This window comes from Chenopodium quinoa, unplaced genomic scaffold (assembly GCF_001683475.1).
Source record: "Chenopodium quinoa cultivar QQ74 unplaced genomic scaffold, ASM168347v1, whole genome shotgun sequence".
Lineage (NCBI taxonomy): Eukaryota > Viridiplantae > Streptophyta > Magnoliopsida > Caryophyllales > Amaranthaceae > Chenopodium > Chenopodium quinoa.
The window spans coordinates 757,666-828,585 of record NW_018742899.1 but is presented as its reverse complement, the minus strand read 5'-3'; the positions used below and the strand labels follow the sequence as shown (position 1 = coordinate 828,585).

At 37.3% G+C, this 70,920-nt stretch overlaps 5 protein-coding genes, 1 long non-coding RNA gene and 1 other non-coding gene across 11 annotated transcripts; 3 read left to right on the top strand and 4 right to left on the bottom strand.

The window, feature by feature from the left end:
* Nucleotides 1–18,079: 18,079 nt before the first annotated feature.
* LOC110727066 (thioredoxin H2-like) lies at nucleotides 18,080–22,819 on the bottom strand. The gene is made up of 3 exons (XM_021906604.1): nucleotides 22,529–22,819; nucleotides 22,309–22,431; nucleotides 18,080–18,421 (listed from the first exon to the last, which is right to left on the bottom strand). Exons 1-3 carry the CDS (start codon nucleotides 22,679–22,681, stop codon nucleotides 18,287–18,289), a joined length of 411 nt encoding a protein of 136 aa, XP_021762296.1. The 5' UTR covers nucleotides 22,682–22,819; the 3' UTR covers nucleotides 18,080–18,286.
* A 732-nt stretch (nucleotides 22,820–23,551) lies between these two features.
* Nucleotides 23,552–33,350, bottom strand: LOC110727065 (protein arginine methyltransferase NDUFAF7 homolog, mitochondrial-like). Its single transcript, XM_021906603.1, has 10 exons — nucleotides 32,782–33,350; nucleotides 32,603–32,664; nucleotides 31,385–31,528; nucleotides 31,142–31,252; nucleotides 30,817–31,021; nucleotides 27,031–27,089; nucleotides 25,619–25,671; nucleotides 25,305–25,527; nucleotides 24,432–24,540; nucleotides 23,552–24,195 (listed from the first exon to the last, which is right to left on the bottom strand). Exons 1-10 carry the CDS (start codon nucleotides 32,999–33,001, stop codon nucleotides 23,930–23,932), a joined length of 1,452 nt encoding a protein of 483 aa, XP_021762295.1. The 5' UTR covers nucleotides 33,002–33,350; the 3' UTR covers nucleotides 23,552–23,929.
* TRNAA-AGC lies at nucleotides 33,133–33,205 on the top strand. Its single transcript has one exon. It is a non-coding gene; the product is annotated as a tRNA-Ala (tRNA).
* An 8,004-nt stretch (nucleotides 33,351–41,354) lies between the features above and the next one.
* On the top strand, nucleotides 41,355–50,267 carry LOC110727063 (protein CLP1 homolog). 2 transcript variants are annotated; one of them, XM_021906601.1, is made up of 11 exons: nucleotides 41,355–41,570; nucleotides 41,820–42,079; nucleotides 43,183–43,254; nucleotides 43,389–43,484; nucleotides 45,228–45,469; nucleotides 45,590–45,728; nucleotides 45,842–45,898; nucleotides 46,202–46,336; nucleotides 46,978–47,213; nucleotides 49,605–49,649; nucleotides 49,781–50,267. In XM_021906601.1, exons 2-11 carry the CDS (start codon nucleotides 41,831–41,833, stop codon nucleotides 49,866–49,868), a joined length of 1,359 nt encoding a protein of 452 aa, XP_021762293.1. In that variant the 5' UTR covers nucleotides 41,355–41,570; nucleotides 41,820–41,830; the 3' UTR covers nucleotides 49,869–50,267. The 2 variants fall into 2 exon arrangements, with proteins under 2 accessions (XP_021762293.1, XP_021762294.1); XM_021906602.1 differs by lacking the exon at nucleotides 49,605–49,649.
* Nucleotides 50,268–51,747: 1,480 nt separating this feature from the next.
* Nucleotides 51,748–55,303, bottom strand: LOC110727012 (histidine kinase CKI1-like). Its single transcript, XM_021906548.1, has 6 exons — nucleotides 54,884–55,303; nucleotides 54,346–54,721; nucleotides 53,682–54,256; nucleotides 52,484–53,529; nucleotides 52,174–52,402; nucleotides 51,748–52,076 (listed from the first exon to the last, which is right to left on the bottom strand). Exons 1-6 carry the CDS (start codon nucleotides 55,301–55,303, stop codon nucleotides 51,867–51,869), a joined length of 2,856 nt encoding a protein of 951 aa, XP_021762240.1. The 3' UTR covers nucleotides 51,748–51,866.
* A 5,968-nt stretch (nucleotides 55,304–61,271) lies between these two features.
* Nucleotides 61,272–67,401, bottom strand: LOC110727062. Of its 3 annotated transcripts, none has more exons than XR_002512457.1 (5): nucleotides 66,661–67,401; nucleotides 64,280–64,386; nucleotides 63,266–63,631; nucleotides 62,937–63,134; nucleotides 61,272–61,856 (listed from the first exon to the last, which is right to left on the bottom strand). It is a non-coding gene; the product is annotated as an uncharacterized LOC110727062 (long non-coding RNA). The 3 variants fall into 3 exon arrangements; XR_002512459.1 differs by having other exon boundaries at nucleotides 64,280–64,376; nucleotides 66,661–67,400; XR_002512458.1 differs by having other exon boundaries at nucleotides 64,280–66,376; nucleotides 66,661–66,801.
* Nucleotides 67,402–67,973: 572 nt separating this feature from the next.
* On the top strand, nucleotides 67,974–69,146 carry LOC110727061. 2 transcript variants are annotated; one of them, XM_021906600.1, is made up of 2 exons: nucleotides 67,974–68,465; nucleotides 68,786–69,146. In XM_021906600.1, exons 1-2 carry the CDS (start codon nucleotides 67,985–67,987, stop codon nucleotides 68,842–68,844), a joined length of 540 nt encoding a protein of 179 aa, XP_021762292.1. In that variant the 5' UTR covers nucleotides 67,974–67,984; the 3' UTR covers nucleotides 68,845–69,146. The 2 variants fall into 2 exon arrangements, with proteins under 2 accessions (XP_021762292.1, XP_021762291.1); XM_021906599.1 differs by having other exon boundaries at nucleotides 67,974–68,498.
* The last annotated feature ends 1,774 nt before the right edge of the window (nucleotides 69,147–70,920 follow it).

Sequence of the window (70,920 nt, the reverse complement as noted above, 5' to 3'; positions counted from 1 at the left end):
ACCTCGGGAAACGTGCCAATCTAGGTTTAGGTTAACCTTGGGCTGATTGGGCTTCCCTCGGAAGTTGGGCCTAGGTGACCGGCTTCTCCATTAGGCATGGAGTATGCCACGTGTCATGACATAATAAGTCCAGGGTGGACGAATAAGCGTGTGCCATGTGGCAAGCCCTGAGAGGTCCAACTGGGGGACACTTGGCAGGACCTGATTGGCCCACGTGGCGCATTCCGATTGGTGGGAGCAAAATCCCCTAATCATTTGCCCCTCACAGGTGGCACGTGACTGGTCACGTGTTACTTGTGACAGGTGTCGCCCTGTAACAGGCGACGACCTGCTACAGGTGTCACTCGGCGAGAGGCCGAGAGATTCTCCCGCCAAAATTTTGAATTCTGGAAGTGACCCTTCGCCTTCTCACTTCGCCTATATAAAGGAGTGTTGACTTCGGTCATTTTCACACTTGAAAACTTTGTGAGAGAACATTCGGACCCCTGAACTTGCTCTGACATTTTGGACCCTTTCTGCCTACCGCCTGCTCTGACAAGCCGACTGCAAAGGATTTTCAGAACTTCAACAATCGTCACTCGTTCAGGTAACCGTCGGTTCTCTTACTCTTAATTTTCTCTTTACTTTATTCTTTTTTGAAATGGCACCACGGAAGCACACGACACGACCTAGGTTAGTGATCAGCCGGTCACCGGGGACGGCTGAATCTAGGACTAGGAGTGCCGCCTGCCCTTTTCTGGACCCATCTTTGCCCTTTATACAAAGTCCGACTGTATCTGTGTCTATGCAGAGCATGATGGCCAGAACAAAAAAGACTGCCAGGATCTCAAACTCAGACGGCTCCTCCCACAGGGTGCCGATTAGTGAAACATCTGACCAGGCGCCAAATGTGGAAGTGAAACAAAGCGGCTTGAAAGCCGGCAGTTCTGAGGGAGGAGTCAAAGTGACCCCTTCCCATTTTACAGTTGACAATTCTACATTCTCTCCTGCTCCTTTTAAAGGAGAGGAGGCGGGCCCCTCCGGGAGAGGGGAGGAGTCGTCCTCTTCGGACTCGTCAGAGGACGAATCCGAGTCTAGCTCTTCTGGCCATGCTTCTCTGGACACAGAAGAGAAAAACAGTCGCCTACAAGAGGCGAGGCTTTCTCACGCAGTTGAGAAGGGGGACGATTGGGCGGAGCCATCCGCCTCTCACCGAGAGCAAAATACCCCCTACTACTGCACGGTACCTCAGGGCCGGATCACGGCCATGCAAGAGAAAGTGGGGAGCTTTATCGCAAACCACACAATGGGCCCCGGCTTTTTAGTGTTCGTGCCGGATCCAAAAGACACAGTCGTCTGGCCGGCTGGTACCAGTTATGATGGCGCCTGCTTTGGCTGCTACGAGGCGGCCATCAAGGCTGGGCTGCGCTTCCCACTACATCCTGCTGTTCAGCGGATCTTGGATGGGTATGAGTTGGGGTTATGGAAGTTAGCCCCGAACTCCTGGGTCAACGTACTCGGCTATGTGGTCGGGTGCGAACTGCACGGGGTGGAGCCGAACTTCGAGGCTTTCGCCCACATGAACTACCTCAGCCGGACCCCTAAGGCAGGCGGTACCGGCTGGTATCAATTGACGAGCCACAGGGGCTACCTCATGACGAGAGGTAAAGCAAACAAATGGAAGGACTGGCGGAGCACCTTCCTTATCATTGAGAGTTCAGACACAGAGCTGAACAAGCGCTTCAACAGGTGGAACAGGAATCCGCCCCTTCTTGCAGGCGGCCGCAGCATGCCGCCTGTTCCCCCCAAGGCTAAGAAAGAGATCCTAGATAAAGGACTCTTCAAAGTAGAGTCGAAGGTGAACTCTACTTCAGGGGTACGAGAGCAAGTACCCCTGCACTGCGTCCCGAGCTTCAAATGGCTCTACGACGAGTAATTTTTGGCCGCATGTGGCCTCAGCAGTCGGTGCTCAAGAGGTAGCCGGCCTGTCGAATACTCTGTTGTTCTGTGCATTTCTTGTTATGACTTTTATTAACTTTGCTATTTGTTTTTGCAGCGGACGCCATGAGCAAAATTACCGCCTCCAAGACTGCAGCGGCCATGTTGCGGGCCTCCATCATGCAAAAGTCTTCAACCGACTCCCCCAACAAGGGGGCACCCTTGGTGGGCTTCGAACCTTTCACCCTCTTTTTGGAGTTGTGTTTATGCATATACTGACTCTTTTATTCTTTTTTAGACGGGCGCTCCAAGAGCTTCTTCTTCCCAACAGCCGGACCCCAAGGCCCGGAGGACGACTGTTGCGAGCTCTCCTAGTTCTGCCAGGAAACATGCGGCGGCTGAGAAACAGCCGGCCACTTCTTCTAAAACTCCAGCTGGGCCACCTAGAAGTATGAAATTGTCCTTGTAAATTTTAGACTTGCTCCCTCCTTTACTAGGTCTAATCCGTTTGTTTATGATTGATGCAGCCGGCCCTCAGGAGCCTGACTTGGTCGAAGTGGCCAAGTCTATGATCAAGGTCGTACCTCCAGTTGAAAAGGAGGCGGTCAGGGGTGTCGGCACCCTTGACCTAGACGGGATTGCAGGGGTCCTTGCTGAGGTATACTTAGCATATTTTTGAGTATTTGAATTCCAGGACGCCTGTTTTCTTTTTTGTTTGGAAACTGACGCATGTTCCCCTTTTTACTTAGGCCCTGCTCCGAGTGAACGACCTTCGCAAGCCGCTTGACCGAAAGAACAAAGAGGTAAAGGCTGCAAAAGCTATGGCCGCCTCTGACTGTGATAAGGCAATGTTTCAAATTGCCCAAAATGAATTTCTGACAATTGATATTCTTTATTATCAGGCGCAGGCTACCGCCGCTATCCGGGCTCAGTTAGAGGCGGCCCAGAAGAGGAATAGCGAGCTGGAGGCGACCATCAACAACCTCAAGACCGAGCTGAGACCTCTTCGCCAAAAGATGTCCTCATACGAAACCTTGGAGAAATCCTTGGCGAGCGTCAAGGAACGCCTGGTGACCCAGGAGAAGAGTCTTACTCAGGAGCTCTCGGAAAAGGCCGAGCAAGAAAAGAAAGAGCTGGTCCGGGAGATGATGGAAGACTCTGCTCAAATCCAGCGCATGACTTGGGGCCGCCTCTTCCCCAATGCCGACTTTGCCTCTTGGGAAAAAACGTACCGCTAGTGTTCTGATAGATATAATCAAGAGATCCTGGCGGCTGCTGAGGAAGAGGCGTTGGAGGAAGAGGAGCAGCCGGTAGTGGCGCTTGTGCCGCTTGGGGGTAATGCATCGAAGAAGGATGCAGCTGAAGCCGAGTCCAGCAAAAAGAGTGCTGACCAGGCGGCAGCTGCTAATATTGAAGATCTGCCCCCTTCATAAGCTTTATGTCTTCTTTCCCCGGCCTGCGTGCCGTTTGTTTGTATTTACCCGGCCAGGGGGCCGGGGCTCTGAATATTTTGCCGGTCTTTAATGACCGGCTTCCTTTTAATGAATATTTTTGTTTTGCTTCAAATTTGTTTAAGTATTGAATATTCTGATATCCAATTGTACACTATACCGACTGTTTTACATGGCCGATAGTTACAGACAGGTACAGATAGTTAGTCACGCCACCTATGCCCCTGGACGACTGGTTGTCTGTTTCCAGGCTAGACGATCAGTCGGCTATTTATCCAATCGGTGTTCGAACCATTTTAAAGACTGGATCCCCTTTAGGCAGGCGGTCCTGTCATTTGTAAAATTAACCAAGTAGGAAAGTGGTTTCCTACTTGTCATGTTTTTAGGCTAGAGACTTTAGGCCGTCTAGGCCGACTGTTCCCCGCCATATTTAATCTAGTGTGAATAGGTGTTGTATGAACACCTTTTTAGTTTCATACTAAATTTTTAAGGAGTGACCAAGTAAACATGATTGTTACCTAGTCACCAAGTATCTGAGTAGTAGAGGTATCAAGCGGTGGGTACCGGTTGTTCCCCTTTATTCGCCAATGTTTGTTGGCTTTTAACTCATAAAATACCAATTGTTCTTATCCCAAGTAGTTCAGTCGGTCGGTTGACCCGGATGGTTACTGCGAACACTTGCTTGACGTGATTAGTCAGTTAAGTGAGAGATATCCTTGTCCGGGAAACGGCCACGTGGTTGTCTTGGTTAGACAGTCGTATAGGTGCCGTGTAATGATTTTATAGAACAATGTTCCACCCAAAAAGGTAGCTGCTCTCTGCGACGAATTTCATCCGGATGGATGCCGTCGGACGCCTGCTATAACGTTGGGACAGGTCGAATTGAATTTTTATATTTTGATCAGTTGGCTTGGCGCCTGGTCTGATCATTTTAGCTATGAGCCTTTGATAGTTCTTGGTGAACTGTATTATGGGAGTGTAGCCGGTTGAGTGAAACAAGCGACGTGCCCCTCTTAAGTAAGAATAAAAATTAAACATGGAGAGTAGCCGACTGTTTGTCAGTAGGCATGCCCCTCTTAAGTAAAAATGAAAACTGAGTATGGAGAGTAGCCGACTGTTTGTTAGTAGGCGTGCCCCTCTTAGTACAAAATTGAATATTAAGTATGCAAACTTTTATTAAGTAGCCCTTGACTATTTACATCATTCAAAAGAAATATTTCTTAAGATTATCTACATTCCAAGTTCGAGGCAACGGTTGGCCGTCTGGTGTTTCCAGACGGTAGGTACCGTCCCTGACCTCTTCACAAATTCGGTAGGGTCCTTCCCAGTTGGGAGTTAGTTTGCCAGACTCATTAGCCCTTCCAACTGCTTCCATTTTTCTAAGTACAAAGTCCCCCACTTTGAGTGGACGCCTGTGTACTTTTTTGTTGTATGATCTAGTCATTCTCAGGCGGTAAATTTCATGGCGCAAGACAGCATTGCCCCTCCTTTCAGTAAGTGAGTCTAATGCCAGGCGCATGGCTTCCCAGTTTGCCTCTTCGTCATATAGCATTACTCGAAGAGTCGGCTCGTAGTGTTCTATTGGAAGAACAGCTTCCGCACCATAAGTTAGGAGGAATGGAGTTTCTCCAGTCGCCCCTTTTTCAGTCGTCCTAATGGCCCAGAGAACATGTGGTAATTCATCTGCCCATAGGCCGCCTGCTCGTTCAATCTTTTTCTTGAGACCGTCTGAGATGATTTTATTAAAGGCTTCTACCTGGCCGTTTGCTTGTGGACGGCCGACAGATGCAAAGTAGTGTGCAATTCCTTGGTCACCCAACCAGCTTTTGAGAACATGCGTCTCAAATTGGGGACCATTATCAAAAACCATAGACATGGGAACCCCGAACCGAGTGATGACATTTTTCCAAATCAATGAAATTACATCCTTCGTCTTGATTCCCTTTACAGCCTCCGCCTCTACCCATTTAGTGAAGTAGTCGACGGCAACAAGTATGTACCTCCTTCCGCCTGTAGCAGGCGTATATGGACCCAGAATATCCATGCCCCACTTAGCAAACGGTAGTGGGCTATAAATGGTAGTGAGGTCAGTAGCCGGACGGTGAATTAGTTTGTCAAACCTTTGGCACTTGTCACATTTTTTCACCATCTCCATCGCATCTGCTTCTAAAGTAGGCCAAAAGTAGCCCTGCCGCCTTGCCCTTTGAGCAAGCGTCCTACCGCCTATATGAGAAGCACAGTAACCAGAGTGAAGATCGTCTAGTATCTCTCGTCCCTTCTCTGGAGTAACACACTTTAAGAAGGGTTGAAGGTACCCCCTTTTGTGAAGTTCTCCCTTTATTATTTCAAAATTGGTTGCTCGTTTTTTTCAGTGCTGCCGCCTGTTGATGATCATCCGGCAGGGTACCATTTGTCAGATATGCCCTGATTGGATCCATCCAGGTTGAGCTTCTGTCTAAGATTCCAATAGGGTCTTCCTCAATGCTTCTCCTCTCCATTACTTCCCAAAAAACAGTTCGAGGAGTATCACAGGAGGCGGATGATGCTAATTTTGAAAGTGCATCCGCCTGGTTGTTTTCTGATCTCGGCACTTGGGTCAGATGGAAATCCTCAAGGGAGCCGACTGCTTGTCGGACCGCCTGTAAATACTTGATCATGGCCGGATGGGTTGCTTCGTATTCGCCATTGTACTGACTCACTATCAATTGTGAATCGGAACAGGCGTCTATTTTTCTTGCCCCTGCCGCCTTGCACATGCGGATTCCGGCTAGTAAAGCTTCATATTCTGCCTCATTGTTTGAGGCCTGAAAACTGAAGCGTAGAGCATACTCGTACCTGTCGCCCTCTGGCGACTGACATATGACGCCTGCTCCACAACCATTTGAAGTAGAGCTTCCATCCACATATACGTTCCAGACTTGGTCTGGAACTTGAGAGTCAGGAGGACGAGTCATCTCAAAAATAAAGTCAGCAAAGGCTTGCCCCTTCACTGCTTTTCTAGGCTCGAAGGTAACTTCGAGGCTCTGTATTTCTATGGCCCATTTGATCATTCGGCCTGACGACTCCATGATGGTCAGTGGCCGCTTGATAGGTTGGTCTGTATACACGACGACTGCATGTGCCAAAAAGTAGGGCTTCAATTTTTTAACAGCCATGAAGAGTGCAAGACCAAATTTCTCCACTAAGGGATACCTCAACTCGGCATTTTTCAGTACGTGACTGAAAAAGTAGACCGGGAGCTGACAGTCGTCTCTTTCAGCAAGGATAAAAGCGCTTAACGCATGATCAGAGACGGCCAGGTACATGTAGAGTACTTCTTTGGGCAAAGGGCTGACCAGCCTCGGCAAGGAATGCAAGTGAACTTTCAATTTCTGGAAGGCCGCCTCAGCATCCGGCCCCCATTCAAACCTTGCCTTTTTCTTAATTGCCTGGAAAAAGTATAGGCATTTGTCGCCTGATCGGCTTAGAAATCTTCCCAAGGCCGCCAGACAAACTGTTAACTTCTGAACCTCTCGGATGGTACGAGGCGACTGCATGTCGATGACCGCCTGCACCTTCTCAGGGTTCGCCTTTATTCCTCTCTGATTGATAAGGAATCCGAGAAATTTCCCAAACTCAACTCCAAAGACACATTTCTTGGGATTGAGCATGACATGGTGCCGCCTAAGTGTGGCGAAAGTTTCTCGGAGGTCCGACAGATGATCTTTCTGAAGTTTAGACTTGACAATCATATCATCAATATATGCCTCGACATTTCTCCCTATCTGATCAAAGAACACAGTGTTTATCATTCGCTGGAAAGTGGCCAGGGCATTCTTAAGACCAAACGGCATGACCGTGTAACAGTATAACCCCTCATCAGTGACGAAGGCCGTCTTCTCCTGATCTTTCTTCCATAAAGGAATTTGATGGAAACTAGAGTAGGCGTCCATAAAGCTCATCAAAGCATGGCCGGCTGTTGAGTCGACCAGGTTATCAATTTTAGGCAGAGGGTAACTGTCTTTGGGGCACGCCTTGTTTAAGTCTGTGTAGTCTACACACATTCGCCAGGTGTCATTCGGCTTTTTAACAAGCACCACATTTGCAACCCAGTCTGGGAAGTAACATTGCCGAATGAACCTTGCATCAAGTAATTTTTTAACTTCGGCGGCTGCCGCCTGACTTCTTTCTTCGCCATGGTTCCGCTTCTTCTGCCGTACCGGCTTCTTTTTCGGATCCACGGCCAGTTTATGTACCGCCAGATCAGGACTAATGCCTGGCATTTCATGGACTTCGAATGCAAAGATGTCCTAGTATTCTTTCAATAGTTTGTGAAAGTCGTCACCCAGGTCCCTTAGAGCAGTCGTCCCAACCTTGATTGTTCTGTCAGGACTCGAGTCATCTAAGATCAGGTCCGTATGCTCACCAGCTGGCTGAGGGCGGAATTCATCCGACCGCTCCTCTGCCAATGATTGCTATTTTCTGTCTTTTCTTGCGGCCCCTGTCTGGGATGCCTTTCTCTTCTTGTCGCCTGCTTCTTGAACAGGCGCACTCTCCTTGACATTGTCAAGGTCTATTTTTCCACCTCTTGACATAGTGCCCATAACAGTGGGCTTGACATCCGAGAGATAGCACTCTCGGGCCATCCTCTAATCTCCCCTTAGGGACCCGACTGTTCCATTATCCCTCTCAAACTTGAGCAACATAAGAGATGGGATTATAACAGCCTTGGAATTATTCAGGGTTGGTCGTCCCAGAATCATGTTGTAGGCCAAGAGTTCTTCTACTACCAGGAACCGGACTACCATGTGTCGTCCTTCCCCTTTTTCGCCCAGGCGGATGGGTAAATCCACTCGTCCCACTGGGTGGACGACTCCTCCTCCAAACCCTACTAAAGGGTGAGAGGCCGGATGGATGCAATCAGTCTGATATTTTAGTTTCGACAGACATTTGCTACTGATGAGATCTGAGGAGCTTCCGGTATCTATGAGGATTCGGCCAACTCTCTGGTTGGCCACTTTACATTCAATAACGAGAGGGTCGTCATGCGGCCCCCTTACCCCTCCTAGATCTTCTTCAGTGATGACAATCTCAGGAAATGAATATTTGGACGACCGTTCTTGGTGAACGGAATTTACATCTAACCGCCTGATATTGTCTTTGTTGCCCCTAATAGTGGGGCCGCCTCCTGAGAAGCCGCCTGCAATGGTGTAGACGACTGCATCATCTGTATCGGAGCTTTCGGCCTGTTGATTCTTTTTGGTCGACTGCTTTTTCGAGGAAGTGTTCCCCGTAGATTTCTTGACATAAGTGTCAAGGTCACCTTGCTCAGCCAAGCGGTCCAGATACCGCATGAGACTGATGCATTCATTGGTGTGATGACCAACATCTTCATGATAATCACAGAATTTTTCTTGGTTCCGATTGTTTGCAGAACCCTTCATGGGGACTGGCTTCTCAATTGAGATCCGTCCCTTGATTTCCTTTAGGATAAATTGGCTATCCTTGTTAAACACATACTTTGGGGAGTATGGTTTGAATTCTTTTTTCTTCTTCTGGGACGGCTGTTTAGAGGATTCAGTTGCCCAGACCTCTTTTCTCTTCTCGTCTTTGTTTGACGACTGCTTCTGTCGTCCTTCTCTTTTGTCGGACCTTTTCCCGTCTGACTGTTTTACCGTACTACAAAGATCAGTCGCCTGTATATAGGCTTCCGCTTCAATCAAGGCCTCTTGAAGAGTCGCCACCCTCTTTCGGACCAAATCAAATTTGAAGGTCGACCCGTCTTTGAGACCTCTGAAAAAGTCAGTATAGGCTACTTCATCCGGTAACCCTTGAATCTGTATTCTCATCAGGTTAAATCGCCTGATGTAAGAACGAAGCCCCTCCTTCTCGCCCTGCTGAATTGTTCCTAAATCAAGGGTCGTCTTCTTCGCAGGGATGTTCATGGCGAAGTTGGAGGTGAATAAGTAAGCAAGCGTCTTGAAGTTATTTACACAACCAGTCGGCAGGTTGCCGAACCATTGTTGTGCGATTCCTTTGAGAGTCGCTGGGAAACACTTGCACCAAGTGGGATCATCCAACCCTTGAAGGTACATCAGGTTGGTGAATGCCATCAGATGGTCTTCTGGGTTAGTAGTGCCGTCATAGGCGCCTAGTAATACATTTTTCACTTTGGCCGGCTGAGCGGCTTTAGTAATTTCCTTGGAGAAGGCCGACGGCTGTTCACCAAGTCTAAGCAACGGTAGCTTCCAGTCCATAGGTTGGACATTTTTTGCTGCATGTCCACCAAACGGAGGTGGCTGTAAAAAATACTGTTGTTGCGGTACAAACGGTAAGTTTGGTACCGCCTGGTCGCTATGAAAGCCGGACTGACGGGAGGTGCCGCCTGACTGACTCTCATGATACGACTGAGTATGCCTCATCGAGGTATTTCGCAGACTGTCTTGGAAGTTTGAAGTAGAGGCTGACTCTGACAATCGGTCACTCTTCTTCTGCTCTAGCAGTAGCCGAGCGTCTGTGTATGTTTTCCTCGACCCGTCCGCCTGAATATGACGAACAGGTTTCCTATTCCTGGAGTAGGAAAACGGTATTTTGTGAAATCAAGGGCAGGTGGCTCCCACTTCCTAGATTTAGGATGAGGGGTCGCCTCTCGCCCTTGAACTGGCTTCCTCTTCCGTGAAGTGGAGGGTTTCTTAGCCGACTGCTCCTTGTCCAGAGCAGGCGGATCAACTCTTGAATTTCTCCCTTGAAGTCCCTCATGAAGGTCATGAGTTCGTTCCTTGTGATGGGAGCAGACCCATCAGTCGGCTGCTGCCGAACAGGCGGTGTGCCTGCTGGCTCGCTTCCAGTTTGAAGATGTTCCCGTTCCCTCCTTTCGGTATGACGGGTACGTCGGGCCCTTAGGGTCCCGTCTGAAGCTGTGTGAGCTTCAACTTCAAATTCATTCTCAGTATCGTGGTCCGACTGAACTAGAGGATCGTCCAGGGGGACGTCTCTCTTCAGGAGCCGGTACAAACGTGGGTGCCATCTCAGAAGTACTCTCCCCACAGACGGCGCCAAAATGTTTCGGGGTTTTCTGATGTCCTGCGGGAGAGTTACAATTCCGAGACTGGAACCGGACGCCTGTACCTGCAAAACAAACGGATGCTCCGGATGATTGGAGATCCGCCTCCGACGGTCAAGTTAGTACTTGATTAAGGAGTAATTAATGCGGAAATTAAAGTGATTGGGTCTCTCTAGGTGAGAGTGTTTAATGTGTGTAATCTGCGTAATCTCCCTTAATGAGGTTTAAGGGAGGTATTTATAACCTCGGGAAACGTGTCAATCTAGGTTTAGGTTAACCTTGGGCTGATTGGGCTTCCCTCGGAAGTTGGGCCTAGGTGACCGGCTTCTCCATTAGTCATGGAGTATGCCACGTGTCATGACATAATAAGTCCAGGGTGGACGAATAAGTGTGTGCCACGTGGCAAGCCCTGAGAGGTCCAATTGGGGGACACTTGGCAGGACCTGATTGGCCCACGTGGCGCATTCCGATTGGTGGGAGCAAAATCCCCTAATCAGGAGTGAAGAAGAACTTTTCAGATTTCTCAATAACTCCCACGAAAGGTGTTTGTCATTAGTGTCCGGCCAGCCATAGAAACAAGTTAGCCTCCATCGATCGTCACTAAACAAAACCTGTACTTCACAGTTAATATGGTGCAAAGAAGCTGTCAAAATAGTGACTTGGATGCTATCATCCCAAAATAGAGCCAAACCCCCTGACCTCCCAGCCGAATCAACAAAATAAGACTTAGTAAAACACAATTGCAATTTTATTTTATTTATCTCTCTAGCACTCCCTTCGTCTCCATCAGGAATAATATATTCGGAGCATCATTACGTAGCAACTTTTTAGCCTTCCAACTGCTCGTGGATTGCCAAGCCCCCGGTAATTGTAGCTTAAAAGACTCATTGGACCCGGCGGGATTTGCTACAGCAATTCTCATCCCCTGACGTAACGGTTTATCTATCTTCAAGTCAACACGAAATCGCATGTACTTGCTCCAACCAATAGGGTCAAATTCATCAAAATCTACAAAAGTCCCCATCTTTGAAGCCATGGAGATTGCCATTGATTTGGTCCTTTTATTCAAAGGTAAATCCTCTACCTTAACCCACAAACGAGCCGTATCAAACACCAACTTTGATGGTTGAATTCCTTCCTCAATCTCCTTCAGAATAAGGGGCACACCGTCAAAAGTCCATAATCCCTCCTCCAAAACTTTAATTTTGTTAGAATAGGCAAAAAATTGAAATATGAAGACATTATTATCAATTTCCCTAACAACCATGCCCTTATTTAATTTCCACGCAGATCGCATAGTATTCTTCATCACATCAATACTAAAAGGATTCGAGGTCAACAATTTACCCACAAGGCATAGCATCAATTGCTCATTAATCTCCTCCTCCTCCTCCATATCACAGTCCACAATCTCTTCTTCCTCCTCTATTAAGGTCATGCCTTTAATTTTATTTTCCAATACAGCAGCCATCACTAAAACAAACACCTACTCTGACATGATCAAAATAAAGAGAGAAAACAAACACAGAAATAAGGAAAACGCAAGAAAATCACATTTCTTGGAACAAGAAGGTAAATAAAGCTCTACATAGAACCCTAGAGATTACGCACGAGAGAAATTTTCTTGCTTTTAAATTAGTTGTATGGTCAAATTTGTTCTTGTACTTAGTCTATTAGTCTTTCCCGTGATAAGAGAGGAGACTGATAGATTCTAATGATCCTCCTCTATGATTATTGACAATAGAATTTTACTTATAACAACACGCCACATATTATAATTAATATGAATATCCCATAAACAATAGAATTTTACTCCTATACGAATAACCACATATTGATAATTATAAATAAGGCTATGTATCATTAATTTTTTTATTTTTTATTCTACCATTGATTTACCATCAAAACTTTTGAATCAGGTATTCTTCATATTCGGTTGTAATAGTTTTTGTGTATATTTGTAATTTTGTTAATGAAATTAAAGAAGTCAAAAACTACTAAAATTATGACACAAAAAAACTGTACAATACAAGGGATTTTAATCAACACTTCGGGCATCGCCCGGGCACAAAACCAGTATATAAATATAGTAGACATTTTTCGGGAGCATTTGGCGCGCCACATAAGAAAAGGTACTATTTCGACCAATTAAAAATTAGATTTTTATTTTATTTCAGAATTAAAAAATTTACTCGCCACCTAAGCAAAAGTGACGAATGAGATTTAAGAATTTTACTAAAAACAACATATAACGATTTATATTATTTAAAATACTAAAAATTATCTCTTTTTTTTATCTTTAGATATTAAAATCTAAATTATTTTAAAAAATTAAAAAATTATACGAAATAATTTATAAAAAAAATAAAAAAAATGCATCGCACGAGCTTTCATCTATTAACCAATAAAAAACTATTTGTATTTTGTTTTAGAATTAAAAAATCCAATCGCCACGTAAGAACAATTAACGAATGATTTTTGAGATTTTATATTAATTAAATATAAAATATTATCTTTTAATATTAGGAATTTTATCTAAATGTCACAATTTATTTTATAAAAATAAATAATAAGCAAATAATAAAATCATAAATTCTATCATATAAATATACATAATTGTCCAAACACTATTTATAAGAGTTGTTTGGGGTAAAAATGTGTCATAGCCCTCTTGAGGAACTTCCAAAAAATCTCGAAAACAAGAGTTTTCTCAATTTTTTTAAAAGGTAGCGAAATAAACCCTATAAAGTTCGTATTTTTCTATTAATCTTGATATACTTCACAATATATATACTTCGTATAAAAAAATAAAATAAAATAAAATAAAAACCTTGATATTGAAAAGGTTTTCCATCTAATGAGTAAGATTTGCAATTTAAATTAATTTAAACATATATCTTTGGATAGTAGGACTTTTATTCAGCAACTTTTTGGTACAACAGGCCACATTGTGTGGCAGGGGTTACTCGAGTTATTTTGTTAGAGGTTACCCGAGTTATTTAGTCAGGGGTTACTCGAGTTACTTGTTGGTCAGGGATTACTTCAGGGGTTTGGACAGGGGTTACTCGAGGGGTTCACTTGATCAAGAGTTACTTGAGGGGTTACTCAGTCAGGGTTACTCGGTCAAGGGTTACTCGAGTTACTCGGTTATGGGTTACTCGAGGGGTTACTTGATCGTGGGTTACTTGAGTTACTCGGTCAGGGGTTACTTAAGGAGTTCGATCAAGGGTTATTTGAGGGTTCAGTCAGGGGTTACGATTGATCAGGGGTAATACGAATTAGCAACTAATCGATGTTGTAATTGTCAAACCAATTTATCATCATTGGATCCTAGCAACACGCAGCTGGGCTCCAAACTTAATAGTTAATTGTATTGTTTTTTGTACTTGCTTGCATTGAAAATTGTGGTTCTTCATTTATTCCATAAGGTATGGTAAGATTGCCAAATTGGCTGTCAACAATTAACTAAGTGCATGCCATTCCTTATTGCAGATCTATGCAGTTTCTATTACCATCCGTATAGTGGTAAGCTTTTTTATCTTTGGTATAGATTTTCCTTTGATACTAGTACTAAATCAGCTTTTATAATCTGCATGTTTATCTATTTTTCTTATGTAAACTCTTTGGATCCTTCCCCAGTTAGGGTTCATGCTACTGGCTCTCATATGGATGTTTGACTTCCCACCCTTTATGGTGCTGATCATTGCCACCCTCAATGATGGTTAGTAGTTCTCCCTTGACATGCGTTGGTAATTGTACGTTGTTAATTTTTATTATTCATGAGTTTCATGTTTAGCATTAGCAATTTAACATCCCTGTAAATACTGAGTATGATTATTCGTACAATTATCGAGTATAATGTTGCATCTTTGGATATCTGTTTAAAGCAATTGGTGTTTAATGGTTGCTTATAGTACTTTCATGGTCTATTATTGCCCGAAAGTTTGATAAACTCAGCCTTTATTTGTTCATTATTATGCTGCTAATTATCCAACTTAAAGTACTTTCATCTATATATTTTATTCCTACGCTTAGCCGCTCTTACACACTATTATTCTTTGTCTATCTTCAGATATTTCTGGTGACAGATAATTGACCAATTATTGAACTTTCAACTTAATGTTTTTTCAAAATAATTATTCAGTTATTGATTCATTTGATTGTGTACTTTGCAATGCTGGAGAATGGATTTGTAGAACAATGCTTAGCTGAAAATTAATAGGCTGGAGTAAAAAAACAGCTTTTTTTCCCCCTCTCTTGAGCCTCAATTTTAAAGAGATTGTCTTATTATATTAAAGTATATGCTACCATTAACCAAGTTGAAGGATATTACATATATGGTTCTTGCCTTTTGGAATCTTCAGGTACAATCATGATGATATCAAAAGATCGGGTGAAACCTTCCCCCCAGCCAGATAGTTGGAAGTTGTTGGAAATATTTTACCACTGGAATTGTTCTTGGCAGCTAATTAGCAATGATGACCGTCACTTTCTTCTGGGCTGCATATAAAACCGACTTTTTCCCTGTAAGACTTTATCAGATCATATAAATCTATCTTTACTTTCACTGGAATTGTATATGCTTTTCAAATTTTGTTTGCTATCTTTGCCTTGTCCTATGTACATGCAAGAGAGGCTTCAAAGGTTGTTCCACTTGTAAAGCATTAGTGCTTGCTAATTAACAATTTTGGTCAAGAGTTACGATATCCCTAGTCTTCTTGCAATGTATATGCTATGTAGAACTGTATATTATTCATGATTATTCTTTTCTTATAGAATCTTCAGTAATTTGATCTGTGAGGGAGCATTTTTTCCTTTCTAAGGCTCGATTTAGCATTCTTGTCGTCTTTTGGTTTTTTTTTCCATGATTATTCTTTGTAAGAAAAACATGGTGCTTATCTCTCTCAATAAAGATCCTTTATCTCACAAAGTCCCCACATCTCTTATTTTGCCACTTACATAATTTACACTCTAAATTTAGACCCCTCCTCTCCCATAGCATATTTTTAGCTAACATGATTCTTTTTGTCCCTCTGCTTATGCAGCGCACATTTGGAGTGTCAAACGCTTGAAAAAACAGCTCATGATGACTACAGAAAGCTTGCCTCAACCATATACCTACAAGTCAGCATCATTAGTCATGCCCTTATATTTGTCACTCGGTCTAGAAGCTGGTCTTTTGTTGAGCGCCCTGGCCTGCTGCTAGTGTCAGCTTTTATTATTGCTCAGTTGGTAATTGAGCCACTTTTATTGTTTTAGCAACAAGCTTGGAGTCTCGTTGCTCTCCTCTTCTTGTTGTTTATTTATTCATTTATTTATTTTATTTTTCTGGTGCACAGATCGCAACTCTGATTGCTGTGTATGCAAATTGGGATTTTGCTGCGATAGAGGGAATTGGATGGGGTTGGGCTGGTGTAATATGGCTTTACAACCTTGTCTTCTACTTTCCCCTTGATATTATCAAGTTTGCTACCCAGGTATGCTCTCAGCGGGAAGGCTAGGGATCTTCTACTTGAGCAAAGAGTAAGACTGCAGCCCATCTCAAAATTGCTATAAGATAGAAAAAGTAAAGGTGTGATTGAAAACCTTAATCTGGATTTTGCAGATTGCCTTCACAAGACAAAAGGACTTTGGTAAAGAAGCAAGGGAACTCAAATGGGCTCATGCTCAAAGGACACTCCATGGGCTCCATCCACCAGAAACCAAGATGTTTACTGACTGTAGCCGTGTTTCAGAGCTTAACCAAATGGCTGAAGAGGCAAAGAGATGAGCTGAAATTGCAAGGTACATTTTTATTCTTTTATCAGAAATCTCCCAAGATGTCTGGGGTTGGCTACACTACTACATTGTGATTGCTCTACAATTGTTTCTCTAAGGGGTTGTATCTGAATATAAGAAGGAAAGAAACAAAGGAAGAATGAAGAAAAGGAGAAAATTCTGATTCCTTTACTTCCGCTTCTTAAATATGAGCTATTACAGAAATCCTATCCCCAACCAGTTAGTGCTGCTATGTGAATATATGTGCAGTTGTGCATGGCTTTCTTGTATGTCTGAAGTTCTAAGCCAGTATCTGTCTTTAGTCTGCATGTTTACCAATCCTCTTAAACTAGATAGTCTAACAAATTTGTAGGCCACAATTTTTTTTTAGTGAGTTAAAATTTTGAATTTTCTAATATTAAGAGATTGATGGTGATGTATATATTTATAAATATTGAAGGATAACTATTGTCCTAGACTCCTGTAATTTACTTTAACTCCTTAAAATAGACCCAAAATCAATTGTGGCATATTTTTAGTGACAAAGATAGTACCATTCTTAAGTCACTTGGGTCCAAACAAGCCTCAATATCATCACCTCAAATCCTTCCTAGCATGAGAAATTATTCTTGTGTTCAAAGTATCAAACTCTTTCTCTGAACCTTTCTCTTCTCCAACAAAGAGTTGCTTTGCCTTGGTACAAAATTCGTGAATGATTTTTCCCTCATTTGTGTCAGGCTTCGTGAGCTACATACTCTGAAAGGACATGTGGAGTCGGTGATTAAGCTGAAAGGCCTTGATATTGATACAATTCAGCAGGCATACACAGTATAAACAATTGGATGATTCAGTTGCCCTTCTTTGTACATAATCTGGTGTGGCTTTACGGTATTGAGTTTATTGACAAGAAGCAGAATACACGTGCGTAACAATCAAAGCCAAATTGCAAAGCCTTTGTGGAAGGATCAATATGGCGAATACGGCGTCTGTTGGTGGCAATGGACCAGTGGACAGTGGTTATAACTATTTTTTGCGTCATTCTAGTAATTATTATGTAACAAATGCTGGTTTACTACTATAATGTAAATAGTTTATGTGCCATATAATTAGCTGGTAAGTGGTGATATTTTGGTGTAAATTAGTCTGAATAGTTTGAAAAGGATTTTGTGATACTGTGGCTTTCAGGAATCATATCATTATCATTATTATCACATTTCAAACCAATGCCGGGCTGTTGCGATTAATTGAATTTTGTTTGAGGGGGGTTACAAATGCTAATATGCAACACAATTGGACCGATGGCCTTTGTCTATCTGCCTCTCAATTTGAAAGTCCTCTTACAGAAGAAATGTAGAATAGCCATCTTATATTAGCAGTTACAAAAATAAATGAACAATACTAATTACATGTACCAAATTTAGGTTAAATACGAAGTAGATTTTTTTTTCCCTGAGAAGGTAAATTAATAAGCAAGCACAGACAACTCTATAAAATATTGTGTACTGTGTGGATTTCAGGTTCATGTGATTAAAAGATATATCATACAATTCTAACAAAGTTGGGTTTCTGGGTGACTAGATATAAATGTCATATGTGATCCCAAGGTTTAATATTTCAATTTGGTGCATTATACATCCAAATTATAGGTCAAGTTAGAAAATAAAGAATTCAACGGACACCTTGGGGAGTTCACAAATGCACGGACAATTAGAGCCAGCCCACCCACCCCCCCAACACACACACAAACAAAGGCATGCGATCATCAACCCAAAACAACTATGTCTCGCTGGCTCCATGAATGCAAATATATCATCCAATAAAATGCGCACGAAGAAAAGATGCGATACCTAGAATTGAATCAACCAGCTGAATGACGCAAGAACATAAAAAATGAACAAACATATGGACAGAATTTCAAGAGAAAGGGCATACTCAATAACATTTCAAACGTACGGACAACAGTTGCATAATCAATAACGTGCTGGTGTATCAAAGGATGTAAACATATTGACAATATGCGCATAACAGTAAGAACATCATACTGGAGAAAACAATTTTAGCAATCTCCCAAGTACATATGCCTCAGGGCAGCACCAAATGCCAGTTACTAGATCATTAATTACGAGGACACACACTTTGCAATCTTATGCTCAAGTTCATCCTTTTTGGCACCAACCACCTTGTCCACCACCTTTCCTTTTTTAAGAAAGATGAATGTTGGCATTGCTTGCACCTCGAATTCCTTGGCCACATCCTATAGAGGAAAAATTGGCTTTCAGTACCATTTTAAACAATTTCAATATAAAACATAAAACAAAGTACATTGATGGTTTGCCAATCTTTAGTCCAAATAAATCTTCACAATTAGAATGGCCATGAATCCCTCCAGGATACAGTTCCAAATTTAGCAATATGTAAAAGGTCTACAATTGTGCTAAATCATAGACTAGTACACTCTATGCATTACCAAGTCAAGAATTGATGGTGATACTCCTGAATTTATAAGATATTGCTTCATTTCTTTTTTGTTCTATGGTGAAAATTTCTTTTCTAAGTTCATAACATCAGTTTAATTCATTTCTCAAAACAGTATATTAATTTATTTTTCCCCAAATTTTCCTTCACAAGTGATAACATAAAATAAAACCCCTGTCCAAAATTAGAAAGTTTATCAATTGTCCTTGTAACAGGTCATATAATTAGATTTTCCAATATGCACTACTTTGACTAAGTTAAAATGAATAGAAACAGACCAACTGTAAAAATACATATCGTAAAGCAATGTTGCATCCAAATTTTGAGGGGTTGAGATGATTTGACAACTAATTCTGGACGCAAGGGGTTCTACTTAATACTTAGTGATAAACCAGAATGCAGAAACAGGAACTCAGAAGAATATAAGTTGCCATCACCACAATAGAGAAACAATATCATGAATATACAATGCAAAAAAGAAAAGCATTTAGGTCTGACCAAATATCTTAATCAGGTAAGGAAGTCCAAAATGAAGGGGATAGGAAAAGGGTGAGAGCGAAATAGGGAAGAAAGTTCAAGCATGATCCAAAATAAATTTAGATGATTTATGTAATAGGGCAATATTTAGAAAAGCATATTTGTCGATTAACGTTTCAAAATAAAGAGTGCAGACAAGATACTTGAAACCAACGCACTACATAGCACTTTGCCATTTCCTATGGCTACTTTTCTACCAAGTGAGAAAGATATACAAACTGAGCACATTTCATTTATCACGTTTGACAATGCAGAACTTTAACCATCAATAACTTTAATTCTCCATAAATACATATTATAAAAGTTATATATTATGATAATACTAATTGAGACGATTGTAAACAGATCACACATGAATAAAAACAGTCAAAGGAAGGGTGGTGAATAGTGTAAAAATCAAAGCAGGTCAAGTAAAAAAGAACAGAGGAAGTATATGCTAAAAAGATTTCCGAGGGATAAAAGTACTAGGAAAGGAATACTGACTAATAAATGTCGACAGAAAGAATTCACATACAGATTTTATAACAGGTAGTAAAGAGGGTCAAAATTTTTTTGTTTTCTATTTTCAAGCAACAAATGATTGTTCTTTGTTTGAGGCCTAGGAAAAAGGCGGCTGCACCATGTATTCACAAAATGGCAAGTTTTGGTGCTAAATATTCGAACAGCCTATTATGGATTTTAATCATTAATTTAAATTATAGAACCATAACCGATCATTGTGGACTCTTTCAAATGGGTATACAAAAAGAAAATGTGATTGGTTAACTGTGTATACAAGCACCAACAACTCGCAACACATAGAAATTTAAGTTTCACAATACCTATACTGTTCCTTGCACTTGCCTGGCTGTTAAACTAGCCTACATTTTTATACGTGAAAGAAAAACGGCTCCTTTAGTACCTCAAGATTGTAGAAATAACAATAATACAGAGTATAGAAAGGAACAGCATTCTTTCTAAATCAAAAGCAGCAAAAATATAAATAAAGATATGCCTGAAGTCAAGTCAGATTTGCCTGCAACGGCTGCAAGCAACAAAATTCTAACAAAAAATTTCCACACATCCTGTGAATACAAGGAATGTTCTTTTATATCCCTTGGATAACCAATATAGTTTAAAAGACACGATGACTTTTGTGTTGGTGCATTCTTAATTCAAATAGTTAATTATACACTTCAGTTAATGTACTAAACAGTCGAGTTCCCAGTATGCTTACTCTCCCAGAATTACAGAAAATGAACCTATGTTGGCTTCATAATTAAAGCATCCCTTACACCCACGTTATTGCTGCAGAAAGGATGTGGTACAAATGGCTATAATAGGTGCATTCCTAAATTGAAGTAATTGGTTGATTCAGCACTTCATTTAATGTATTATATGGTCTCTTCCAATATGGTCTTGGTCGTGATATAAATTTCATTACTTAAGGTTTTTATCTTTTATAAAAGGGATGCATGCCTACTCTCCCAACTTTACAGTCGTTGAACCTTAGTCCATGTAGTTAAGGCATCCCATATAACATTCATGCTACAAAGAAGGTTCCAAGCAATACAAATTCAATAACTTGCTTCAGATTAAACCTTGGGGAAAGGCCAGAATCAAATAAACTATATACTAAATTTTGCATGGACGATAGACCAACCATATATCTTTGTAATTATTCGTGGACAAATTTTCTCATGACCTTGAGGTTCAAACTCAATATATTTCAGCCACCATGGATTATTCTAAGGTTACCAATAAACCATCATAACAGCAGAACCTCCTCAAATAATAACAATTTCGTCCAATATGGAGACCTCTTTAAACTCAACACTCAACAGTCCAGTGCTAATATATCAGTAAACCCCTAGATTCATAGTCTGTTTTGATGAGAAAATTTATCCTCAAGTCTCACCCAATCTCAGCTTCATAATAGATAACAAATTTCCCAAAAAAAAATTTAATCACGTAGCAGTTTCTTTTCAGGACTTATTAGGCAAACCTAGGTACCCCTAGATATCACTTGAATGACTTGCAATGCAACTTCAAACTATTTAAACCAAATCCTTTCTTTTTACTTCAACATATCTCAATCAGTGGCATCCTATATCCTTTAATGGTGATTCTATAGAAATGACAGGAAAACATAAGTCGGAAGGAAACACAAAAAAACTGTTTATTACTTCATAATAATTCTTTTAAACCTTTTTAATTCCAATCTTCTAGTCTATTCAAATACAGAGGTAAACACAACAAGGGATTATTACTGGAAATACAGTACATAACTCTAGTTCCTACTCCCTAACCGGGCATATATCCAGAATTCCAGACTATCAACTCTACTTCAAAATGACAGATGAATACATCAATACCCATTCACGTTAAATTATAAAATTCAATCTACATAAACATCAATACCCATTAAAATTTATCTAGGGTATATTCTAATCACTACATCTGATGCCATGAGCTATATTTAGTTCATGTATATATTTATATTGATATCCATATCCATATCCATAAGCAGACCATAATATAATTCAGCCAGTCATAAGACATCATCTTTTCGGTGCAAGCTGGTCATAACAGCCACCCCGACACCATTTTCAATACTTTACAGCATGATCAAAAACAAAAATGAGCATGATGCACAAATAGTCAAAGTAAGCAGACACTGATACCTAGAAACCTTGAGAATTATAAACAGTATAACTAAATTAACATGGAGCTGGGCCTTGGAGGCCAGACCTCCACCAGCCCCATCTATCTTCGCACCAGCCCCATCTATCTTCGCACCAGCCCCATCTATCTTCGCACCAGCCCCCTCTATCTTCGCCTCTGATTTAGTCCGTTACAACTCCTTGTATCATTACCATAACACCTAACCAGGCTCACAATTCTCTTGTTTCATTACCATAACACCGAGCCAAGTTCACAATTCTCTTGTTTTATTACCCCTAACATCAAACGACTACTAAAAGCTAATACAATCCGCACTGTTATACTTATACAGTACACAACAATTTATTATCAGTCAGCAATTAACTCATAATCACAACACTGAAACACTTTACAAATAATAAAATCACACAAAATCATAATTAATAAAACAAATTCATCAAAATAAAGCATATCGGAGAGAATTACCGGCAATTCATCAACATCGATTTTGGCAAATTCAACATCAGGATACTTATTAGCAATGGCCTTCACCGCCGGCTCAATAAACTTGCACGGCCCACACCAAGACGCCGCAAAATCCACAACCAACTGAATTTTCATTTTCCAAATCACCGATCAAAAAATTTCCATCAACAAAATTTAAAAAGAAAAAATCAAAGATAAATAGGATTAGAAATCATCGAACCAATTTATCGGAATCTTTAAGTGAATTGTAGTGAAGCTGCCATCGGTTGGTAGAGTGGAAAGACATAACGCGGGATTCTGATGAATCCTCGAGCGTAGACTCCGCCGCAGCCACCTCGCCGGCGCCGAAAAGCGATGACAGTATAGCGCCCATTCTGATTGTGTCTCTGTATCAGTAGCTTTGAGCGTTTGTTTCGCGTCACTTTCACTCTTTCTCTCTCTATACACTTTGGTTAGTTGATGCTCTCCAAAAGATGTAGTGGAAGGTTTATAAACAGTTTTAGAGCATGTTCCGAAAGTCGTACCATCTATGTTATTTTAATCGATTCTTTTTATATCACTTTATTTAGTGTAAGTACATAAGCGATTACGACAAATAATCCTTTTTTAATCTAAACACAAGAGTTTTCAACTATATCGTCGTTTAAGTACATAATCACCCCCATAAAAGTCATATCCCTTGCTTTCGAGAAAATATAAGTTTCCCTCCGTCAAAAAAAAAAAAGAAAATACAAGTTTCTCAACATGAGAGAGAAACATATAATATATCTCAAAGGGGTAAATTTGTCCTTTTAGCTAGTAAATTGGAGTTTTAATGGTAAGATTATCTAAGAAATAACTGTATTCAAATACAATTGTTAATTGAATTTACAATGACATTAGTTTGAATTTTAGATTTCTCGTGGTTTGTAAATGTCGTTTGACTATCTTTCATTAATGAAATTATTTTCCTGTAAAATAAAAATAAAATAAAATAAATAAAAAATAAACTATGTAAAAGATGAGTATAGGTACGTATATAAGAAAAATTTTAAAAACAAAAAAAAAGTGTAAAAAGCTGGGTGAATGTAAAATAAATTTGAATACTCAAAGGATATTTGTATTGAGTATAAAATTAAGTACGTAGTAAACATTACTGGGTGGAAAGGTACGGAGTATAGTATAGTGACTTAGTGAGGCAACATGGTATGATGAAAATTGTATGCCAGAAATGGATAATGTAAACTGAATAGAACAAAAAAAATGAATGAAGGTAGTATACATGATTTTCATACCTTGTATCAAATTCAATCACTTAACATTCTTTTGATTTTTGAAGTTCCACAGAACCTCATCCACAATTGTAGAAGTGACACGTAACAATGTACTCAGCATTGTTCTGATAACGAACAATTAGAAGATTTTCTCAACCTTTATTTTTCACAATTTCGATCTCAGTTTTGCATGAATAAAATTGTACAATTAGGAAAGGCGGCTCAAAAACGATAAAGTTATGAATGCTGGTTGAATCAAACTCGTTATCTGAATCTGCATCACGGAGAAAAAAAATATAATGCAGCCTACTTGAAAGTCCAATCACTTCGGATCTCTATACTATTTCACTATGTGTGTCATTTCCGCTTCATTGAAACGGAATAGGAATGCCTTGATTCTTGTTGACAATAACCATAGCTAAATATCGTGTACCCATACCAATAGGCACCTTGTCTTCAGGACCCTCCCAGAATGGGGCTTCTCCTTCACCCACCAAACGCCAATATCCTGCCTGTAACAACTCTGCCTGCTCATCTGTTTCACAGTTCTGTATCAAAGTTTCAACTCTGAAATTTATACCAAGAGAGCCCAAAAACTGTGACTGGGTAATGGGACCGTAAACAGAAACGTTATCTGAAAAAAAAAAATTAATAATAATAATAAATAAATAAATAAATAAATAAAAAATAAAAAAACAAGAAGTTATTGTACAGAACTTTTAGCTTAATTTTGTCAGTTATCTTAACCTAGCATCCGGTACCCTATAAGAAAGAACAAGAAAATATCTGACAGGTACACCCAAACCAGTTATCGACACAAATAAGAGGCAGCAAGGGAGAAGTATATAATAAGAAAGAATTTTTATCTACCTGAGGCCTCCCCAGCAGAGTGGCGAATTGCTTCAAAATCAACATAAGCACTGAGATCTGCAGTTCCAGGTTCATCAAGGATAGGTACAAATTTATGTTTCCGAATTGCCTGCAGAAGGGAACCATAGGTTATTTAGTAGTGATTGAAGTCCAAATTTTTGTAGCTTCATGCATCTATGTAAAACAGACATGAAACTTAGTGGACTGCTAATTCAACTCGCAACATTGCTAGGCAAATGTTGTTGCTCCACCTTAGAACTTCACAAGATTTATAATATTTCAAGTTAAAAGTGTGATGAATTCCAGCAAAGAATCACGTTTTTACAACACACCATAAATTCATGCAGACTGCATAATTCCCAAGTTTGAAACCATCAAACGTTCAATCTAACTCAAAGGCTAACCATAAGACCATAACAAGGGCCAAGCCAACCTTGGATATTCATTAAAAAAAACTAGAAGCTATCCTAATAATGGTATGTGGTCCAAAATAAAGGTTTATACGAAGTAGATCTTAATGTACTGGTCATCAAACTAAAAGAAGTAAAGAAGCACAAAGAATGAAATGTGGTCATCATACATGGCTAAGAACCGATAAGAAATCAGTTAGATAATACTTATCATAATGTGGCTACAGAGATTAGCACCTGAAGACTATCAGAGACTATTCATTAAAAAAAACTAGAAGCTATCCTAATAATGGTATGCGGTCCAAAATAAAGGTTTATACGAAGTAGATCTTAATGTACTGGTCATCAAACTAAAAGAAGTAAAGAAGCACAAAGAATGAAATGTGGTCATCATACATGGCTAAGAACCGATAAGAAATCAGTTAGATAATACTTATCATAATGTGGCTACAGAGATTAGCACCTGAAGACTATCAGAAACTATTCCATTCAGACCATAGTCTATGATAAGTGCTCCACCGCCATCAGAGCTTATTCTTTTAGAAATGGATTCAGTCAGCTCCATTGCCTGTGGGCAAATCTCAATTTGATTAAGCTTGTCTACTTCCTCTTTCACAGCCCACTTGCAGCGCTTTGCAAGAAAAACAGTTGCAGGTGTAGGCGCAGGCGAGAGAACAAAGCGAAACCTAAAGAACAATAATGCACAGAGCAACATATAACTAAAATTTCAAAAAATGCTAAAGCATTTGGTAGTATCATAAAATCTGGAAGTCTTACGCTGAATCTTCTTCTATGTCAACCATTTTCTCACACCAACCACGAGAAGCCCTCTGCAGATGAACTCAACATTAAACGAGAAATGTGAATAGAATTTGCCCAAAATTAAATAAAAAAAAATTGCTTATAGCAATATCTAATTGCAGATGGTTCAGAATAGTAAAAAAGAGTGAGATAGCAAGAACAACTTGAAGAATGTCAATCATACTGCACAAGTGACAGAAAGGTAATGAAAATCATGCTAGACAAATTCCCTAACAGCTGCAGCATGCATACTTCTTCAAAAACAAAAGAGATGAGTCTTTTCAGCCATGTTTCCTCATAACAGCTAAATTTTGATTGGTTACTAATTACCATAATACTATATTACACCAGATTTGAAAGCTTAATTTTGCACTTCTCTACAAATTTAATCTGTTTCCCTGTTCTAGACAGTTATTTCATTTTGGGAAATAAAGAATTCATTCTTCTTAGCTCTTGGGTTCAGGAATTCCTATACAGCTTAAGCGACACAATAAAAGCTTTTTCTATTCTTTTTAGTAATCAATGTATCGGATTTCATTCGCCCCAAGGTTGGGAACTACTGATTAGCTCTATCTACAAAGATTTTGGATTTGCCCATAATGATAAAATTATATCGAGTCTTTAAATGAATCGTATGTTACAATATCAGAAGTGCATTTAACACCTCTAGCCTCTTGAGACATATATTTGATTTTTAATCCTACATCCACAACCATATCACACTCTTCCAGTTAGTTTCTGTCATTTCTACCAGACAGTACATATAATAGCACCACCCCCCCCCCACCCCCACCCCAACCCCCTGTATAAAATAAGTGAAAACTAAGTGCTTTGGTCGCCTTGGTCTCCTTTTGTAAAGCAGAAGTTACATTCAATTCTGAAATGGAAATTAGACATGGTGATTAATCTTTTTTTGCCCTCCGTTCATGGGCGATACTCTTTATCTCTTCCTGATGACTCTCTCTCTTTCTCTACTAATTCAAAATTTAGAATATATATTGAAATATCTTGTTATTAATTAAAATTGATTCTTTTCAACTTTACATTAAAATCATTACATTTTTTTTTTAATCAAAAAGTATAAATTCAAACTTAAATCATAATTTATTCCTCAAAAAACATTTACATATAGAATAGCTGAATAGTAAGCTTGAAGACTTGAACTGGCGCTTATGTATGTGAGAGAGAGACGAGAGAAGTAAAGAGCACTAAAATAGGGGGTTCCAAAACCATCATTCATAAGTTAGACTTGACGCAATAGCACATAATAACTGTAAGCATACCTAATGTTACATCCTCAAAAGACCCATGGACTTTCAGCCATCGACCACAACAGAACCACAACAAACCAGGAGATAATGAACATGACAGGAAGTAACAAAACCAACCTGAAACTGATGAATAGGTAAAGCGTCATAAAACTCGTGGGCAATGATGATTGTTGGAACTGAAGAAAAAGTAAAAGATAAGGTCACACAAAGCACATTGTCACTTACAATCAGAAAGAACTTCAGTGAGCTTCAAGGTAATCATAGATTTTGACAAGTTGGTATGTTATGCTCAGCTCCATTTAGCTTTATTTAAATCATCTAGCTTACACTCAGATTATAAATTGATAGGAACTGGTCGCTCTTCTTCAATTATATTCTAACATCTAATCCATGTACACAGTTTATTTTTACATCTGTATAAAGTCAAATACTTGGGTAAGAAAACTGAGCCTACATCTTCTTGTTTAAATGTATTCCCAAACATCTTTGAAAGCATCAATAAATACTCTCTTACACATACAGAAGTCATAAGAGTTTTAGTAATACAAAGAAAATATTGCATGTAATCCAATATCGTATGAACTATAATTGCATGTAATCCAAGGTTTTATAACCTATATATGAAATATAACACAACCTAAATGGCTACACAATCTTTCTCCTGGCACTCGGGTTCCCACGGTAAACTCTTTCTTGTTTTCGTTGCTTACTTGTTTTCGCTCTTCGTTATTGTTGATTGTCATAAATTACATTCAAGTCAGCACAAACATTAATCCTTTCAATCCTCCGTTCTTTTTTATTGCAACATTTAGGTTTTTATACTATTAAAATTTGAATAATAATTAAGAAAAATCATAATCATATAGGGTCTTGTTAGAACCTTCAAGATATACATACTTTACAATAACTTTTTATAATTATAAAATTTAATGATATTAATGGCTAAACTTGTGCTTTGACAAGCATGAAACTCTAAATGTTACAAAATTTAAAGAACAGATGCAGTAAATTCGGATGACTAGAATGAGTAACATGTTAACACATCCTAGCTATTCCTCCAAGAACTACTCAAAATCACTATGTGCCATAGGAGCATGGCTCTATAAGAAGCACCAAAACCACTTCCCCTACTACACAAGTTATAAATCACTAAAACCCAAACTAGCTCTCCTTATATCTGCACACCAATTCCCAACTAACAAGATGAGCCTTCATCTCTTCATCTACCACAGACCACAAAAGTCCTAAAAATAAGGCTATTCATTAGTCCAAAATCGAAATTTCGGTTCCGGTCCATTTTGCATACTCCCACCTAGTCTCCTAACTAATTCATCAAAAGCTTAGAAAGGTAAAGACATTACAAAGGTAGGAAGACAAGTTTAATGCCATACTCATTACAACCCCCCCCCCCACACCTGCCCTCTTTCATCCATCCATGTTACTTCCTAGTTCCTAGAACTATCAGATATCTTCACATCAAAGCAAACGAATAGAGCTTTATAAGGATAAAGGGGAGGTAGATGCAAAACTAACATTTGCCTTAAAGATAATGGTACATGTTCAGTTGTTCACCATGTCTACCCTATCACAACATTTTAATCATCCTAGAACAGAATTAAGGGAAAATTGAAATGAATAATTCCACCTTTGTCACTTCTACTCAAAATTATCTCACCTTCGAGTAATCTGGAAACAATCCCCACCTTCAACCCCTATAATCCCAAAACAGTCTCGTTTACCTAAAACCTGTTTAACAAGTTATAAATATTTTTTTGGAAAAATAAAAATAAATAATCTCACCTTTGCTCGATCTTCCCAAAACAATCCCACCTTTCGATTATTCCAAAATAATCCCACCTTTGACAGAGATCTTCTTTTAACCCTGACTTGTTGGTGACCGGTTTTCTTAGGTGATATGCCACGTGTTGACTTTTAAAAGGTTAATTTTATTTTTATTTTTTTAAAAAAAAATAAAAATAAAAAAACAAAGCCCCCAACGAAAACCCCACATGCCACCCCTTGCCCACCCTGCGCCGCCCCTTTCCCCTTCCCCTCCCCATCCCTGCCTCCGCCAATCTGGACAACCCACCCCCGTCTTCTCCTTCTGATTTAAAATTGAATCAGAGCAGCCAAATGTTGAAAATGTTGATGTCTGATGGTGATGATGATGGTGATGGTGATGATGATGGTGATGGTGATGGTGATGATGTTGAGCAGCGAAAACAAAAAAGGGAGATGAGGGGGGCTCTAATGGGTTGGGGGTGGGTGTTTCAAGGGTGGCTAGAGAGTTTTCGTGGTGGGGTTGGGTGTTTCAGGGGTTGGTGTTTTGGGTGGTGGCTAGGGTTTTCCGGCATGGGTAGGGGTTGGGGGCTAGGGCCAGGGGTAGGATATTCGGGGTCGGGTTTTCGGGGTGGTAAGGGGTTTTCTGGTGTGGGTAAGGGTTTTTCAGGGGTCGGGGTTAGGATTTCGAGGTGGTTATTAGGGGTTTTCTGACATGATAGGGGGTTTCGTCGTGGTTAGGTGGGGTTTCGGGGTTGGTAGTGGTGGCTAGGGTTTCAGGGTTTTTCACCTCTGAATCGAACCGCACCCCCATCCAAATCCTGCCTAAACTCCACCCCTCCATAGAATTTGCAGGCTTAGTTAAAAAAAAACCTCGATGCCGATGTCAATGAGGGTAAGGGAAGGAGAATTCGGAGACAGGGGTATGGTTGGCTCCGGCAAACAGGACCGGGAATGGGGTAGGGCCGTAGGGCTAAATCAGGTGGGGGAAGAGGGTAGAAGAACAGGAGGGGACTGGTTTTTTTTTTTAATATTAAAAAAAACCAATTAAAAAAAAATTACATGTGGCATAACACCCCCGTTAAACAGTTACCAACTTAAGAAACAAGTCAAGGGACTGTTTTGGGAAAATGGGGGATAAAGGTGGGATTGTTTTGAGAAGATGAGGCAAAGGTGAGATTTTTTGTTTCAGTTTTTCCAAGAATTTATACTATTTTCTCAATCATGAAAAAAGAAGAAACGTGGGATCTAAGTTACTATAAATTTCATTTTTGCTCATTGTGTTTCCTGCCATAAGTATTATTAAACAAATCGAAACTAGAATACAAAGGTTTTAACGCCCATTAAAGATTATAAAAAATAAAGAATAGACACATCATTACTACTATTCGTTTTTAAAAGGCATAAAGCTCTTCAACGATTAGCTCATCTGGATTCCAAAATAAAACCAATTGGTTATAAGTAAAGTAGCCCACCAATCTTATATGTTAATCATTCTCCCTTTATTTGTACTGTGAGACTTATACACATGAGGGTTTTATTCCTAACACTTCTCTGAGCCCATATAAGTTTAGCAAGCTTCCATTATTAATTAAATATTGATAGGTGGATTGCCCATCAACCTAATCTGTTAGTCATTCGCCCTTTGTTTCTTCAATTTGGGACAATTAATCCCAACTCACATGTGGGTTATCATCCTAACAATGACCAAATTGCTCTTTATTAATTTGACCTCATACTGCATCCCGTTAACTACCTATCTTGCATTCAAACACCTCGGAGTAAATCAAATTTCATCTCAAATATAATAACTCAGTCAAGTCTGTGTACATGCTTTCTAGAATAACAAAATTAATGCATCCAGAAGATCCATCTATAATACTATTGCGATGTTCACCTAAATGGATTTACATCCCAGTTTGACACAAACAAAGAAGAATAATATAAGCTCATGAAACCAAAAAAGCGGCAATTAATTTTAATACAGTATCAAAAGGTCAAAATTTGAAAGGCCAGATCTATGGGTAGATATATCATAAATATATATCAAAAGGTATATATAAATATAAATAAATAGATAGATAGATAGATAGACATAAATAAATAATAGCATAAGATCTGTACCTCCTGATGGAACCTGCTCAAAAGCAGCATGCCATGCTACAGGGGTTCCAGCTATTTGGCTAACTGTCTTCTTCTCTCCGCTTGATGACGTATCATCTGCATCCAAACACTTCAAATTGCGGTGCTGTAGTTCCTTCAGAGTTGGACTGCACTCAACTAAATGTATGTGTAGAGATTCTGTGAAATTCTTGAACTTGGATGCACCCTACATGCATAAATTACAGTGCTTCATTACTAAATTCTGCTGAAATTTCTAAATTAATCTTCTCCAGGATGCTTGACCACAGATTAGAATTTTAAGAGGGCAATGCTAACATGGACTTACTCGAAGAAGATCAACCATAAGAGTTCCCCTTCCTGGACCAAGCTCCACTAAATTAACCTTACTAGGTCGGCCCATTTGCTCCCAAAGACACATGGCCCATACACCAACCATCTATAAGCAGTGATACAAGATGATCAAAATACTTATCAATCAAACTTGCATGAATGTAGTCAACGAGACAGTGCACTCATGATGCATCAGGATATCTAGCATTTGCAAAAATGAGTATGATTATTGAGGTACCTCCCCAAACATCTGGCTCACTTCAGGAGAAGTAACAAAATCACCTTCTGCTCCAAATACATCACGATTTATGTAGAATCCAGCCTTTGGATTCGTAAGAACTTCCTCCATGTACTCAGCCACGGAGATAGGACCTCCACGAAACTACAAAGCGGAATTGTAAAATGAATATGCATTTAACTTCAATAAAGCCGCAGTTGATTGAACATGTGAAGTGTAACTGACTCACAGGACTAATTTTTTCAGTTCAACCCATTCTCAGTAAAAGTTTATCCGTGGCAGGCATGTAATTATCAGCAGTGCAAGACTTGTAACGAATTGTTGGTTTTCATTTTAGGGCACATACAGAGTTACAGGTATAATTAATTTTATGTGGGAGAGAGAAGATGATGAGATATACTTGACATTCAGTTTATACGGTTAATCAACGGGTTGGCGAAAAATTGCGAGCTGCAAAGAGAAATGACAATTTCAGGATTTCCCATAATCGTCATAGTCATGCTCAATGTTATTGACATTTGACAAGCTATCTTTTCGCACTGATTTTAGTTTCAATATTCCTGCTCTCCTACTGTAAACTTTTTTTTTCTTTTTATCACTGAGCAAGTAAGCTCATTGATGAAGTACTACACTAAGAAGCCCATTTCCAATATTAGCTTTAGCACAAAGTAAATCAACTCTTCATAGCAAAAACAGTAATTCCTTAGACCGAAAGACAACAAAAAATAAATCGCAAAGTACTCAATGAAATAATTTTATGGGAAAATCCTCTCAAACAGTTCTTGCATTCTAATGCATATAGTAATGGAACAGCTTCAGGATCTTGATTATCATTTCTTTGTTCAATCTTCCCATTAAACACAAAAATACACACCTACCTATCTGTGAACGGACTCTTCAAATCACACAAAAATAACTGAGTACAAAATCCAAATTTTTCTCAAACCACAGTAAGTTAAATAGATCACAAGAAAGCACACTTTAGAGGATGCCAACTTACATAGCTAATTATACTATAAGGAGGCCATGAGGTGATACGGTATTACACAAAAAACTCAAGATCAAATCCCGTCTACATCACTATCCGCTGTGCGTTCTTATACATCAAAAACAACAAGGAAGCACACATTTGCTAACATAAATTACATTCTGGAAAATACTGAGTAGCAAGACTAATATCAATCAATATAAAAAACAAAGAAAGAGAAAATGGGTAACCTTAATTATGCTTTTTAGATGCTTAACAAGCTCAGAATCCGAGGTTGGTTCATGAGAATGCTCTGCCACACACAAATTCCATTGCAAATCAACACAAACCCAACTACAAAAATTAAATTCAAAACCAAATACAAACTAAAACAAAACATAATAATTAAAAACAATGAAAAAATTAGTACCAGGAGGGTTGCAAAGACCAGAACGATCAATGGAAATAGTGGGGTTTGAAGTTGAAAGGCTTTCATTAGGATTGCCCGCAACATGTTCGACGAAAGTCCCAGATGAATTTAGAGAAGGTGATGATGAAGAAGAAGATGAAGATGATGAGAAGAGGTGAGAGAAAGATGATGAAGGGTGAGGAGAGAGAAAAGGGCGGAGTTTCAGTGCTCTTCTCAGCATTTTTATTCGACAAAGAAGAAGAAGAGGAGGAAGAAGATGATTTGCGAGCTTTTTGAAGAGTTAAAAATGGTGGAAACGTCTAGTTTTTTTTTTACAGATTATATTTTAAGAAGAGAAAATGTTTATAACATGGGGATGTAGCTCAGATGGTAGAGCGCTCGCTTAGCATGCGAGAGGTACGGGGATCGATACCCCGCATCTCCACTAAACATTTTTCAATTTTTGGAATTACTCTCTACACATTAATGGAGAATATTTTTTGACAAACACTCTTAACACTTTGACCCTAATACATTTGAGAACATACAACCTTGATAAACAACTCTCAAATGGCAATTTTGTAAATATAATGACTAGATATTTGTGATTTCATAATATAGAAAAAAAAAAATCAATTCTTAAGTTATGAGTTTTGTGCCTAATTGGTGTTTGTTCACCGAACACATTAATGGAGAAATTCAAGTTCGTCTTCAATGGTAGAGGGAAAAGCTCAATTTTAATGGAGAAATGGATAGAGGAAGGAAAGCTCACCTACCTTTTATAGTTAACCATATCCTTTATTTCTTCATTTTTACTTTAGGTTTTCGATTCGCCATCGAAAATGATGAAGTCGGTGTTGGTGGAGGCGAAGATCGAAGATGAAGGTGTCGGTGTTCTAATGTATCTATTTGACAAAACTATGACCATATTTTAACACTGATTTTCAAGAAAAAATTATTATTATAGTATCTAATTGGATCTTGTTAAGCTCGTCTCATCGTGTATTTTTCAAATACTTTTCATAATTTTTTTTACGCAATGAAAGATTCTAGTAATAAGTGAACGGGAATTACACATTTTAATCTAGTCTGAATTGAATATTGTTTGCCTAATTTATTTTAAGAAGAATAAGTTAGGGATGTCAATGGGACAAGTCGAAGGCGAATGGTACCCCCACAATCATCCCCACCTAAAAATCTTATACTCATCCACACCTACCACCCATGGTAGGTACATGACCTACTCCATCCCTACCCTACCCCCCCTCCCCACTTGGATATCAATACCTGCCCACACTCGCTAATTTCTACATTTTTTAACCAAAAAAATTAATATAATACAACATACTACCCAAGTACCTAACAACTAATTGGACACAATTGCTTCCTAAAACTTTGGAATTGGAATTGGAAGCATCGGGTATCGAAACCGGTTCCGAGTACCGATTATATATAAATTTGTTGAAAAATACAAATAATTAAATAAATATCAATAATTTCCTGCCTCCGGTTCGGACATACTTTTTTGCTAAAAACAACTTCAGTTTTGCTTAGATTGACATTCTGACCCGAAGCCCTCTCATATTTGCTAATTATATCAGTTATAACCGAGCATTCTTTCACATTTGCTCTAGCAAAAAATATACTGTCATCTGCAAAAAATAAATGAGATACTCTGGGAGCGTTTCTGCAAATTCTAGCACCATGAATTAGATTACCATTAGCCGCCTTTGAAATCAGAGTCGAAAAAAGCATCCGCACATAACAGAAACAAGTACGGAGAAATCGGATCACCCTCAAATAATCCTCTAGCCGGGACCACAGACCCCGAAATTTTCCCATTTATCTTAAAAGTAAAGGAGACGTTATTAAGACAACACATAATCCGATGAATCCAATTACTCGAGAACCCTAGTTTAATCATCATTCTATCATACATTTTGCTCATATCAAGTTTTAGAGCAACGTTACCATCCTTTCCTTCATTACCTCTCTCCATAGTATGAAAAATTTCGAATGCTACAATGGCATTGTCAGTTATAAGCCTCTACGAGATGAAAGCGCTTTGATTTGGAGAAATAATATCCCCTAAATTTTTTTTAACTTATTCGCAAGCACCTAAGAGATGATTTTATAAATGACATTGCAGTAGCTAATTGGTTTGAATTCTGAAAATCAGAGATGGTTTCTCACACTTCGGAATAAGCACAATACAAGTGTTATTATCTCTGCAAGATCAACATTCTCTTTCCACCAATTCTGAACATAAGCAATAATATCAGACCCAACAACATGCCAAAATTTCTGAAAAAATAAAACGTGCATACCTTCAGGCCCCGGAGCTTTATTTGGGTGCATTTGGAATAGGGCTTATTTTAAGGTGTTTCTTTTTATTCTTTAAATTTAGTATTTTTTTTCTATTTTAGTCATAAATGATGGACTCATTACCTTGCTTTACAATTAAAATACTCAATTGTCCTTACTTTTTTTATGTGCAATTGTACTTTTTATACTACCTCCGTTAACTATAATGTGCAACATTTGTCAAAAACGGAAGCTACCTATTATGTGCAACAAACTTAATTCTTTCCTATTTAAGTAACTTTTTTCTGTTAAAATGACCAAAATACCCTCATTTAAAAATTATTACCACATAATTACAACTTTTTATATCCCTAATCTGAATTAATTATCTAAATCTTCCCGCCCAAATAATCAGATTATCTCTCAATTCCCCTCCCCATTATCTTTCTCTCTCCTCCTTCATCTTACATTTAATCATCTTCATCTCTCATCTCTCTATCTCTCATAATCAAATAATCAAGCAATAACAATAAATAATAAATAATCAAGCAACATAATAATTATAACTAACACAACAAATCAATATCTCCAAAATAATATTAGCAAGATCCTAGGCATGATACTAAACGGGTTAATAACAGACCCTAACATGTCACAAAATAATAAAAATCAAAGCTTTAGCCTAAACATGATACTAGAAAGCAACATGATATTAGGAATATTAAATAACACCCTAAAACGATACTAGAAATCACAAAAGCATCCTAACATGATACTAGGAATTAAGAATAATCCTAACATGATACTAGGAACCATGATAACATTAGAAATATTAGTTAAGCATCCTAACATGATACTAGAACTTAAAATAATATTCTAAGCATGGTATAAGCATCGCGATGCTTTTCAGAACGTACGGAATTCGACTTCTAATCAAATTGGGTTAGTCGAAAATCCGTACTTATCCTTATTTTATCAGAATTAAATCTTTTAAAAACAAGTGTTTTATCCGATATAAAATTCATAGTTTTTATCTTTTTAAAACAGGATAAATTAGAACCTTCTAGAGGATTCTAGAAGTTAATAATAAATCCTAAGGGTTTTAGGAATGATGTTAAAGGTTAATGGACCCTCTACATGATCATTGGGTCAGTAGATAATGCTCGATTTGGCCCCAATTTAGTATTTTGGTCATAACTTCCTCGTTATAACCCGGATTTGGGCTTATAATAAATCGTTGGAAAGATCTTTTCAAGCCCCATCCAACTACACAATTATTGGACCCAGATTATGGACCAAATAAACTGGATTGGAAGTTTTTATAAAGATGACATGAAATGAATGATTTTCAAAGACACGAAATGAATTATTTTGACTTTAAAGGCACGAAATAAATGAGTTTGGCTAAAAACATTTTAGGAAAGGTTAAAATGGTCAAGACTTATAAAGAAATTCACAAGACTCTGCAACTCTTCACCTAACTTGATAATCAAAGACGTGAAAGGTACTCATCACTGGGTTTAGTTTTTAGGGAGACACAATCAGGTGTCTACACCGGGGCAACAAAAATTGATGCTTGCTCGGACTCTCAGCTGATAGTTAGCCAAGTGAATGGTGACTACGAGGCTAGAGAGCCGACAATGATGAAATATTTACAAATGGTGAAGGATGAGGCCAAGGGCCTAGAGCATTTCATGCCGTAGCAAGTTCCCCGGTCCGAGAATCATCAAGCGGAATCTCTGTCCAAGCTAGCCTCCTCGACATCATGTGATACTCCGAGATCCGTGTTCTGGGAAGTTAAAAAGAAGTGGAGCATTGATGTCGAGCCTGTGCAAGTAATTGACCGAAGCTCCACATGGATAGATGGAATAATCTCCTATCTCAAAGATGGGGTTCTTCCGGATGACCCAACGGAGAGTTGGGTGATGAAGAAAAAGGCTGCATGGTTTGAGATGAAGGGTGAGAGCTTGTTTAAGAAATCATTTGTAAAGCCATACTTGAAGTGTGTTACGCCCGAGGGGGGGCATGAAGTACTGGACGACCTCCACCAGGGGCATTGCGGATCACATATAGGTGGACGAGCCTTAGCTGAAAAGGTAACCCACCTGGGGTATTACTGGCCGAGTTTGAATTCGGATGCCATAAAGATGGTTAAAAAATGTGACAAGTTCCAGAGATTTGCAACCCTCATTCATCGTCCGGAAAATAGCTTGTTGGCCATAAGTAGTCCACTTCCCTTTGCAAAAAGGGGCATGGACATCTTGGGGCCGTATACTCCTGCATCAGGGCAGCGACGGTACGTGTTAGTAGCTGTTGACTACTTCACGAAGTGGGTGGAGGCTGAGGCCATCCGAGGAATTAAGTGGAAAGATGTACGAGATGGTACTTACCGTCTCGAAGCCTTGGATGGCCATCCTATTCCTTGTACGTGGAATACGGATAATCTCAAGAAATACCATGTATAAAGTTTTTTGTATTTAGCCTTAAAGTTGTATATACAACTAGGTCTGATGACCGGGCTATGTAATTAAATTTGTACGGCCAAACAATGTAATTTTGACAATATTAATGAAAAAGTCAAACATTGTTATTAAACTTTTTGCATATATACTGTGTTGCCGCCTAAAAACGGGAATAAGGGTTGTTTGCAACATAGCAGCTCGGCCATTAACAAGTGCAGGGTTGAATGGCCGGGAAAAATGCCTAACCAAGGTTTCTTCTAGCAAAGCAACTCGGCCATAATGGACAGGTTGTCATTAAGACCGTTCGGCCAGAAATCTGGTCGAATGGTTAAGAAAGACGGTAGCCTAAAATTTGTCTAATGCAATTTAACCTTAAGGGCAAAGGCATACCTAGGCTATCAAGCCCTATAAACACTTAGAAATTTTAAGTTGAGATAATACTCGAAATTTCATGAGTACGTCCGAGAGATAATGTGAAAGGACAACTCGGCAAAAGCCAATAATCAAACGGCCGCATAATTCATTCGGCAATTGCCTAATCCAAGGGCAATCATTATTATGATTTGATTAACTTTTACGACCCTATCATTCCACCTTAAGGGTAGTTTCGGCATAGGCCGCAGGCCAACATGATACCGAGTTCCTAAGCCAGTCGGCCAATTGGATTCAATTAGATGGCACGACCACAGACTTCCCATTCCTAACCACCTTCTTGACCCTAAAATAGTCAAGTTGAAAATCGTTGTCAAGCTGGACAGGCGGCTTAGTGGCTTTGTGCATCCCACGTCCGAGCTGGATAGGCTCGGTGTTGAAGCGATTTCGCAGGTTGAATTCTTCGTTGTCAGTTCTGATGTGGTAGAATCGGTGCTTCCAGTCGTGCCACTTGGAGGACCTGTGCAGAACCACCAAATACTCTTTCTAGGTGCTCAGAATAAACCAATCGTCAATCTCAGAATCCAGCCGGACCATTGAGTGTATCTCACAAAAAATTAGGACGTCCGGCTTGAAGCCTTGACGAAGGCACGTCACCAGATAGCCAAAAATGTTTACCCAGCTGTTCGGCACCAGCTGGAAAATTGCAATGTGGTATTCGTCCAGCAAAGCCTGGACGAATGGATGTAAGGGGAAGCGAAGGCCCACTTCCAAGGCGACACGGTAGACGCTGAAGCATTTCTTCCATTGCCTTTTACCTTCCTAGGCGGCCATTGAGTATGAGCGGCTCGGCGCCACGATCTGGTAACCTTCTCCAAGCAGGAGGAGTTCTCTCCTCAAATTTATGGTGTAAGAAGCCAAGGGCAACGTCGCCGATTGTACAGGCGTATGGGTCCTTGATATTTTCAGCATTAGCCTCTTCGACCGCCTGACCGACGTCCGAATTCTCAGCTTATTGTTTGGCGGTCTGGGGTTTTGGGGCCCTGGCCGAGCCGAACTCAGAGGACAACACTGTGTCCAAGGTAGCAGCCTTGGGCGAGCTCCTTCCCAAGGAGCCCTGGCCGGCTTCAGTAACAATGATGCCCTCAGGCACCAAGGGTTACTTACCCTAATCTTTCTTCCCTCCAGCGTCCGTCTGGTTTCTCGAAGGAGGAGCACTGCGAGGGGCCAGGTCGGACGGCTCAAAGATATGAATTCTTGTTCTAGGCCTAGCCGACCTGGTAGTTTGGATTTAGGGTTGTTGGGGATTTTTGGTCGGACGATCCCCCTCGGCCTGATTTGTCGAAGGATGCCTTTCAGGACCGAGCTGGTATATTGGGAGAGGCGTTGTACTGGATTTTGCCCAGACGCCTCCCTATAAGAGCCTTGCTGAGCTTGTCGCTCAGAAAAAGAGGCGGTCACCTCCACCACAGAATAGGCACTACCACTAACTGTGGCGCTTGTACTTTCCCCGTTCGTGTTACTTGGGTCAAAAGAAACTAAGGGATCCACCATACCGTCGTCCGAATTTCTAGGGGCACCCCGCTCGTACGTTTGTCTCGTACGTGTCATACTCGACTGTAGGGATAGAGAAGAATAGGTCGGGGTGAGTTGGTACGCACTACAAATGGACCCACTCCAAGAGAGGAGGAGTCGTCTCCGTCCATTCTAGACTCCTCAATCCCAGGCGAACGACCGACCTCATAAGGAGAAACGGACGAATTGTGCTAGTTCGTGTTTAAAAAATAAAACAAGTATGAAAAATGGAAAAAATAAAGAAAATCAGACGGTTACCTCTGTACGAGTAGAAAACTTTGGAAGACTTTGAAGATCTTGAGGTTGACCGGAAAACTCAACAAACTCGAACGGAAAGTTCTAAGACACGACGGAGCTCTTGATAATGTGAGGGAAAAACATTTTCTCTCTCTAAAAAGCTCTGACCTCTCTCTAAAATTCGCTAAGTTCCAAATTGACAAAATAAAGTCAAACAAGTCTTATTTATAGGCAAATTTATGGGGGTAAAATGGTAAAATCGCTTTTCCCGCCTAAAAGCTCAAACAATTGTTTTTTTTTGAAAAAATTAACCTAGAAGCCCAAATGGTTAATTTAATCTTTCCGTCAATTTAGACGATAAGACATACGGTTGCCCAAACGGCGCGTCAAAATAGACGGCCAGGTCATCAACTTCAAGCCATTGCCCCGAGAAATACTGAACAGGTGTCCTACCTGACATCAGGCGGCACCATCCGTCCGACTGATTTCAAGACTTAAGTCCACCAATGAAATAAGGCGGACCGACTAAGGCATTTAGCCCAAAGGGATAATCCCATGACCAGATAGACGGTACAATCCGCCTACAATACTCCATCAGCCCCATATTCGAACGACCCTGGACGATTGAAGATCAGAGGAGGCGGCCCGTATGGTACGAGCCACCCCCTCTAAGGGACAAATGTTTAGGGTAAAAATATCCCTAACACGTGATCTAATCCTATAGAGACATGTGGCCCAATAACAGGACGACACATGTCCTAATAGGAAGATAACACGTGGCAAACAAGAGAGCACCTGAATGAGAAAAAGGCCTCCTTACATCAAGAGACTCAAATCCTGAGAAAGGCGCTAAAATGGTGCCCCCAAAAGACACTTGTCCTTACCTGATTGCGTTGCCAATCAGAGTACACCATTCTAGGTCACCAAACCCTATAAATACCCAAATCATTTCTGATAGGAGGGGTGGATAGAGACATCTCATTTATTGCATAAGCAATTTTCTTCAACTTCTCTCTACTTTCTCTCTCTAAATTAATTCGTTTCCCGATCACTAACTTGATCGTCGGAGGCGAATATTCCGTTTGATGGATAACTTGACGGAATATTCGTTGTTTTGCAAGTATTTGCGACCGTCCGGCTATATTCAAGAACTGTATCCTGAGGGATTCCAAAAAAAACCCAAAACAAGTAGCTCATTAAAGCTAAAACAAAAATGGGGAAAAGGACCGCTTATTTATAAAAAAAGTTTCACTCTCTCTTTCCTAGTAGTTTCCCTCTCTAAAATTTCACTCACTCTCTCTCAAATTTATAGATCTCCGACGACTTACTCTCAAATTTGGATTGGATTTGGATTTAGAGGAAATGAGAGCAGAGACCTCAATGTTGCAGGGATTTCTATTTAGAGAAATCGTTTTTTGTTTTTCACTTCACAAATAAATGAGCTGTCCTTTTCCCCAATTTTTTTTTGCTTTTCCCTTTTATTTTATGCCAAGTTGTCTTTTTATGAATTGACAATCTTGCCCTTATTAGACTCTATCCATTAGAGTCCAAAAAATCCTCCCGATTTCTCAATTCCAATTCCGATTCCAATTTCAATTTCAATTTCAATTCCCCGATATTTTTCCTCACCCCTAGACTCCTCTATTATAGACATTATGCGCGTGTAAGTGATTCTCCTTCTACAATTATATTTACCCCCTTTGGAGCTTTAGCTTTTCGTCTTTAGACGTTTACGCTCTCCTTGTTACTTGTGACTTGTGACTTGTGACTTGTGAGCTCCCTCCTTCACTGAAGCGTACTCCGAATCCGCCATTGAAGCGGCTTTTGAGCTTTCTTTCCTCCATTGGAGCAGCTTCTAAGGTAAGGTTTACTCTTTATTTTATTATTTCAAACTAGTATTAATCGATTACTATTTGATTGTCAGTATAATCAATTTAGGGTTCTTATATGGTGGATAATTAGACTATTGGTTGTAATTACTGAATTTATGAATGATTAAAATGAGAAATTTTGTTGCCAGAATTTTGCTATTCATATTCTCAAGTGAGAATAAATTTAACGTGAGCCTGTTTTGATAAATGAGTCAAATTTGGTTGTAATTTGTTGCAGGGTTTTGTTTAATGTTAGGACGGAACTATGAAAATGCACCATTTCTCCCCGGGCCGAGGGCGGCTGCACCTCCTGCCCCGGCTCAGGGACGGGCCACTCCACCAAGACAAGTGAAGTTGGAGAGAGAATGTGAATTGCGAATAGAGGTGGGTGAGAATTCGCCTCTTCGCCTTCGGTTGCTAAATGGCTATGCAGAGATATATGGTACAGAAATTCCTCCAGAAATTTGGCTCAATTTTCCTCCACGCCTTAAATTTGCGGTATATTACAAGTCTTTGAATTTTAATTTTTGAGTTGCAAAATCAAAATTGAATCCTCTTCTGTCAACATGTGTGTGCTTATTTTGATCATTGTTGGATACTCGAATGGATTTACAAGAAATTATAAATAATAACATCTTAAGCAAGGAGTAGAACCACAAGAATGGCAATATGACATATTTCAACGAGGAGTTGTTTTTGCCAAACATGTTTATGTGCATGTTAGTTGATTAATGGACAGAATGCTGAGTAGATGCAAGATTTTGAATCCGAAATTATGTTACCCAGACTAATGTAGGCGTAAGCATGGATGGAAGAGCAGAATTTCCACCCACATTATGCCTCTTGTAGAACTTGAGACAGTGGAAAATTGGAAACCATTCACATCTGCTTCACTTGGCTAGTTTTTGCTAGTAGCTAGCTTTGTCTTGAAGTAAATATCACTATCGTAATGTTATTTGAACTCCTCTCTGCCCACAAATAATTTTTTGGTCGGTGTGAGCATGCATAGTGATGGTTTTTAGACATTTTAGTAGGGTGTGGTTGGTTTTTTGGTAGATAGTGGAGAAATAAGAATAAACAAATTTATTGAAAGTTAGCTAGTGTTTGAGAGGGTCCACATTAGATGGAATATGGAGAAGAGAGAGAGAGAGGGAGAGAGAGAGAGAGTGTGGAGATAGGGAGTTGCTGGGATCTACATTGCATGGATTGAGCGTATTATATTTCCATTTTAACCTGAATATTTTTTTGTGGATATCCCAAAAAAGGAATAATGAATTTTTTTTCTTATGGGCACAAGAAGTATGTAACTATTAAGCATTGATGTAGGTTCTATTATTATTACCATGGGAAATTTAGACTATTTGGTGGTTAGGCACTTGGATGGTGTTTGACTAATTATTGTTTTAGTGCCTTCTTCTCCCTTACCACTTGCACTGTCAGGTTCTAAATTTGGCTTTCATGACTTCTTAATCATGTAACTGTGCCATAGGAAATAGGATAGTTTGTAGGACATATTTTGTATGCTCACTAGGAGATTGGATTTGCAGGGTAATTTAGTGTAAATGCTTCAATCTAATAATTGACCCCATTTTAATTACCAGATCTTTACATGGCATGGAGCCACAATTGAAATAGATGGTGGGTCTGATACATCTGATTATGTAGCAGATGAGGTATGCTCATCCACTTGCTAGCTTTTTATGGAGTTTTCGTGAATGTTGATTCTTGTCCTTTATTGATAATGAAGCCAGATAGTTGTTTCCCTGAAATTTCTTTTAGTGAAAGCTTGCTTTTGTTTTGTGTTCAGACGCCAATGATAAGCTATGTTAATGTTCATGCCATACTAGAAGCGCGAAGGAATAGAGCTAAGGCATCTTCTTCCAATGATATTGAGTCATCTCAGGTATTGTTTTCACTTAAATCAGCTAGAATTTGGAAACCCTAAACATGGAATTTTCTGCTCCCACCAACTCCAAAATTTATTCATTGCTTGAACATGTTTATATAGGACCAAGTAGAAAAATTGTTAGCCCTAAATTCAATTTTCCAGTGCTCTCTCTATTCTTGTTAAGTAGAACAAGATATCCAATACACTCTTGTGCCTTTCTAGTAATCGTAAATTTATTATTTTACGTTTACCAATGCACAAGCTCAACAATTACCATCTCTAACTATTAAATAAGTAAAATTATCAAAAGTTGATATTATGAAAATACACATTGAAATGGCTCTAACAAGATCCCACATGGATATGTTTTATTATAACTTTAATTTTCAAAAGCTAGTCAAAGAGAGTTTGCTAATAGTACAAAAGTCAAAACGTGTCAATTAAAAAAGAACGGAAGAAGTATATGTCAAATCAATATGGTACTCATATTATGGGACGGATGAAAATTTGTATAACTTGATTTTTTCTTGATTTTTCCCCCTCATGCCACTGACCTACTCTTGGCGACTTTCTCTTGAATCATGCGTGTGAGATTAATAAGTTTATTTGGGATTCCATGATAATGAAAAGGCAAAAAACATCAAAGGAAAAAAATATAAGGTTAGAAGTTATCTTCAGCCTTTGGGAATGTTGGCAGTATAGCTTGTTTCTTGTGGATCAATATATTATGCCTTTTAGATTTTTTTCTCCTCTTAGTTTTTCGTCTTCTGGCAATAGCTCTCCTTGTCATTTACTGATGTACACATTGAAAAATATAAATTCTTTATTAGAAATATCACAAATGAACAACGGTTAAGCGAGGGAGAGGGAGACCGAAAATGACTTGGTTGGAAGGAGTTAGGAAGGATATGAAGTATATGGATTTACATGAGGATGAGGCATTGGATCGTAAGGGATGGAGGAGGAAGATTTTGGTCGATGACTACATGGAATAATCAAATTTGGTTCATGTAGCCGACCCCACTTATGGGATTAAGGCTTTGATTGATTAGAAACATCACAAACAAAAGATAATGGAAAGTTAGTAGAGGTAGGAGTGTGTCTTCTTTGGGGTAACAAAAGTGTTTCTTTTACTCGCTTCTAGTAATGAACTTGTTGCTTGTGCAAGGCATCGATTCTTCTACATATACCTTGTTAAATCTTGTGTGGTTGGAATTTTCATATTGTGTATTAATGGTTAAGTTTTTATTTTCAATGGCTCAAAAAAAAGTGTTTAATTTTAAGAAACTACTTGTTTGGACTTTTTATTTGTAAATACTTTGGTGGTAGACAAAATGCGACAAAATTGGTTTTAATCTTTCTTTTGTTACTTTATGGAGATAACTATCTGAATGGGTTTGGTTTCAGTCCTATTGGGGTGATCAGCCATACAATTTAGGTTAAGGTTGGGTTGGAATCTGGCCGATATTTAAGATATTGTAAGTTAAATACATATTGATTTTATCATTTGTCATAATATATTTGGGTCACCTTGGTTCCAGTACAGTTGATTTTAGTTTGGGTCAAATTAGTGTCATCCAGTTTCAGGCTATGGCCAGGTCAGGTTTTCTAGGTCTATAAGAAAGCTGTTACATCTTCATTATGCTCTATTTATGCTTCCATAGTCCTTCCCACTTGAGCAGAAGATAACTTGTAACATACAGGCTCTGTAGACTTGCCTGTTTTTGTAATATCTTCTAACAGATGGCGTTTTTTCAGGGTCCCAGGGTTATTGTGGTGGGTCCCACTGGCTCTGGAAAGAGTACTTTGTCAAGGATGCTTCTTAGCTGGGGAGCCAAGCAGGGCTGGAAGCCTACTTTTGTGGATTTGGATATAGGCCAGGGAAGTATAACAGTACCTGGGTCAATTGCAGCAACTCCAATTGAGATGCCCATTGATCCAGTGGAAGGAATTCCTCTTGAAATGCCTTTGGTTTACTTTTATGGACATACAAGTCCCAGGTAATTGTGTTTGGACTTCTAAATTTATTTTTTGTGGCTATACTGTTATATTTTATAGATTATCACAGCTTTCATTAACATTGTATTTGCTATAACCTTTGTTTTTGAGCTGTTTTGCAGTGCTAATGTAGATTTATATAAATTAGCTGTGAAAGAACTTGCTCAGACACTTGAAAAACAATTTTCTGGTAATTCTGAATCACGAGCTGCTGGTATGGTGATCAATACAATGGGTTGGGTAGAAGGAGTAGGCTATGAGGTGTGATGTCTAATGCTTCTGGAGCTTTTTCATGCTTGTGGACAATTCATTAACAGTCTCTTACGTATTGAATGTTTCCCATAGTGTACTCTGAATCCTTTGTCCTTTTGCAGCTGCTTCTTCATGCTATAGATATGTTTAATGCAGATGTTGTATTGGTTTTGGGCCAGGTATGTGTTACTGTAACCCGTGTTTTTACTTCAATTTATTTGGGCCAGGTAGACCAGATGTGTTTTTACACTAACTTGGATGAGGTCCCTTTTTTGTGTAAATCTAATTTAGATATGAACTCTCAAAATTATTTGAGAATTGTGTTCCTATCTTAGTCTTAGAAGTGATCTTGCGGCTCTCTAATTTTACCATCAGACGTAGATTCTGTGATCTAGTACTCTAGTATAGTATTATTGGACCACTTGGTTAGTTGCCCATAACTTATGGCATACTATAATCTTAATTCTTTATATTTTATGCAGGAAAAGCTTTGTAGTATGCTTAAAGATGTGCTGAAAACCAAGCCCAAGGTTGATGTAGTAAAACTACAGAAATCTGGAGGTGTTGTCTCCCGAACACCAAAATACCGTCAGAAATCCAGGGGATACAGGATAAGGGTAATAAGTTAGATATTGTCTCTCACCTTTTCTTGTGGTAAAATTTATTGTTGTTGAATATTTTTTTTAGTTGTGGTGTTCTTGCATTTTAACTTTGGCATTGTACTTGTATATTTAGAATATTCTTCATCATTGTGCTTGATAAAAGACTAAACATATCAAAATTAGTTTGAACATTCAAATATTCAATATCATCAGAAAAGGACAAGTTAACTACTTTTCCATCTGTGGACCATTCTTCTGCTACTTAAAGCGTTAAGCATAGGCCGATAAACATTTATGACTATTCACTTGCCAGTTAAATAAGTCTGTGCCCTACCTTAATAAGTTTATTCAACTACTGTTTCTGACTTGTCTTTCAGTCTGTGTCCCAAATTGACTATTCATTTTATATTACACTGATTCAAAAATTCTTTTTTTTTTCTTTGTGATAAAGAGTTATGTTCTCAGTTTTCTTGTCTTACTGTTTTCTTATAATTAAATTTAAGTTTTTGTTTAACAGCTGAACTTATATGTTGGAACTTTTTATCTGTAAAATTTCCAATATGCTGGTTGCTAAGTTGAAATGGCGAATAGTTTCTCCAAGTTACCTAGACGTTTAAAGTTTGTCGATGCCACATTTTTAAAAAATTTAATTTCAGGAATATTTCTATGGCCTGGCAAATGATCTCTCACCTCATTCCAACATTGCTAATTTCAATGACCTGTCTGTCTACCGAATTGGTGGTGGACCGCAAGCACCACGTTCAGCTCTGCCAATTGGTGCAGAGCCTGCTGCTGACCCTACTAGGGTGGTTCCTGTAAACATCAGCCAAGACTTGCTACATGCTGTGCTTGCTGTTTCATTTGCCAAGGATCCGGAAGACATTATTACTAGGTAATTTTAATGAGGAATGCAGATGTGTTCATAAATGTTTTGCATTATATTACATCGGTTCTTGAACTAATGAAGGGTGTTTGATGTTTATTAGAAAATTTGTCAGAAGAGTCTTTATTTAATACAGAATTTGTGAAAAGACACCTTAATATGACAATTTTTTTCACAAAAGATTCTCCTTATGGACAAATTCCGGCTAAAAATTCATATATAAGACATTGATCCTCCCTTTACCTCTCCCTTTATGTGCATGTGTTTCACTCTCTTTTTCAATCATCTTGATGTTCCTCCTCCCTGTTCTTTATCCCTCCAAATTCAGCAAGCAAATTGGTCTTTTCATTTTCTTGTCTATTAATTTTTTCTTCAGCATACAGATCTCCTCCAACTTTCTTGATTAATATCTTTGATCTCCTCCAACTATTCATTTGTTACTTCCCTTTTTGAATCTGTCATTCCCTGATCAACCCATTGAAAAGTTTGTAACCTTTTCCTGTTTCATAATCATAAAACTTGTATGAAATGAAATTTCTTCAAGATTAACCTCAATTTATGATTTTGCATATACACAGACCACACTTGCATTTTTTGTTGGGTGTTGTTGCCCCAACTTAACCATTGTTTGAAAGAATTAATTCTGGGCCAAAATAGAAATTGAAAAATCAAAAAAGAAAAAACTGCTGTTAGAAGCTACACCCATCAGCCCACCAGATCCTTGACATTATCAAAAATTACCAAAGCCTTAATTTGAATTTTCAATTTAAATTCACAAGTTTATTGCCTAATTGATTTGTTTTTTCTAATTTGAATAAATACTCAACCACATGTAATTTAGATTAACAAAAAAAATAAAAATGAGAAAGGATTAAATTGAAGATCTTGCCTTTACCGTTTTTGTAAGATTTTAGATGAGTTCATGGGTTGAAAATTGTGAACAAATTGAGTTTTTTGATGTGAAAGAAAATGGCTGAGTGAGTTTTGACTTTTTTGCTGGAATCCATCTACAAGGTTTCTTTTTCGAATAAAATGTGTAGTATAAGTTGTTTTCTCACAAAAAAAATAGTGTTAAATGAGGTTTGATTATTAGCCTTCTTTTTATTTTTTATTTTTATTTTATATATATATATATATATATATATATATATATATATATATATATTATAGGAAAATTTAACAACAACAAACCAACCTTTGCTCTGTTCTCTCAAAATGGACCAACTTAAATCTTCCCAAAATAAATCCAAGTTTGTATTTTTTCTCTCATAGCAAACCCAAATGACTTGTGACCTGAACAACTGGTCATTTTTTTTTTTTTTTTTTAATTTTTCATTTAATTATCTTTTTAAATTAATAAATTAACAAAATTAAAAAAAAAAAAACAAAAAAAACTCAGACCTCCCTGCTTTTCTCACCACCACCAAACCGCACAACTTAGACCTCCCTACTTTTCTCGCCGTCGACCGCCAATTCTCTTCCCTCCTGCCCGCTACATTCAATCTCCTTCACTCACGCTCACCACCAGCCACACCTATCAACAACATCAGCCAACTCCCACTACTCCACCCCCCCGCTTTTCTCGCCATCACCAAACCGCACAACTTCCTTACTCCCTCTATTCTCACGCAAGCATCTGACCACCGGACCACACCAACCTCCAGCATACCGCCACCATTTCCGGCCACCGCAAGCAGCCGCGCAGTCCCGGCAGCATCTACTACCGTCACTCTTCTCTCTCTCTCTCTCTTTTATTTCTCTGAGTAATTCTTGTTAGATCTAGTTTTTTGGTTGTTTTTCCGAGTAATTGTCATTAGATCTAGTCTTGTTTGGGTGTTTGTGGGTTGTTTATGAGGGTGGTTAGGGGTGTTTATGGAGATGGGCCTTTTTTTTTTGTGGTTTTCGTGGTGGATGTGGTGGTTTTTGAGGGTGATGGGTAGTGTAAGTAGTGTCTGCGGGGTTATTTTTAAGGGGCTTTGAGTGGTTTCATGGAGGGTGGGGAAAAGGGAGGGGGGGTCGCCTGAGCCGGAGGAATGGATTGGGCGCCGGCTGCCGTCAGGGAAGGGGTGGCTAGTGGGGAGGGAGGGCGGACAGTGGTGGGGAATGGGAGGGTGTTTATTTTATTTTATTTTTTTAAATTATCAGATTTTTTAAAAATTAAAATAAATAATTTTTTTTAATTATCAAATTTAAAAAAAAAAAAAATTAACAAATGAGGACATGACATGTGGATTGCAACCTGGTTTGCTACATGAGAAAAAATACAAACTTGAGTTTATTTTGGAAAGATTTAAAGGTTGGTCCATTTTGGGAGAACGGAGCAAAGGTTGGTTTTTTGTTGTTAAATTTTCCTATATTATATCAATAACAATTGATGTTTATTTGTTTCCATGGTCGCAGTAATGTTGCTGGGTTTATATATATTACTGATGTTGATGTTCAAAGGTTGGTGGTTCTTTGGATGGTTATTGATTTATGTTTATATAAGTGAACCTGATAACGTACCTTGCATGTGTATTGATCTATGAATAACGTATCCTTGATGGTTATTGATTTATGTATATATCAATATGCAGGAAAAAAATGACGTACCTTGCACCTTCAGCAGGAGAACTGCCGGGCAAAATTTTGATATTGGGGACATTAGCTTGGTTAGAAACTTGAGTTTTCAAAATATTCTACTTTCTAGGTGCGTCCTTCGTATCATAAGTAACTGTGTTGGGAGCTGCTGACTGCTATGGGTGAAAATGTAAGGCAGCTCCAACTGTGCCATCCCCTGTCCCCCATAAGAGAAGATTAGGTGGGAAGTGAAGGGAAAAGAAAATAGGAACAATTTATACTTGACAGATAGCAACTAAGCTAGGTTATAGTTATAGTTGACTGGTGTTTGTTATCTCCTTGCGAGAGGATTTGGTGTATCCTGACATGCTTGATTAGGCGTTTAGCAATGTTTGGTATGCAAGCTTTGGCGCCTTTGATATGTACAGTCCCTAGCTTCATGAAATATCAATTAAACTTTAGCTTATGTTCCAATTTCAGTATATTGAGTTCTTTATTGTCTAATATGGTCAATGACTAGGCTATGAAGTATTCTCGCCATTCCATACAAAATGTTGCTTATGCAGAAATTTTAGGTATTAATTATTGCATTGATATTTGGATTTCTAATTGATAGCATAAGTTTCAGTGATGTACAGAATATTGTATAAAATTAAAATAGTTATTTGAATGGTTAGATGTTATGGAACAGAGGTTACAGAGGGAGTATGGAAAGAGTCCTTGAATTGGCCTTCAATACTTCCTGGTTTTCTGGCTAAGACAAGGTCTATTGAAGGCTAAATTAGCTCTAATTGAAGTGTGCAACTCCAGTGGTAGTTACGGATTTTTTTTTTTTTTTATGCTGTGTTGAATTTACTGATGGCATTTGTTGGGCAGGTATATTGATAACTACGTGCGTACTGCGAAGTAGTTATAATATAGCACATATTACTAAATCATGGTTCTAAAACACTTTAATTTGTATTGGGTAAGTTGACAGAGCTGTTAAGTGGTAAATGCGATGTAGGCCCTGTTCTTTTGTGTTCTTTTGAGCTGCCGTGGTTTGTTATGCTATGTTAAGCCCTATTCTGCTTTGCTTAGCCTCGCTCTGCTGAGTATTCATAATCTGCTCTGCTTTGTTGACATCTGCTTTGCTTAGCTGAAATCTGCTCTGCTCAAAAGAACAGTGCAATCCTTCGTATTAGTCAAGTTGATAGAGCTGTTGAAATTAAGTTGAACTTGAAAACATTCTTTGAGAATCTATTATCTATTCAAATTTAATACTTCTATTTTCTAAGATATGTGTTGATGTTTAAAAGCTACAAAGGGTAATATACTAATATCGCAAAGATTCAATGTACTTTCGTAATCCAATGGCAAGCTAAATAGCAAATTAGCTTGTTATGGCACATAAAATTTTAAACTAATTTCTTTTATAGCTAGTTTGTGTCTTAGCTACTAACTTATGCTTTAAAAGAGCTTTAATTTCTTAATTAGCATTTTAAATTTAACTTTATCCTCTTTTTTTGGCAAGGTTTTTCTCAAGCAAAATAGTTTCATCAAGATAATTTCATTTTTAGCTCCAATGGTCAAACGAGTAGCTAGAAATTTTTTCTAAATTGCTACCCAATCCCTAACTACAATAATTAGAGATGCTCTTTTCTTGTGAACTTCTTTTCCCGTCTTTGAGGAAAATGGGCTTCATAAATGAAGGCTGATGATTTTAAGATTTTTCTTTGAATGTTTGGTTGCCACTTATTAGTCATTACAATGAATACAATTTCTAGAAGTGGTGTATTAAAAATTCGAAGAAAAGTCATAATTTTTTTTATTTTTAATTTTTTAATTATTATCATTATTATTTTATTTTTATTAGCTCTCATTTGGAATCTTAAAAGAGAAACAAACATAACATAAATACTCCTTCCACTTTAAATGTTTATCAATATGTAGTACTACGTACTTTATATATGGTTTTTAAAATGCTTGCATATATTTGTATAATCCATGCAGATTACAAAACCTAAGTACCTGCACAATGCAAAAATATCCAGATTTTGCAGGCACATAAATAAGGACCTACTAATACATAATTAAAGTACATGTATGATCTATACAAATCTCTTATATTAACAGATGCTGTACTACTTTTAGAAGTTCTTCACCACGGAGTGGCTTTGTCAGGTGGAAATCCATTCCAGCCTCAGCAATCTTCCTGCCTTCTTCTCCATCCACCTCATGAGCCGACAGTGCAATAATCGGAATGTGTAGTCCATACTTCCTCTCTTCTTCGCGGATTTTTTGTGTTGCTACAAAACCATCCATAACTGGCATCTGTAATAAACACAAGATACCTCAAGTTACTAATCATTATGATTTACTGTAAGTTTTAAGGTGAACAAAATATAAATACGAAATACGTGTAGCTCACCTGACAGTCCATGATTATAAAGTCATATGGAAACTTAAAGGGTTCTCCACTTGGTTGGTTGCTCAATGCTTTGCAGACCACCTCAAGAGCTTCTTCGCCATTTCCACATGTCTGAGTTTCGGCACCTAAACGCTTAACACTTGTTTCAGCGAGCTTTCGTTGTAAGAAATGATCTTCAACGATCAGAATTTTTTTCCCCTCCAAGGGAGATTTCTGGATCTCTACATTGCTGTTAACACAAAAATATGAAATTGAAAACATTTTCTCATCAAACACCAACTTGAAATGTGAATATACATCATTACATTACCTTGGAACTTCTTGTATCTCTCCTGTTTGAGTAGTTTTAGTCATCGATGAAGACTTCTCGCTGCTAGAGCTCCTTAGAACTTGAGGGATATCTTGCTCATTAGCAAAGTTATCCCTACAAGTAGTAAATTTCAAGCTTCGCCTTTTCCTAGCTAGCTTAATCTCCCCACTACTGGACTCACCAATATCTTCTTCAGTATTCGAATGTGTGTTGCTTAGAATTGCAATGTTGGACCTCTTTGATCTCCCATAAGGAGATCTTATAGAATCTCCCCCAAACTCAGGGAGAAGCCTTATAATCCTTAATAAGCGTGATCCATGAAGAGGCTCCGATATGATAAGATCTGTCAAAGGGAGACTCTCATCTTGCAAACCTTGGAAGTGAGCTCTACGAGTGTCAGGCCTATCGAGCCAAACTACCTTGATGCAGGTCATGTAAAGGTCCTTTCTAAACTCAGATACCGATCTCTGCATTTTCTGAAAATTATCTCCTACATTGCAATCTATTACAAGTAGTATGCAGTTCACTGACCCTCGAATAGTGGACCTTTTGTACACCGGGAGTACTTCATTGGTATCATCCATTGTACTAAGAGGATTGAGTTTGGACCAACCTCTACCACTGCGTTCAGAGTTGCTACTCAAGCAAGCTCCTCGAGGAGGGCTCGTGTCTGACCTCCCTGACGAGGAGTTGTTATATTGAGGCTCAATGAGCATAGATTTGATCTTCTTAAGATTCGGAGAGAGTTGCTTCCCATGGCTTAGGACCTTCAAGTTTACTCCGAGGCTCTCCATGTATCTATGGACCATTATTCTCCGCGCATCATTCTTGATTAAGAGAATCACTAGAGACTTATCACCTCTAGGACTACGAACACACGTGCTTAACCCTGAGCCCGAATTGATCTCCCTATGCTCAGTCAATTCTTGCCTTGGGTTATCCAAACATTCGTCTTGTACTATTAAAAAGATGTTGAACTTGAAGCATGTCCCTTGCTCACCGTTGGCTTTGTCCACAATTTCTATGTCTCCTCCCATCAATCTAACCTGCAAAATATTTTCATACACCTCGTTAGTGTTGCATCAAACACTGAATTTTAATAAAAAAATTACAAGTTAATTGTTGATTGGATGCATGAAAATATCAGTAACTTATTGCCAAATCAATTAACTTCAATTTTAGTGTTAAACATACATACCAAAGATTGGACAATGCCTAGACCCAAACCAGTGCCAACTTGCTCAGCAGAGTTTTCTTTGACTTGAACAAAGTTCTCAAAGATCAAATGGCGCTTCTCCTTAGGGATCCCGGGACCTGTATCTTCCACTTGGAACTCAAACTCCATACAGTTTGGATCTTGCTTGATTGTCTTCATGTCTTCGAGATCATTATATGCACGCTTATTCTTATGGAAGAAGCTCGACAACCTGTTTAACAAGTTGTTCCTGTTTGAGGCAATGATAGAGTTCTCAAAGCTTGGTTTCTTTGAATGACATGTGATGCAAATGTTCCCTTGTGAAGTGAACTTGACAGCATTGCTTAGCAAGTTGCCAAGGATCTGCTTGAGCTTGCCGCGATCACCTCTTACCTGGGAGTACCTGAAGATGGAACCATCACTAGGGTCTAGGATCACCTCTACTCCCTTTTTCATTGCAACCGGGTGGTGTAAATCAGCTACGTCTTCAATTAGTTGTGCTAAGTTGAATTCATTCTCCTCCAATTGCATTTTCCCTGCTTCTATCTTGCTGAAATCTAGGATGGAATTCACTAATGCTGCATATTTCAACAAGAAAGAAACACAAAAGATGAATTAGTTGTTATATATGAACAAAAAATGTGTATATATATTATGCTTATATTACCTAAAAGGTCCTCAGCACAAGTATCTATCTTCCTCAAGCTAGAAGCAACTTCAGAAGAGGGAGGAAGATCAGCAGCAGAGAGTTCGGTCAAGCCCTTAATGCAAGCTAAATAGCCGCGAACATCATGATTAGCACTCGCAAAGGCCAAGCTTTGCTTTATGCTCTTTCTCTCAGCTTGTGTTGTTTTCTCCATTTCCCTCATGTACGCTGCACACAAGTGCACTTCCCTCCTAGCCGCTCTAACAATCAAAGTTACAAACGCGAACACATAAATTACCATGTCAACCACCATGATAATTTGAAGTATTAGTTCCACCTTCGTGTGATTGTGTACAATGCTAATTAATCCATTGCTTGGATAAGCCAATACATATACCTACAAGAAAATAAACCAAGGCTATTATATACATGCACAAAAATATTTTGTATTTTTAATATCATATTTTACACATATCATTAGTGAAAATTTCACAATACTATGTATATGTAATATTGACAATGTATCTTACATATATTGTGAAACGACAAGAACACGTACCATTGGCACCCTTGCAACATCAATCGACGAGCAATAGAAAATGAAATTGGCTCCTCCAATGTCTATGGACGTACCACTAACATTTGTAACACCATTGTCGATAGATTTGCATGAAATTTCACCAAGATTAGCTTTGTTGCTAGCTTGCACCAAAGCTGCTTTGCCATTCATAATTGTAATGTCGGCGTCTTTTATATCATCTATTAGTACCTTGTCATCACCAAGGGTTGCCATGTACAAGCTTGCACCCAAAACATCTGTGCTAGAGAAGATGGTTGTTATTTCATCACTTGAAAACCCGAGAGAGATAGCTCCAACACTACCTAGTCTCGCGGTATCTAAGAATAGACTTGACAATTCATTTTCGTCGTAAGTAATCCATCCACACCCTAACGATGCATAGCCATTCGAGCTATCCATTGCTTTTTGGAACCATGTCTCATTGGTTACAATAAGGGGTTTTGTGATCTTGGCTTCTCCTAGTAGTTCTCCACTAGTAGATTTTACTAGTTGAGTATACCAAGTGTAATGATCAAGATTATTTTTAAAAGTTGAGTTTGAGTATAATGCAAATATTTGATCATTATTTTTTATGTAAGAGAAGAAGAGACCATCCAATCCAATGTATGAAGCTTGGATTGTATGAGGTGTGACCAATAGTGATATAAATAATGCAGGCGCAACCTGAAAAAGTTTTGAAGCCGTTAGCTGCGCAGTATATGATAAAAATTAAATAAAAAGTGATCGATTCATAATCAATTGTCACATTATCCAACTTTTAGATATAGAATTTACCATGATTTTAGCTTCATATAAGTGGGGTCGCGAAAGTATGTTTGTCATAAAAGATTACTACTCGTATTATTTACCGACATAAGGACTATTATTTCCGGAAATAATAGAGTACTGATTAAGTGATTATACTACATAATAAACATAAGTCAAATTGATATATTTTTAGATATGTTGAATAAATGTTTGTAGGCATGTAGCGATACACTTTCTTACGCTTAAATAGTCATCTTCATAATAATTTTAATATATAGTATAAATTTTTGTAAAGTATTTTCTTTTGACAAAAAAAAAAGAAAAAAAAAAGAAAAAAGAAAATGTTGGTTTGATTTTGTAAGACTGCAAATGATTTTGATTCTAGTTTCCTTCAATATAATTGATTTTAGTAGAATCAAATCATTTTTAATAAAGTGAAGTTTCTTAAATTTATTAGATTGATTGATTTCGTTCTCAATTTATGAGCTGCTATGAATAGCCTTTTAATTTATATAGTATTTTTTATCAATAAATTATATGGAGTAATACAAACTATTATTCATATAGTAATATGTTTTAAGGCTAAAAGCTGTAAATGATCTTCTCTTTAATACTACAAGTATTTCCATCCTACTAATGAGTAGTAATATCACTAGAAAATATTGTAATATGGAAAGTTACTGTATAATATCTTATTCTTTTTAGTAGCAAATAGTTATGGATTATATAAGTAAAAAAAAAAAATTTGCACCAAAAAAAACATAGTTAAAGGTAATTGAGATTTTTTTTTGAGGAAACTATTATATTATTTATAGAATTGGGTGATTTTATTTTTCAATAGAATTTTTTTTGCTATTCTTATATATAATATATATATAATGGAGATTGTGGCGGCATTTCAAATAAAAAAGTTTACTTTGCAATAGACACAAATATTTTATTACTCATGAATTTTTTTTTGACAAATACTCATGAATTAATCATTCATAAAATCACTAATTTTGCTATAATCATCTTGGTAAATTAGTAAATCCAAAATATACATGGTATAAAACAAGATTACATAAAAACTCCGTAGCATAACAAATCTCAAAAACAACACGGGAAAGGATAATTACAAACCTCCTTTTTAATCTCGGAAAATAAAAGTTTGTCATGCGTATTATCACAGTCCAAAACACTTGCTAGGTTGACGGCTGATGAATTAATGGGTGATATTAGTTTTGCTACGTCTTGAACTTTTTTAATATGTTCATAACGAGCATAACTTGCTTCCATCTCCACAATTTTAACTATATTTTTCGTTATATGATGCCATATTGGAATGATAACGATAGGCAACAACGACACAGCAAATGTCTGTAACATGTAACAAAAGCACGATTATATTTCAAATCATAGAAACGAGAATCCTCTCCAATCACTAAACAATATAGTTACACACAATAACGGGGGAGGGTTTCAAAATAACATACATAAAGAGATATCATAAAAAATAATTTTTTTTCGGCTATAGAAATCAAGTAATAACAATTATTGCTTACCAAGAGGATGAAAAAAGTAACGGGCCTCATCGCGATTAATTTGACAATGTCCCCCATGAATGCTTGTGAGTTATTGATGGTCTGAATCCCATTGTTGTAGATGTATGAAAGAAATCAAGAAAAAATGAGAGCTAATTAGGAAGAGGTTTAATTTGCTCCTAATTTTTATATGTTAATGTAACTATACTATCTTAAATTTTTGAAAGGTAATTAAACCTGCCTTAGTGAATCCAATTAAACCTGCCTTATTATATATATATATATATATATATATATATATATATATATATATATATATATATATATGTATATATATATATATATATATGTATATATGTATATATATATGTATATATATATATATGTATATATGTATATATATATGTATATATATATATATGTATATATATATATATATATATATATATGAATATATGTATATATATGTATATGTATATATATATGAATATATGTATATATATATGAATATATGTATATATATATATATGAATATATATATATATATATATATATATATATATATAATAAAAATTAATAAGAACAATAATTTTTTGAAAATAAAAATAAAATTAAGTAAATTGGTTTTATTATAATTATATTTTATGTGGACTTGAAACTTCAAATTCCTCGTATTTAAATTTTTTGTTTTTTTTGGTTTTGTATACAAATTAAAATCGAAGAAACCTTAAAATTAGCTTTTATAATTATATATATAAATCAATTAAAAATAAAGACGTTAGTTTTTTAATGACGTAATTATTTTGAAAATGACACTCAAAACCTGAAATTGGTCATCATATCGATTTCACTAATTATTGTGACTTCCTATATACTTTATAAAGAATGCAACTTTAAGTTATACTTTCGAGTTTTAATTTGTTCTAAAATTTCATTTGTTTTTGTTTTTTCTTCTTCTCCATGAATGAAAAATATTGCTGATTTCACTTTTTTATATGGGGTATTTGTACAAAGACAATAGGTGATTCATGGTATTCAGACAGATCAATCAGATTTGAAGGCAAGGTATAGTTGATAAGAGCATATTATCACCATTATGGATACATTTGTTATAGAATCAAAAATCTTCATGAAAACCTTTTCTTTCATACATTATTGAAGATGATATTATAAAATCTTTTTCAGATGACAAAAGATTTTCCTTATTGAATCCCAAAAAAATCAAGAGATTATAATGAATTAGAAAAGGATCATCATTAAGGATTATTTTTCGGTAACACAAATTCGGCCTTTTGATGTTTACCATGAGTAGACATGTGCGTGAGGTTGCATTGTGAAGTACGTGCTTGCTCGCGCAAAATAGTATTGAAAAATTCTGAAGTCTTGCAGAAAGATATATAAATCCTTAAAATTTAATATTTATTATTGTATAAAATAGTTGTACTAAAGTCAGGAGTTAAAGTAAGCCTACTAAAAAAAATAGACTTTTGTGTTTAGACTGTTTAGCACGCTATAAGAAGACATGTACGTTTTTTTTTCAACGTATGGTTGACAAATCATGCATGTCAAAAAATCTTTGGAATTAAATCGTCAAAATCCCTCCAAAAATAATTTATCATGAAATCAATCTAATAAGAAATGAAAAAAAATGATTAAATATGAAATAAATGTATATATCCAAACTCTTAATTATATGACAATCATGTATCATAATTCATAAAGAATATTACGTAGTATTCAAGATTATCAACTTACCAATAGGTAGAAAGATTTAAAGAAAGATGAGAATCACTGGACAAAAGTATAGCAACTTAACAAGAGAGAAATGAGTGATTTGATGTAAAGGGTAGTTATTAGTTCTTATTCTAGTGTGTGAAGAGTGAGCTTAATGTCCTATTTATATATACTAATTTATGTCAGATTTCTTAAAAGTTCAATTTCATTGGCCAATGTTGCCAATTAAAATGTCCAAAATGACCTTGCTAGTAGGTGGGTAATTATTTTGTTATGGGTTATTTTCTATTATAGCCGATTAATAAAAAGTGGCATTTAATAAATATAGAGCTTATTATAAAAAGTGTGATGGCTCCATGTATTCAACTTTGGAGCATTTTATTAATTAATTGTCTATTACGAGTATAAATTATATATAATATATGTATTAGTCAAATTATTATTGATCATAAAAAGGTAGCTTTTTTATCCGATACAAATAATTTAACAAACTAATAATCTATTGTGTGTTCATCATTTAACAAGAATTTAGCTCCTGAATAAATTATTTAAGACATTTTTACATAAATGTTCCAAATGAAAGATGAAATATTTCCTTTGATTTGTTTCCAAAATTTGAAGGATACTTTTATAGTTATTACAGCTAAAATATCTCAGATTTATTTTCATTGTGTGAAAATTCTATAAAGCCTGATTTTTATTTCTATATTTTAAATTGAAAGCAGCTGGTTGGATATTACATCTCATTGGATATCAAATTAAGATTAACACAAATATCTTAAGTCAAAAAGTTAAATTGAAGAGTCTCAATGATTTATTTTGTTATCGAGATGATTTTTTACCTTTTACATTAGTAGCTTATATTATGAGATCATCATTTGATCATTTACCTTTATTGGTGAGGTTCAATTTGATTATCACTAACCTTATAAATATTGTTATTATCTATTTTTTTTATATCTATATCGATACCTTAGCGTATCCATTTTATTTTTAGACTCAAATTTGCATTATTGGTCAGTACAAATTTTTAAATGGACCTAGTTCACACAAAATTTATTATGGACCACTAACATTAGAGATACTGTGATTGTTTAATTAATAAAAAAAAGGTCACTACATTAAAATAAAGGTTATTATGTTGAAATAAAAGTGATTGTGACATTATAAAAGCTATAAGAGGTTAATTTTTTGGGATGTAAACAGAAATAACATTAAAGGTCACACAAGTTTTAATAAAAGTTACTATGTTAAAAAATGAGGATACTATGTAAAAATTACGGTCACTATGTTCCAAATAACGTTAATTCTGCGTGTATATAAATCTCAGGTCCACAATAATATTAATGTAAACCAGGTCCACGCAAGAATTTCTGATTGATCAGACCACTTTACAAATCTCATAAGATCATTTCTCAACTATTGTACTATTAAGTAACACATTAAACCATGAAAATATATATTTATTTTTTTAGAATTGAATGAGAACTAAAGTGTTCTAAATTAGTTTAAATTAAGTATACAAAGTATTAAGAACATTAAAGATGAAATTTTTTAAAGCAAAATAGTCCAGCGAGCATACAATTTGATTACTTCGTATTATTTTAAACATTTTGTAATTAATAGAAAAAAAAAATGTACTTCCTAAAAGACAAAACTAGACAATAGAAAGTCTTAGTTCTTACAAAGTCATACATTTTCTGCATATAAAAAGGTAAATGATATATTATATATCTTTGTTTTTCAAAATATTGCAACGTTTGAACTTTTGACATTACTAGTTCCCCCTCACCCAATTGTGTGAAATTAAACGGGAAATATAAACTGTGTAATTTGTGTTTATAAAAAAAGTGGTATTAAATGTATATGTAAGTTTAAAGAGGCAAGATGAAAAACTTTTAAAATATTGAATGACTGTTGTGATGTGTTCGGCGGAGTGATGGTGGTTGTGATGACGGTTTTGGTGGTGAAGTGAGGTCGAGGTGCAGCGCCATGGTTGAGGACCTGAGGTAGGAGAGGATTGAGGAGAGAGAAAGTTGAATGGTAGTATAGAAAAGACAATAGTATTCTTTGAGTAACATATTTTGATATGTTACTCATATTGAGTAACTTGAATTACCTCCTACTATTTGAATATCACATAAAAATACATAACCATCCATGTGATGTAAACTGAAAAAAGTAAAGAATCAAGTGTTAAAAGAATCAAGTGTTAAAAGTAAGACTATATTGGGTATTTACAATGTAAACAGAGATATATTATTTCCTAAAATGGATATAGCACAATTTTTGTGAAACTTCCTCAAAAGATAAGTGGTGCAATATTTAAAAAACAAAGGAAGTACATCAATTCAGGCATAAAGTTAAAATTACTTCGTATATATAGAAAAGTTCCCCTTGTATCATTAAAATTGACTTGAAGAGAGATTACAATGCAAGTCACAAAAATATTCCTCATCCTATTATGTTGTGGTAATTGCAGATTATACATAGGGTACTCACAATGCTGAAAATTTTCTAGTGCCTAGGTATCAATAATTCCGTGGAAGAATTATAATCTACTACATTCTACTGACTTAAACTACAAAAATCAATCAATAGTACTAAGATCTAGCAGGAGGTAAGACACAGACCAAAGGCGGTGCAGGCAGATTACTAATATTTGCGTCGTCGATATCTGGCAACCGAAGATGAGGGGGCGTACATACCCAGCCACTAAGGGTATACACGAAATTGAGATTATAAATCTTGATCCTGAATATATTACAAGCATATTAGTTCCTAAACAAAATATCAAATATAAATTATATCGAGTTCACTTAATCATAGAGTATGAACTTTGATTGACTGCTATTAGCTTGCTTAGTGGGGAGAGAGATATGCCCACGCTTTCTGCCAACAATCATCCAGTTCTCCGAATTTGCCTCAACTTTGTATAATACTTCCTCCTGATGTAGACAAAAATGATCGCAAACTACTTATTATAGAAACTAAACCTGAAATAACATACCAAGTATTTGATGGCATCCTCATTTCAAACAAGTTTTAGTTACATGTGTAGAGAAAAGACAAACCAGCAATTACAGTTACACTATCAATTACCTAATTAAGTTCTGTTACTCACTGTGAGAAACGTTTTTGTTTTTCACAGTGGCAGTTTCGTAAATAAAATGTACCACTTTAGTCACGGTGGTACATTTTATTTATAAAACTGCCACTGTGAGAAACAAAAACGTTTCGTAACAGAGATTTACTGATTAAGCTATTCATAGCCAGCCAAATGAGAAAAAATGAGCTAGGCATAGCCAAGGAGGGGACTCAAGCAGCTTACAAGTCTAAGGGAGGTGTTATTGCAATAACACTTGGCAATAACAAATAATCCCTACACTTATACAGTGGTTGTCTTTTCTTCTTCACATGTGCTTAAAACACTTTTAGCACAGGGCAGCCCTTCATTGGGAGAGAATAAAACAGGACATGGGTTGGAATTTCAGTAAAACATCCCCAGAAGCAACATGATAACTTCATCAACCAACTGTGATATTTCTGAAACACCTTTGGAGTTCTCGAAATACAAGAGGGAGTTTGCATTAGCCAACAACAGTTTTTATCTCACAAGTTACTCATCGATGTTGTAAAATCAAGGGTGGTGGAGATTGCACTTCTAAGAGATTACTTCCACTAGGAAAATTTAACTACAACGTCATATAGATAAAGACACAAAAATAATGGGGCAAAAGAAATAACATGTATAAGCCAAGAAGACAAAAGTTTCTCGATTATGTATGAGTTAATATATCTAATTATCTAATACACTACTATATCAAACAAACAGCAACATATGAGCTCCTCATAAAAACTCTTTGTAACATGTCAAAACTGCCAAGACTTCTAGTTTACTACAGTATTAGTTTCAAACACTTAATTCAATAGAAAATTAACTCTGGAAAATCAGATAAATTACTCAAAGATGTACAGGTAATCAGCAATAGAGATTAACGAAGAGGAAACTCGGGCAATTTTCATACCTCGATACTGACAAAATCGCAAAGGATATCAAACTTTGTTACTGCAAGAGCCATTTTTGGCTTATGATTGCCATCCTTGTAAATAAGTGGGTTCTTAATTTACAATTTCTTTGCCAACTCCTTGCATGGGTGAGCTTGTATCGACAATGTCTTTGTGAGGATCAAATAAGGTAGGGTTTGTGTTTCAAACTCTTAATTCTGCTTTAAAAAATCAGAACAAACCTTTAATAATTTCAGGATTTTCAACACATAAAAAAGGATGAAAATGTTGTGGTTTGAGTAAAAGTAATCCCAGTGTGTAAAGTTATTCACGAGCTAAGAAAACATACCTCTTGGATTTTTACGTTTTTCTCAATCAGAAGTGCCTTTAAAGTTGATGAAGATGAAGGTTTAGGACTTTTGATCTCAGCTTCCAATCTAGAAACTTCCTGTTGAAAATGCTTAACCAACTACTGGTCCATAACTATTGAACTTGACTCGGCTTTAGAGCAGCTAGGTGCAGAGACTTTCTCTTCCTGGACTGGAAAAATCGATGTTCCAGCAGTAGGAGGCTTCTCACTTGGTGTTGGAACCTGCGACCAGGGAACTGATGTCGCCTCAACACCAGGGGGCAAGTCTGCATTGTCAAATTGAGGTTGTAGCTTCAAAAGTTCATCGTCCACATCAGACAAACTCTTCATTATCATAGAAGATTTCTGCAAAAAAATCAAGTGAAGCAAATTCACTTAACAGATCATACCAATGCCTTATTTGACGTAAATAATACTTTCAATTTAAGCCATATTGAATACGTCAAAGAACCTATATATTAATAAATCCAACCACTCTATAATCTAGGATATATAAGCAATTGTTTACAATTCACAATATAAGTCATTTACAGACAAAAATGTTTTCAAAAGCAATAAATCCTATATTATGCATGCTCTTATACAGATGAAATGTTGCACTTTGTACCTAGAAGAAGAATAATTTGTTAGTCATTTTTGACCCCTTTCCTAAGGCTAACTTTTTTACTTCTCTCTGATTTTACATTTCTTATCATACAACAAACACTCTTTTCTTTCTAAGCTTCTTCCTATAGAGATACTCTCACCTCAATCGAATGTTCTCAACATTTTTCAGATTTTAAAATCCTAATTTGGTAAAGAAGGGAGATCTTGTCACTTTGTTTCCTAGATTATATATCTCAAGGGAGCAACAAAATTGCTCATCACTAAATGTTTAATTTGTTCAGTAATTATAATCAATTCTTCAATTACTCACATTGGAAGAACCCTAAATGTAATTTTTTTTTTCCAAAATAAATGTGGTGCTTGCCTAAGTCAGAAAGAAGTACTTACATCAGTTACTTTCTCCTTAGAGCTATGTGCAAAGAGGCCAAAGACCCTCTTAATTGCTGAAAATCAGCTTCCTTTCTTCCCCATTTTGCAAGCATTACTATAATTTACTTGATGCACAACATAAGGAATAAGTCTCAATAAAAAATTAGAACCATTAATGTAAATTTTACCTATACATAAAATCACATAGATTTTTTATTTCTTACTCCAAAGTTTTGAGATGGATCGGCGGACATAACGGTCATTAGTAAAGGGAAAAAAAAAACAGTAAGGTCATAAATGAACATAAAATAATACCACAGTTTGAGCTAATCTAATTAGTCATTCACTTGATCCAATCACGGTAACAAAAGAGATATTTGACAGAAAAAATTTCCACAAAATGAGCAGATAGTACATGAACTGATTGTACTAAGACGATTAAAAGGGAAGCTGACAACTTAATTGTCAAGCCTATTCGCAGGCACATTAATTGCCTCAAAGCCTGAATCACAAGATTTCTGAAATCTGGCTTGTGATAACTTGAATATTTTCAAAAAAAAAAAAAAAAAAAAAAACCTAATATAGACAAGTTAAGCAACAGAAATCACAACAATATAACATGAATCCCATTGCAAGCAAGGTATCAAGATTTTAGTATGTCCACAACCCAGCTCCCAATCACTTGAATAATGCATTGATACGTGACATAGTCCTACTGCAACTTTGCAACAACAAAAATCACAACAACCCAACATGAATCCTACTGCAACTTTGCAAGATGTCTCAAATGTTTGAATAATTCACAACTCTACCCCATACAATTGAATTTCAACAAGCAACCCGAACAACCAAATATCAAACTGAAATGACATCAATATATTTTGGAGTTCAGAGTAATCTCTAATGCTGTCCGATTCATTACCTCAGAAAACATAGATGAATAACTTCTTTCTATAAAGGAAATTTCAAATTGTAAAGCTGGCAACATTATCATGCATGGTGTATAAATTTAATACTTCGTCCATTCGATATGAATTGCCTACATTCCCCTAATTTGGAGGTTTCATAATAATAACTTCCCTCTCATACTTGGTAATATGTTATCTATCTCTCCCCATAAAATGATCCCTGAGATCCAATCGGCAAGCCTCAATATTTTCAAAAACCACCAAAACAACCAGAATTCATGGTAAAAACATCCCAGAAATCTTACGATTTAGAGGGAGAAAATTAAAGAAACCTCATGCCTGTTGCAACAATATCTATAATTCTAAGAGACAAATTAACGGCTAACATGGGCAAGCATAATTAATAAAGCAACCCACATGCATCAAGGACTAACTAATCAATAGCAAATAGCTAATTAAAGACCCGGCCTAAACAAACGCCCAGACAAATCAATCCCAACTCTAAACACATGGCACATTAACAAATTAATCTTGTTAATTACCACAGCAGCAACCCTAATAACAAATGATAAGGAAAAGAATGCTAAACTATGCCAAGTTTCTACATAAATAAAAAAGCAAGTACTGAAATGAAAAGTATTATGCTAAACTATATTATGCTAAATTTTGCCAGAGCTTTATTTTTCGGAAGGGAAAGGGGATAGCATATGTACTTTCATCGAAGGGGAGAGTCACAAGTTCCTGCTTCAATTGTTTATTCAATTTCTAGGAGAAGAATATGATAGCACAATCAGAAAAGTAATAGTTCGTATTGCAAAATACACATCAACCTATAAAAAACTCTTTTTTATGTCAACTAATAATTGTCCCTCTTTCTGAACAAGAGTTGTCTTATGTTATTGAACATACATTAAGTGAATCAATGGAGTTTAACATTACTAACAAGCCTCATGTGTCTAAGATCGATAAGATTATCATACATAGTACTAATTGATTAGAATTTACACTGTAATTGTAAAATGGCAATAAATGTAAAACAAGAATCAGTTTTGTTTACAGTGATAGTGTGATACTCTACTAAAATGATGCAGAGGATTGGAATACTTCATCTACAGCTATACATGGCATTTGAAGCTAAGTACAAGCAAAACCAACATAGAATGCCTCCTGTTTAATGCTTCGATGTATTTGGCAAAGTTTTAACCAGCTGAAGCAAAGTACAGAAACACGAAGTGTCAATACAAGCACAACATTGCTCCAAAATTCTTAAACTCTAATTTGGGAGAAGATACCAGATAGAACTTTGTTAAATCAGTATTAAGTTATTGCATACAATCAGGGGAAAAAAAGAAATAAAATATATAAAGTATGTAACTATAAAACTATCATTAGACAAGAGACATAAACAAGTTACTCATTTTGTTTGAAATAAACATATTCAGATAGTTAAAAAATTACGGATCACACCAAAAACCAAGGTCAGTCATATACCTCAGAAATCATCTTTTCTTCAACAAACACAATTCAATGAGATATCCGCAACAGCAAACCTCAAATCCTGCCTTCTTTAGAGCACTCAGGCACTGCAGTTGATCTGATGTCTAGAAGCCCGTCACCAAGCTCAATTTCTGACGACTGAACTGTCAAATTGCCAACCCAAATACCAAATTTTAGATATAAATCATCCACAACAACCGGATATAGTAATGACCACTGGAAAGCATAATCATATACTATTGTTTCAGTACCAACCCCTGTCATGAAGTGAAGGCTCAATCAATAAACAAGCACAAAAGCATATCCATAGATAAACAGCTAGAAAGAGGAAATGATGATGGCATGGAAGATTCAGAAACATATGCACCTAATGTAGATTTAGAAACACCAAAAGACAGAGTGGGATCATACCTTCCCCCTTGTAATTTGATATTCGTTTATGTTTAACCTTGTCACGGTTGTTGAGCTGCCAAATACTCAACAATCCAGATCTCCAACACCAAAAAAAAAAAAAAAAAAAACAAAAAAAAAACAAAACAAAAACAAAATTTGCATTTGTCCATAACATATTAAGCTTTTAGTAACCATGAATAAATTGTGAAAATTTTTCACTTAAGTCAGTCAATAATGGTAATCAAAACAAGCCCCAAAATAATTAATTGAGCCTTTACAATGAATCCTTAAAAGTTCATAACTAATTTAAACTCATAATGTGAGAATAAAACTATACTTTTTTTTTTTTTTTTTTTTTTTTTGGAAAACAAAACTATACAAATTTAGTTAACTAAAAAGCCCCAAATTTAACCCACAATTTCATAATGTTCAATAACAATCAAAAGGAAAAATTAATTAAATCAAACCCAAATAATTCTTTTTTTTTTTTTTTCCTGATTCGACCTCCAATATATTATAATTAAGCCAAAAATACCAGACAGAAAATACTATAAGCTCAGAAAATAAACTTGCTTGTTTCTTCTCAGTCTAAGAACCACTTCTTTGAAACTCAACAAGGCCAAGAGACATTAAACCAAGAGTAAGATCAGACATAATCCCAGCAAATATTACAAGAAAACATGAAATACTATTAAGATAATATTAGGATATTAAGATAATATTTAGGTATTTGGATAATATTAGGAATTATATTCCTTGTTAAACTAGTCTTTCCTAGAGTTTGAGATAGATTAAGAATCTCGCGATTGTATTATAAATAGTTTGATTGTGATTAATGAAAAGCCAAGCCAAAGTTTATTGGTAATTAATATTTCTACATGGTATCAGGCCTAAATTTTTTCTTTTCTTTGCTAACCCATAAGCCATGACTGGAGGTGACGAATCACCACCTCCACCACCTTCGAAAATTAAGCCCAATTACCAATTGGTAATTCATGAAGAACGAATTTGCCCAGCCACCAAAGAATTCGTTGGATTTTCTGGGCATCAAATTCCCGATTCCTCGCAATCTGCCGTGGTTGACTTCGCTGTGACCACCGGTCTAGAGGCGGCGCCAGCTTTAAAGCGTGGTCAAGGTCGGACCGCCGTTAAACCACCTTGCTCCAGGTACCGCCATCCGGGACATGATGCAGCAAGCTTCTGGGCGGACACCATCTGTTCGACCTGCAACATGAAAGCGCACCCACAGTCCCATTGTTTTGATATTGTGGGGAGGCCCAACAACAAAAGCAAGAAGCAAGGCCCAAGACGTGCATATATGGCTGTCAGTCCGCCTAGTTCATCCATTTCAACATTGGGAAATCTCTTTACCCAAGAACAATGGAAGGCCATCATGGGCCTCATTGGTAATTCTCAAATCCCACAAAATCGCGTCACCGGTAAATTCAATACCTCTTTTTGGATCATCGACACTAGAGCCACTCATCACGTTACTGAAAATAGTTCTTGGTTATTTGACACCCAAAAATTCGATTGTCCGATTGGGTTACCGAATGGTACAAAGGTGGAAGCCATTTTGATGGGTTCTGTTTATCTGTCCAAACACATAACTCTCACTGGAGTTCTCTATGTCCCAAACTTGAATTGCAATTTACTTTCTGTCTCTCAACTTAATGATGATTTACAAACCATTGTCCAATTCGATTCTAATAGTTGTGCTATACAGGATCAAATGAAGGAGCTGATTGGAACGGGAATCGGGAGAGATGGACTATACTATTTTAGCAAACCGACTTTTGTGTCACGCATAGAAGCTACATCAAATTTAGAACTATGGCATCGACGTCTTGGTCATCCGTCTGAAAAAATAGTTAAGTTACTTCCTCATGTTTGTGGTAACAAATTTCATTTAGATATCGGCTGTGAAGTATGTATGTATGCTAAACATCCGAGAGCCAAATTTCCTTTGAGTGACAATAAAGCCTCTAGAATATTTGAGAAAGTTCATTGTGATTTGTGGGGTCCATATCGACATACTTCATCATGTGGAACTCGCTATTTTTTAACTATAGTTGATGATTTCTCAAGAGCAGTATGGATTTATTTATTTATTAGTAGATAAAATGGAGGTTTTTCGAATGTTTATGTCCTTTGTCGCTATGGTTGATCGACAATTTTCCCAAACAATTAAAGTAGTCCAAAGTGACAACGGGACGAAGTTTAATTGCTAGCTTGATCACTTTAGCGCCACCGGAATTTTATTCCAAACATCATGTGTCGGTACTCCTCAACAAAATGGTCGTGTTGAAAGAAAGCATAAACACATCTTGAATGTAGGACGGGCTTTGAGGTTTCAGGCTAAATTACCTATTTATTTTTGGGGGGAGTGTGTTCTCACCGCCGCTCACTTAATTAATCGCACTCCTTCTCCACTTTTAGATAATAAAACCCCTTTTGAAATTCTTTTTGACAAATCTCCCTCATTTGACGCCCTTCGAACCTTTGGTTTATGCGTTGCCCATAATCAGAAAACTAAAGGATATAAATTTGCTAGTCGAAGTAGAAATTGTGTATTTGTGGGATATCCGTTTGGCAAAAAGGGGTGGAGAGTATTTGATTTGAATACAAAAGAATTTTTTGTTTCAAGGGATGTGAAATTTGTTGAGGAGGTGTTTCCGTTTGGCAGCCCAGAAGTTGCAAATATTAATCAAGATTATGTGGATCAAGAAGTTCATGAGGATTTTGCTCAAATTTATCAAGACGAAGCTGATAATTCTTCGCTCAGCCCAGAATCGCCTACTGCTGGGCCTCATGAAGTCTCGCAGCCCAGTCCTTCGCATACACCGAGTCCATCACCTACCTATTCTGCTAGCCCAATTCCTCCTTCAAGCCAAGATCCGGTTGAAGCATCAGGGCTTCCTATTTCTCCTAGGCCCAGTTCAGCGCAAGGAGGAGTTCTTCAGCCCACTCCCTTAGCTGTTGCAGAGCCCAGCACGCTAGTTAATGCGGAGCCCAGTTCCGTGCAACACTCCATGATTCAGCCCAAAACGACTAGCATTGAGCATGGGCCTCATGATCAGCAGTTGGGTCGAGGTTTTAGACAGAAAATTCCCAATGTCAAGCTAGCATCGAGATTATGTGACACATACGGTTTTTGCTAAAAGTCCAAATTCTATTCCTTCCAATCACTCCTCAGGTACTCCGTATCCCCTAGCACATTATATAAATTGTGACAATTTTTCTGTAAATTATCAGAAGTTTCTTGTAGCAATTGTTAAGGGTAAAGACCCCAAATCCTTTAGAGAAGCAATGCGCTTTGATGGATGGCGCAAATCAATGCAAGAAGAAATTCGTGCTTTAGAGGACAATGGCACATGGACCCTAGAGCATCTTCCACCTGGGAAACGTGCTCTTGGCAGCCAATGGGTCTATAAGACCAAATATTTATCCAATGGTGATGTCGAGCGTCTAAAATCAAGAAGTGGTGTTTGGCAATCATCAGCAAGCTGGAATTGACTACGAAGAGACTTTTGCTCCAGTCGCAAAAATGACTACGATTCGTGCCTTTCTTGCCATAGCAGCTTGCAAAAATTGGGAGTTGCATCAAATGGATGTTCATAATGCCTTTCTACATGGAGACTTAAATGAAGAAGTATACATGAAATTACCTCCCGGGTTCGAATGTTCGGATCCCACTATGGTGTGTTGGTTGCGCAAGTCCCTGTATGGCCTAAAGCAAGCTCCTCGGTGTTGGTTTGCAAAATTAGTATCGGCCTTGAAAAAGTATGGTTTCTTGCAATCTTACTCTGATTATTCTTTGTTCACATATACTAACGGCAATCCTCAAATAAATGTCTTGGT

What these genes read in the sequence shown, in the direction of transcription:
- LOC110727065 (XM_021906603.1), bottom strand. Translation starts at nt 33,001, where the DNA reads ATGCTGAGAAGAGCACTGAAACTCCGCCCTTTTCTCTCTCCTCACCCT. An exon ending in ATCTAAAAAGCATAATTAAG is followed by an intron (nt 31,529 to 32,602) that starts GTTACCCATTTT and finishes TCCGCTTTGTAG; the next exon opens with TTTCGTGGAGGTCCTATCTC. An exon ending in CTCTGCTGGGGAGGCCTCAG is followed by an intron (nt 24,196 to 24,431) that starts GTAGATAAAAAT and finishes TTTTTTTTTCAG; the next exon opens with ATAACGTTTCTGTTTACGGT.
- LOC110727012 (XM_021906548.1), bottom strand. Translation starts at nt 55,303, where the DNA reads ATGGATAGCTCGAATGGCTATGCATCGTTAGGGTGTGGATGGATTACT. An exon ending in ATGTTGCAAGGGTGCCAATG is followed by an intron (nt 54,722 to 54,883) that starts GTACGTGTTCTT and finishes ATTTTCTTGTAG; the next exon opens with GTATATGTATTGGCTTATCC. An exon ending in GAGATACAAGAAGTTCCAAG is followed by an intron (nt 52,403 to 52,483) that starts GTAATGTAATGA and finishes TTGTGTTAACAG; the next exon opens with CAATGTAGAGATCCAGAAAT.
- LOC110727066 (XM_021906604.1), bottom strand. Translation starts at nt 22,681, where the DNA reads ATGGGCGCTATACTGTCATCGCTTTTCGGCGCCGGCGAGGTGGCTGCG. An exon ending in TTAAAGATTCCGATAAATTG is followed by an intron (nt 22,432 to 22,528) that starts GTTCGATGATTT and finishes ATGAAAATTCAG; the next exon opens with TTGGTTGTGGATTTTGCGGC. An exon ending in TCGATGTTGATGAATTGCCG is followed by an intron (nt 18,422 to 22,308) that starts GTAATTCTCTCC and finishes TTTCCTCTATAG; the next exon opens with GATGTGGCCAAGGAATTCGA.
- LOC110727063 (XM_021906601.1), top strand. Translation starts at nt 41,831, where the DNA reads ATGTTAGGACGGAACTATGAAAATGCACCATTTCTCCCCGGGCCGAGG. An exon ending in CTCCACGCCTTAAATTTGCG is followed by an intron (nt 42,080 to 43,182) that starts GTATATTACAAG and finishes TTTAATTACCAG; the next exon opens with ATCTTTACATGGCATGGAGC. An exon ending in CTGATTATGTAGCAGATGAG is followed by an intron (nt 43,255 to 43,388) that starts GTATGCTCATCC and finishes TTTTGTGTTCAG; the next exon opens with ACGCCAATGATAAGCTATGT.
- LOC110727061 (XM_021906599.1), top strand. Translation starts at nt 67,985, where the DNA reads ATGACTGGAGGTGACGAATCACCACCTCCACCACCTTCGAAAATTAAG. An exon ending in CCCACAAAATCGCGTCACCG is followed by an intron (nt 68,499 to 68,785) that starts GTAAATTCAATA and finishes TGTGCTATACAG; the next exon opens with GATCAAATGAAGGAGCTGAT.